The 72,089-nt window shown below is 38.1% G+C and overlaps 2 protein-coding genes across 4 annotated transcripts; both read left to right on the forward strand.

The window, feature by feature from the left end:
* The first annotated feature begins 3,462 nt into the window (after positions 1 to 3,462).
* On the forward strand, positions 3,463 to 27,485 carry LOC108678890. The gene is made up of 14 exons (XM_018167386.2): positions 3,463 to 3,554; positions 15,811 to 15,899; positions 16,588 to 16,712; positions 17,804 to 18,042; positions 18,395 to 18,512; positions 19,304 to 19,440; positions 19,691 to 19,809; positions 20,273 to 20,523; positions 21,322 to 21,472; positions 21,683 to 21,793; positions 23,940 to 24,118; positions 25,443 to 25,657; positions 26,375 to 26,584; positions 27,029 to 27,485. Coding segments are annotated over exons 2-14 (1,941 nt in total). The 5' UTR covers positions 3,463 to 3,554; positions 15,811 to 15,815; the 3' UTR covers positions 27,031 to 27,485.
* Positions 27,486 to 47,654: 20,169 nt separating this feature from the next.
* On the forward strand, positions 47,655 to 61,028 carry LOC108678888 (5-phosphohydroxy-L-lysine phospho-lyase). 3 transcript variants are annotated; one of them, XM_018167382.2, is made up of 12 exons: positions 47,655 to 47,742; positions 48,259 to 48,383; positions 49,040 to 49,199; positions 49,852 to 49,926; positions 50,734 to 50,879; positions 51,219 to 51,363; positions 53,976 to 54,063; positions 54,289 to 54,408; positions 56,449 to 56,544; positions 57,452 to 57,600; positions 58,345 to 58,494; positions 60,123 to 61,028. In XM_018167382.2, exons 1-12 carry the CDS (start codon positions 47,723 to 47,725, stop codon positions 60,334 to 60,336), a joined length of 1,488 nt encoding a protein of 495 aa, XP_018022871.1. In that variant the 5' UTR covers positions 47,655 to 47,722; the 3' UTR covers positions 60,337 to 61,028. The 3 variants fall into 3 exon arrangements, with proteins under 3 accessions (XP_018022871.1, XP_018022872.1, XP_018022873.1); XM_018167383.2 differs by lacking the exon at positions 47,655 to 47,742 and adding an exon at positions 47,751 to 47,898; XM_018167384.2 differs by lacking the exon at positions 47,655 to 47,742 and having other exon boundaries at positions 48,320 to 48,383; positions 49,078 to 49,199.
* The last annotated feature ends 11,061 nt before the right edge of the window (positions 61,029 to 72,089 follow it).

Consider the following 72,089-nt stretch of genomic DNA (forward strand, 5'->3'; position numbering starts at 1 on the left):
TTCTTATGGTACTCTGTTTTGCAGAGCACGTCATGTAAAGATGGACTGAAAAGAAGTACAGTAAGATTCCAAAAAATCTGTATTTCATTCTCCGCAAACCATCTGCGTCCTCTGGCGTTGAGGACGCGACAACCAGCTTTTTTAGTTTTTGCTCATTTCGTTTTAAATTAAATGGGATTAAAACATTATTAAATCGTGGCTTCCGTATTTGTTCAACTTTCAATGCTATGCACACTGAATTTGAGTTTTTGCGCAGCATTTTTTCTTTAAATGGGTTTCCATCGCAACTGATTTATACTCAAATTAAGAAATTCATGTCAATGCAATATAATGAAGTTGTTCCCGATTGTGACAGTAGGAACCTGATTTATTGTTCTTTTCCCTACTTCGGTAAAGAATCTGAGACTATGGCTAGGGAATTGAAAGATTTGATCAATAAATATCTTCCGAATGTAAATCTGCAGGTGCTATTGGTGAATAACTTCAAAATCGGTTCGTTCTTCAAGTATAAAGATGCTCTCCCTCTTTTTATGCGTTCGTCCCTAGTATATAGATACAGTTGTGCGCAGTGCGCATCAGCGTACGTCGGTATGACGTCTCGCAATTTTTACACTAGGCTGGCGGAGCATAAGGGCAGAAGCTTTAGAACGGGAACAATACTTGCGCATCCTCCTCATTCTGCTGTGCGCGTCCATGCCGAGCAGTGCAATGTTCCGGTGTCTGATAGTGATTTCAGAGTTCTAGCTTACACGACCGGTGTTACTGACCTACGGATTTTAGAATCCCTGTACATTTTTAAACAGAAACCTGGTTTAAATGCAGCCTTCAGCTCCTGTCCCCTTGAAATTGTAATTAGATAGGCCTGTCTCCTTATGTGTATTTGTTTTTATTTTGTCAATTTATGTTTTTATCTTCGATGTGAATTTAGTTTTCTAATTGATTCTGATTTTCTTATAGGTTTTGAACTTTTGAACTGACGATGGAGCTGGACTCCGAAACGTTTTCATTCTTAAGAAATGGTTAATATTCTGGCTGTTTTCTTTGCTTTTAAATTCCTGGTAAACTTGCGACTTAAGCAATCTAGTAATTTTTAGGCATTTTAGACCCCTGTGCGAGTTTGAAGTAGGTGATTTTATATTGGTGAAGGAGAACGCAGGGAGCGAGAAGTGGGGGCGTGGAAATATTGTTCGTAGCGTAGGGATTGTAAATTATGATGTAAATTTTCAAAACAGGATTGTATCGAAGCACGTTCATCAATTGTTGACCACGGCGAAGGGCGATGAAGCTTCTGCTTCTCAGGGTTCTGAGGACGTTGGTGAAACTCGTGAAGTAAAGCTAGCCTTCCACCACCATGCCCGAATGCTAAAATGTCCGGAGAGTCACAGGCGATTCTGCCTACTGAGCCTTCAGTAGACACTACGGAGGTCGAACGTCGTTACCCGGCCCGAACTCGAAAACATCCCGATAGACTAGCTTATTGAAAATTTCCCGTTTCCTATAGAGTTTCGTTCAAGTAGGGATGCAGCTGTTTTGAGAGAGGTGTAGCATATGAAGATTCCTGTATGATTAAAGGCCATCCACGAAGAAGCACGTTTTAGAAGTAGTGCTTGCTCCATTAGCGTTCGTTCTTTTTCGTGTTCATTATGTTGGTTCCAATAAAGACTGTTCCGTGCTGCTGTGTTCTTCCCACCCTTCACGTGCGTAACCTCGTGCATTACAAAACTTATCATTCACCTGGAACATTTCGTGAGAGTTGTCGGTTTCTACCCTAACTTATGTTCTTTGCCCTAGTTCCCTGTAAAAGAAGGCACCCGCTTCTCCCATCGCGTTCCAGCTTCTTGTCTTCTTCTTGAGCAGGTTCTAGGCTTCTAGCCGCTCTCACGGCGTTATAGTAAACCTTCAGCAGAAGACTGAGATTTCATACAACCCCATAACCGTGATACTACAATGCCGTCGAAGGGAGAACTTGAAACGACTATTTCAGGGTGAAAGAAGCTAAAAGCAGCATTCCGACTAGGTTTCTGCTTTAATATATAAAGTGTTTCTGCAATAATTCGTAGATCAATAAAACTGTGGGGACTAGCACCCGACCACATTGTATTATTAATTGACTCTGTTTCAGGGATTTTCAAGACCATGGTAAAATATTGAAATCAACTAGGGCGGCCTGATCATGAAATTGGTTGGTTAATGAAAACAAATCAACAATTGCTCGAGTTTATTCTTAGCTCACGCGACCTGCCCCGGGACGGTGGCCCCGAGACAAACCAGGAGACCTGGGCACGTGGTGATGACGAGGTGTGAGGAGCACGTGGTGATGACGAGGTGTCAGGAGCACGTGGTGATGACGAGGTGTCAGGAGCACGTGGTGATGACGAGGTGTCAGGAGCACGTGGTGATGAGGTGGTAGGAACACGTGGTGCGGTTTGTAGTTAGAGGCACGTGAGGTAGCACGTGGTGACGTGGCGTTGCACGTGGCGTGGAGAGATGCACGTGGCGTGGTAAGATGCACGTGGCGTGGTGACATGAACGTGAAGTTGCACATTGAGTTGCAAGAGGCACGTGGAGTGCGATGAAATCATTAGCCGTTACTTCCACTTGCTGTATTACATTTTAAGTTCTATGTAGTGATACAATAATGAAAATATCCTCATTATAACAACCATTATTGGCGGAAGACTTTGTCATGTACCTAAGCAGTTCTCTACACTTACTGTATACCAATTTCGGGTAATATCACAGTAACACGATATTTTTTACTTTGCAGTGATCATTGCGGATTAATACATGAATTATAGCAATTTATTAATGAAAGTTTAAAAAATTGCTGTTTTATTACGTTTATGCTAATAATTAGTTAATATGCACGGAAATATTACATAAGTAGTTTTAGATAACGTGTAAATGAGCAAAGCAACAACAATGTGTCATTGTGTAAAAAAAAGAGGCATAAGATTTTTAGTTATTTTATTGTTATGGAAAGCGGTGTTTGCACAGGTTCCTATTTAAATATATTTATTGTTTAAATTCTATGCCGATATTTAATTAACTGACATTTAATATCGATTCGGGAAAATAACGAACACATTACATTTTGCCGATCCTTATAGAAGAAAATAATCAGTGCGAGATAACTAATCGTTCCATTTTTTTATTCTCATTGCACAAATTCTTAAATTTTCATTTAATCAACGGAAAAAAATCTCATTTGCTTCGATTTTATCTGAACCATTTAATTTTCGAAACCATTTATGGATAGTTTCCAGATAACCATGTTTCCCTCTGTATAAAGACCGGTTCTCCCCATGGTTGAAATAATTAATAATTTAATAATTAATAATAATTTGATAATAAATAAATGATAATAATTAATAATTCAACCATGGGTTCTCCCTAAGTAGATAGTTCTAGAACGTAGCGCAAATTTCAACCAAAGCCCTATGGCAACATTGTTGAGGTTCACAGCCCCTGTTCCGCTTGTGCTGCGCTACTCCAAACCAAAAGTTGACCGAGTACTTTATCGGGTGTTGTGTTATAATTGAATAATTCACTGGGTGAGTAGTGATCACAAGTGTTAAAATTTAATAATTGTTTCATGTACATCTTGTAGTAAAAGTGAACAGCTTCCCTGATTAGTGATTACATCGTTGGCGACTGGCGAGAGGCGACTAAGCCTAGTAAATAAAGCTAGCCTACCGTCAATGCCACATAAGTCGCCACTTTCGGAAAACACGCTAGAATATATTAAATTTCGAAGCACCAAGAAGCTAAAAATTAAATGTAACAACTAACACATGTGCAGCATAACAGTGCAGCCTCTGTGCAGGTTTGGCTTATGTTTAGACTTTTAAGAAAAAAAGTCACTACATTTTTTATTGCTCGATCATATAATAAAATGGAAGTTCGCGAGTTTCGCTGGTAGTGCCCCGGAGTGGCGAGGTATATACTAGCTAGTACCTACTTTACAGTCGCCAGCGATATTGACGAAGGGTACAATCACTACTACACTGACTAAAGTCGCCATAGTCAAGACTGGCGAGGTTATTGCACTATAATTCAATTGCAGTCTTTTTGCGAATAGCGCCTACGGCCTACCGGCATAGTGACAAACCAGAGATTTTTTTAGAATCGATTCATTTTTAATTTCCTCATTTACTCAAGACTTAAACCAATTTCTTATGTAAGATAATGCTGGTATCCATGATACTTTACTGGTCTACTTATAGGACTCAAAAATGAACTTGAGGGAGAGTCTAAAAAACTCTCTGCTTTGCCACTATGCTTTACTTGTCTACTTATAGGACTCAAAAATGAACTTGAGGGAGAGTCTAAAAAACTCTCTGCTTTGCCACTATGCGCCTACGTGAGGTACAGTAGAGAAAGCCTCAAATTCAAGCAGAACCAACTCTCCAAGACTCCAACTTTGGTCTTTCTCTAACAAATTAAAGGAAGAAAAATATTAAAATATTGCTCTTGGTCGAAAATAGCCTAAACGAAACCCCAACTTCCCAAGTAATGTATCTTTCTTCTAGCTACCATATTTCAGCAGATTTGCACTAGGATTGAATTTTGGGATCGGTATAACTTGAGCTGTCCTTTTCACTGCATCAATTTTGGAAGGGCTGTTCAGTGTTCATTCCATTCATTTGCTTCTACTTTATTGAAAAATGCACTTCATGGATGAACATTGCATATGAAAAATTAGCCAAGCTGTTACTGTGTAGGTACCTATGGTAGCATGCTAGTCAGCAATTTGAGCAGAATTCACTCTGAGTGCAAATTTCTTTGTATGCAGTGTGAACAATTTCTTTGAATCTAAAAAATGTAGGTAATTCCCAAATCCCAACCCCATCTGTAAATTGGGGGCCAATATTACCGCCAACAGAAAGAGCGCATTGCCGGAGGTAGATCTTGACCACTGAAATGCTTTTGTAGAGTCTGCTGCCAGACACTAATATTAAAAGCAAGTAACTACACCTACAAAACTATGTTGCAGACTTGCAAGAAATACAGAGAAAGACCGTGATGGATTCCGTTGACTTCATCAACTCAACATTGTTCCCTTTCAAGAAGGGCCTTAGGTACAAAGTCCATGTTCTCAGCAATGTCCCTACTCCCTAGGCACTGTATTACAGAGCTCGTGGTATCATACACGACTGTGTCAATTTTGTTAGGTCTTCTTCCCACTGGCACCTGTGAGGTTAGTTTAGGACATGGTGTGTCCTTCTGTAGACAGGCGTGTGTCCTTCTGTAGACAGGTGTGTGTCCTTTTTTAGACAGGCATGTGTCCTTTTTTTGACAGGCATGTGTCCTTCTGTAGGCAGGCATGTGTCCTTCTGTAGGTATGCGTGTGTCCTGTAGACAGGCATCATGCATGTGTCCTTCTGTAGACAAACTGAGGTCTCCCTCTGTAGACAGACTGAGGTCTCCCTCTGTAGACAGACTGAGGTCTCCCTCTGTAGACAGACTGAGGTCTCCCTCTGTAGACAGACTGAGGTCTCCCTCTNGTATATATTACAGGACAATTCTCTGTATATATTACAGGACAATTCTCTGTATATATTACAGGACAATTCTCTGTATATATTACAGGACAATTCTCTGTATATATTACAGGACAATTCTCTGTATATATTACAGGACAATTCTCTGTATATATTACAGGACAATTCTCTGTATATATTACAGGACAATTCTCTGTATATATTACAGGACAATTCTCTGTATATATTACAGGACAATTCTCTGTATATATTACAGGACAATTCTCTGTATATATTACAGGACAATTCTCTGTATATATTACAGGACAATTCTCTGTATATATTACAGGACAATTCTCTGTATATATTACAGGACAATTCTCTGTATATATTACAGGACAATTCTCTGTATATATTACAGGACAATTCTCTGTATATATTACAGGACAATTCTCTGTATATATTACAGGACAATTCTCTGTATATATTACAGGACAATTCTCTGTATGTATTACAGGACAATTCTCTGTATACATGCTGACTCCCTAAGTAGGCAGGCCGACTCTCTCTAAGTTAACAGAATGGCTGACAAACAACAGTGGTTAACAATGTCATTATTTCAGAACACAGATGACAGGCATGAGCTTCTACCAGATATTTTAGACACCATTAATGTAGCATGTGCACAACAAATTTCTAGTTATATTAGGCCCTATTATTTTATATAATGCAATAATGTTGGATTAAATAGAATGACATTTTAATTCAAAACTTAACTATTCAGAAGTTAAGTTTCTCTAAAAAATGTTCTGGATATAACTGGCATTCCATTTTTTAAACTTGTCTGAAATTGGTGCTGTGTTTGATGGGATGCTGTGGACTGTGGCTAACCAGATGTCATAGGCAATTGAACCAAGTGTCATTTCTTCAAACTGTCAATTTGCTACCTTGGACAACTCTCATGTTCCTCTACAATTCTCCAGTGTCCCTAAATGAAAATCATTGCAGTGATATACACTCAATATATATGTTTAAACTAGAAATGCCTCACACCTTGCAAATTGGCAGATGTTTTGCAGCTACCGGTACTTCCCTTTAATATCAGTTTTGGATAGATCTGGTAAAAAGGTCAGTTCTCTGATCCCTAGCAGACAAGCCAAGAACATTACAGGGCCTGGCAACATGCTAAACATTTTTATTCTTTAATGCCAATATTACTATTCAATATTACTATATTTGACTCAAATTTTTACAATCTAGTTTATTTTTAATTCCCTGATCTAGTTTAGATTTCATTCAATATTTATATGATAACGCTAGTTTACATGTTACTTCACTGGTCATTGGATTCACAATGAAAGAGTCTTGCAAAAAAGTTTATTCTCTGCTATTTTATCTGGCCATCTTGTGATCAAGCATAGATTGAGCAAACTCTGCATTCATTTGATCATTAACTTTATTATTTAAAATTCAGTGAGCGTGAGCAGATGGAACATCTCATTACTAAATGGTGGGCACATTTCTTACATGTACAGAACATACATATACCGTATATAAGAATGATGTGAGGGGTAATGGGGAGACCTGCGAATTAAATGAGTGTCTGACAAAACAATGATGAAATGGACAAAATTTGTAAAAATTCCAAAATATGAAAAGCAATGGGGAGAAGAGCAGTTGGTTTAAGATGTTAACATGTCAAATTCACCAAAGTAATTGGACTGCAAGTTGTGAAACTCCATCAAACATTGTTGATCATAGCCATGTCCCAGTGTGAAAGGTGTCCTGTGTGAGGTCATCTCAACACCTTCAGCAGGTCAACAGCAACAATAACCAAAATATTTTGAGGGAATTTACATCGATCCTGTAGATAATAAAATAAGAAGGTTTGGAATGACATAAAAATGTGTTTAAACTATTTTATTTGAATAACAGAAAAAGCTTATTTAATATTTTAAATTGGAAGGTTCAATTGGAACCCAAACCAAATTGCGCCAGTGAGAAGTTGGCAGTTTTGGGAATTGCATTAAATGTGTTAATACAGCAGAGTGGGATTTTTGACTGAAAATAATTGGACAATTTTGGCATTAACTTGCAGTGTCATCAATTACATCATTTGTGTGTAATGGCAAACATAGCTGCAAATGAGAGATTTCCTAGTTACCATTTCAATTTTATTTAATGTAAATTGTTCAAAATTTTATTTGTCACTTCATGTATGATGTTGCTTGTATAATGAACTGGAAAGTCAGACAGGAGAGAAAAATGAATGAGATAAAAATGCTCATGCATATGGCAAGTTTAATCCATTATGATGGGACTTGCTTATTTTCCTTGTTGCAAAAGTAAAGAAGGAAAATGTCTCATTTTTGCTAACAATATTGAGAAATCAAACCCATGAAAATAATTTTACCTGCAATTTTTGTAAAATTATGCAGGTGGTATTCTGCATATGGGTGGTACTGGTAGTCATCATCATGCTGGTCTACTACCTATAGGGCTAAAAAAAAAGTCTCATTTGCCACTATGGACTTTTTTCTTTGTTTATAAAAATGTTAGCCAAAGTCATAATAACTGAAACAATTTTCTTCAGTCGTGGGCATATTTTTCTCATTGAGCTTCTGCCCAATTTTCAAAGTTGTGCTGGGTTGATATTGAATATGTGTAACTACAATGTTGGATACCTTAAAATGGGGTTACTTTGACCGGCGGGGTAACTTTGACCACTTTTCGTTTTTTTTACCAAAAAACCCCCAAAACTAAAAAATGATTTGACATAGAAAAATTTTGTCAAAGGCCTAATATTGAGGCTACGTAACACAATAGAAAAATTTAAAAAGTTTGCATATCTAATAGGTTAAAAAATTAATAATGTAACTCGCAAAAAAGTGCTATTATTTAAAGCCTGTTGGAGTATGTACCCCCTTCAATTTTTTTTTTGGTAAAATAACTCCAGGTTTTGATGCATTGTAGTAGAACTCTTCTAGTTACATATGCAAAAGACAAATTTTAGGAAAGTGTCGTAGTTTGCAAATGGGGGGGCACCGCCTCTCAATGGGGGAATTTTGACCACCTAATGGCAGCCATGATGGGGTAACATTGAATGGTTTAGAAATTAAGTTAGAATTACCATAGGTACCTATATAACATATTTTATGTTTGATACACCTATTTATGTTTCTTTCTTTATGTTTCAGACTCTACAGAGTCTTATAAATGGTAATTTTAAGTTAATTTCCAAACCGGTCAATGTTACCCCATCACGACTGCCATTAGGTGGTCACATTTCGCCCATTGGGGGGTGGCGCCTCCCATTTGCAAACCATGACACTTTCCTAAAATTTGTCCTTTGCATATGTAACTAGAAGAGTTCTACTACAATGCACCACAACCTGGAGTTATTCGGAGTTATTTTACCAAAAAATAAAATTGATTTTAAAACCCGGTCAAAGAAACCCCAAGAGCAGACCATCACTTTTTTTGAAATTACATCAAAACTATGATAGGCAGAAACCAGCAATTTATGGTAAGTAAAGCTAGAGTATAGACCTGTATTTTGCATGTTTCAATTTAAGTTTAACTTATCTAGTAAAAAAATGGCATCATTTTGAAAAAAAAGTGGTCAAAGTTACCCCATTTTACAGTACTCCAGGTCAGTTCACAGAGTAATTTTTGAACTGAAATATCTATTGTCAATGCCACTAAGGTGACCCCTTAAGTAGACAAGATGTGACCTCTTGTATGTTTGATGAAGTTGGGTGGAGTTATTGGTGCACGTAAGGAGTTCAGTATTGCAAGATAGGAGTTGTATGGAGCATGGTGGATTTCTAGAAGGGTTTTAACACTAGAAGCACCGCAGTTGTGCAATACCTAGAAACACTGCGGAGGTCATTTGACCTCATGCGTTAAAAATGGTTAAATAAGTCTTTTCTACCTCCGGAGTTTGTTGGATGAATAAAATACAATGTTAATTGATCATTTCGCTGCGTTAAAATATTAAAATAAACAGAAATCAAGTTTGAAGTAATTAAATAAGTACCTGTCACACCAATGTACATAAAACTAAGTGGTGATATAATGACTAATAATTCCTCTGATTATGTAATATCATTGTCGAATGGTGTAACGTTTTCATCATCTTGATAGCTGGTGGAATTTTTCTCTTATTTTTATTCATTGTTATTACTACACATGTTTTCTCAGCTTCTAATTTCTCCACTAGTTTGAATGATGTTTTCTGCTAGTTTGAATGATGTGAAGAAGTTGTCAGTGTTCATGTTTTGTCCTTTCAATATGCAAGTGTCCATGAGTTTCAGAACAACATGCTCAGAGAGGAGATGCCTTCAGGTTGATGAACATCCTTCCCTAAGTAGGGAAATCCATTCAATAAATACCCAGACTTGCTGTCAGCTGCTAACCAAAATTTGTCAGGTTTACTGGCAATGTATTGTGTGAATTGATATCTGGCCTGTGTAGGAAGAGTTGATTATATATTGTGAGGTTTTCAACCAGAATATAGCAAGCCTTGCAGTTTTTTATAAATTGGTTCCAAATAGGGTATGCAATAAAAAATTTATCAGTTTGAAGTCTCTGTTTGTTGGGTGTGAGTCAAAGAGAAGTACTATTATAGTTCAATTCTGCTCTCCATAGTTTATATATGAAACGCTCTCCAAACTTGTTCTGACAAGTCTGAACACAATTCTTCTAATGTGTAGTCTTGTAACAGGGAACTTCAATGGTCTTTGCATCTGTATGATGCTATGTGAAAATTAAATCAAAGTAAATATACCATGAGGTCAGAATGACCTCATGGTGCATGCATGTATAGCACTCATTTTTACTGAATACATTTGATGTATCAAATAGTAAATATGTAATAATATATATCCAGGGTTGGTGATTTTTTTGATTTTTTTTTAAATCAAAAAAATCAAAAATCAATAAATTTTTTTTTTCATGATTTTTTTATTTATTTGATTTTTTATATTTTTTCAACTTTTTTGTCTTTTTGAAGTGTTATTTTTCATGTTGAAATTAGCCTACTAACAATAACAGTATATGGATCATCATGGATGGCTAAAAAGGGCACTTATTGCCTTCAATAATGGCCAACAGGCCAAGGTGGTGTTTACCACTTAGGGATTTTTGGGTAAACAATTATTGATAAGTCTATTCATTAGCTTTGTTAAGTTTGTATGGAGCAAGGTAATGAGCTGAGTATTGACCATTTAACTGGCTTCAATATACAAAAACACTCCAGGAATGCAGATCTTCTGAACATTGAAGTCACATAACAGATAGGTAGCTGAAAGCACAGTGCACAGCACTATCAATAGATCTACTAGCTTTATGTCCTATAAATCTACCAGACTACTCTCTATACACACCGACTAGTAGTGACTGAGTGACTGACTGCACTGTTCCCATTTGATTCAAACCAATAAACCAATACTAAACATAAACTGAACGATAACGAACAAACCTCATACGACTTGAAACATGACTTAGTTATGAGAAAATCTAATACTGTTTGAAATAAACATGTGCACAATTCAAATATTTTATATCCATTCACTGCATTTAATTATTTTATATATAGTCTTATAATTGTAATTGTTTTGTTTCTAGTTTTAAATTCACATATTTAAAGATTGAAATTAAATATTTTAATTAGAATACTCGTATTAGGGTGGAAAATCTTTCTAATTGCCTAAAAGGTCAATACAATCTCAACCTCTCAATATACAGGGTGGGGGAGAACCGATTGAGCAGTTTTGAGGTAAAATAAGAGTAATGGAGGTGCATAAAGAAGAAAGTTTATTTTCCTAGAGGTTAGCATAACATACAATTTAGAATACTTATGTTTTGAAAACAATATCTGGAAGATGGGGGTCGTTAGCTGCAACACACTGTTGGAGTCGTTCTCAGAGGAGAGAGTAACCGTAACAGTGAATTCTGATTGCTATGCAGCAATGTTACAAAATTTCTTGCAGCCCATGATGGAAAACATTGTTGAAAATGAAGCATTGGGAGGCGTGTGGTTCCAGCAGGATGGGGCTACAGCTCACACAGCCCGAATGTCACTCAATGATTTGAAATGATGATGTTCCCAGACTCTGAGGGGTGATTTACAGTGGCCTGCGAGGTCACCTGATTTGAGCATTTGCGATTTCTTTCTTTGGGGACATCTAAAAGAAAAGGGTTGCTCTCACACCCACCCTTGAAGTCGCCCTCACACCCTACCACAGCTAAGGGAATGGACTATTGCAGCAGTGGTTATGGCCATACCTTGCCATATGTGTGAACGTGCTGTAGAAAACTTCCGAGAACGACTCCAACAGTGTGATGCAGCTAACAAACCCCATCTTCCTGATATTGTTTTCAAAACATAAGTATTTTAAATGGTATGTTATGCTAATCTTTAAGAAAATAAACTTTCTTCTTTATGTACCTCCATTACTCTTTTATTTTGCCTCAAAACTGTTCAATCAGTTCTGCCCCACACTGTATAAGCTAGCTAACACATTTAAATTGTATATTGTAATCAATATATAATAAATAGTTAAAGACTACTTATAGCCTTATAAGAATTAGCTAAGCTGCTAGCTACGTACAATGTATTGCACACTTGATGCCTCTGTACCAAAAACATTCAATTTATTGGAACCTAATACACACTATTGGCAACAAGTTTATATACCAATTTGTCATTCATAGTACATTTATACTAAACCATGAATAACAATACCTCAATATAAATTAAAGACTGCCACTCAATATATTTAAATATATGAAAAAAATAAAAAAATCGTGATTTTTTATAAAAAATCAAGTGATTTACTCACATGATTTAATCATTTTGATTTAATCATTGCCAACCCTATATATACTAATGAAAAAAATGTCATAAAATTTTGTGGAAATCAAATGAACCGTTTGCATTTTACGCCTATTTTAAAATGCAATGTCATATTGACCTCACGGTGTTTCTAGTGTTAAATGGCTTATGGAAAGGCTATTGCATAGCCAATCACAGTCTGGATAAGATGAAATCATGATCCCATCACCAATCACAGTCTGGATAGCATGAGTTCATGATCCTATCAACCAACCACAGTCTGGAGAGAATGACCTTGCAACCAATCACAGCTGGTCCTGAGCTGGAATGGGACATGTCTCCACCCAGAAGTACCTATGAGCTCTATATATTTGAATTTCACCAAGGTATGAAGTGTTAGCTATTTGACTGGGTGTAGAAGTAAATGATGAAGTGATGTCTGAGGCTGAGAGAGTAGGTAGTAGAGTGCTGATGCAAGATATTGCTTGCATCTCATATCTAGGTGTTCTTTCAGAAGGACTTCAGTTTTTGTGTGTAAGTGGCTTTAAGGTGTTGTTTAGGGGCTGCCAATTGTGATTGAGTGCTGTGTTTTGAATGGTTTGTAGGTGGTTGTGGAATGTGGGTGAAATTATGGGTGCCCAGGCTGGACTGGCATAGTCTATCACTGAGCATATAGATTGTACACTAGTGTGAGCCTGTGAGGGTTTCTTTGTTCTTTCCAAATGTTGTTCCTGCTTGAAGGTTTGAAGTATTTTTAGCCTAGGTCTGCATTTTGTTTTGATGTTCTGTAGTGTGGCTGATAAGACAAAGAAGTATTGTGACACCTAAAATCTTGGTTTCATGTGTGTGTGGTATGATGGTATTTAGTGTGACTGACTGCACTAAATAACTGCATTGACTATTTAGTGTGATATTCCTTAGTTTGGTTTGTTAGTTGTATGCTGGTTGATTAGAGAGTCTGTTGCTTGCTTGTTGATTTAGCGAGTCTGTTGCGTGCTAGCCAGCCCTCCCCTCTACTAGTGATGTAAGGTTTTACATGTATGGAGCATATGTTTGCATTGGTGTGTGTTGATTTAATTGTGATGTCATCTGTGTACAATGAAGGATTGGTAAGAGGACTGATCCTTGGGGTATTCCATTTGGTATGTTCTTTGTGTGTGACAACATGCCATTGTAGTATATGAGTGTCTGCCTGTTGAGTAGTTGGCAAACCAGCATCTGGTGTTATGTAGTATTGCATTCAATGCATTGTAGATTTAGTCTACGAGTAGGAGGTGTGGGATGGCATTAAAGGCTTTACTAATGTTGATTGTGATCAGAAGTGTACAGTACACTATGAGGTGTGAGGTATGGGTTATGTATTGTATAGGTTGTGTGAGGCAAGTGAGGAGTGTGGTGCTGAAGTGATGGCATGGTAAGAGATGTATATATGAAACTGAGCAGATATATAGGTGATTGACAGAGGCATGATAATGCATAAGTAGCATCAAACACCTAACAGGGGAAAATGGTGGTCATTTTTTTAGGTACATCACGGAATTTTAAGGTACAATTTATAGTGATTTTTTTTGCTCAAAAAAGGGTTTAGCGACCTAAAACCCCATTGTCCCCACCCTTCAACTTGAAACTGAGCTGAAATTTTTGTACTTTGCTAGAGAACTCACTTTCTTATTACCAAATATATTAAACTCCCCTTTATAGAATTCTACTTTGCTGTGACACTAGCTAGCTTCAGCATTGAACTCAAGGCAGCTTGTGTATGAAGATATAGGTACGTAATGCATTTTATAATTAGAAGGCATAAATGTTTGAATGGTTGCTCATATTACTCATAGACTGTTATACAGGGTAGGTACACAATTGATCAACAATGGCAATTCATTGACTTGAAAACATCCTCATTCCTGGCAACCAAACATTTTCAATTCCTCATTGAAATAGTGATTGTGGAATGTTGGTTTTATGATTGATCTTATGGAACCCAACAATAGTTGATTTTTTCTAGCCATTAGAATGATTGAGTTGGTCTATAAGGGGCATAATATTTGCCCCTGCATCAGTAGTATTGAAGATATGACCAATGCAACACGTTGTTGTAGATGTGAGCAATATATTGTGCTGGCTTGTAATGGGTACATTGGGCAAACTAGATTCAGTTACTCAGTTATTTGTTGCTTCATATGATGTTCTCTTATTTAAAGCTTCACCATTTTTTATCATTACTAGCAAGAATCGTTTTTAATCCATGTGAAAATTGGTGATGGTTTCTAGTCCCAGCTACTGTTGTATTTTTGTGCATGATTGTATGCATGTAATAGCTTAAACTCCATTTCCCTTTATAGACTAACTTTATTTTTGATAAATTTCCATAGCAACAAGTCATTTGAATTCACGATTCAATTTCTCTAAAACCTCAAAGAATTTAGTAGGACTGCAAAAGCAACACAACTCCCTTCTGCAACAAAATGTTATTCTCCATACCTGATTCATTTTTATTTTTAGGAGGATTTTGTATGTATTTCTTAGCTCAACCTTCATGTTCTTACATTACCTACATGATAATTATTCATTTTAAGTCTTGTATTGATATTGCAAATATTTCACTGAACTGTCTTCTGTGTTATTTATCATTCAACAAGTTTTTTCCTATTATTTTTTGCACCGGCACAAATAATTGAATACATTAAATGGTAGGATGAATTTAAGCATTAAGGATGTAATACTAAGTATTTTTAAAGCAACATCACTTTCCCTGTATTTTAACCTGTATTTTAATCAACTAACATTATCTGAAGAATATTGCTCAATCCTGAAAATTTAAATAAATAAATTCTCTGGTCATTATCCACCAGTGTTTAAACACATTTATACACATACATTTTGCTATCCCATACTTTATTTCATTAGGTAGTCATTATTTTTAAGAATCTTTCATTATCCTTTATTCTGAGTAGGGTTGTTGGCATTTAAATAGTCAATTACTTGGAAAACAGGTTTATCTTGCATGCCGCCATAGACATTAGACCTGGCAACAATATCTAGTAAATTTATTCATGCTAAATTAATGGCATTTTTAAATTTTAATGGTAAATTTTTGTTGGAATTTTCTGCATTTCAATGAATAAAATACAGTAGATTATAGCTGAACATTCAATTTGGTTGAAAGTTAGTTGTCTGTACTGGGAATTCCTCACTTTAGCATTGATTTCCAACTATAACCATTTTATTTCAAAACAAAAGCAATAAAATAAAAGCAATAAAAGTTACATTGCAAAACAGCCTTACTTATGTAGGTACTTGTTATTCAACCTAATTGCATTGCAGTTACTGAAAATGTTTTTTTATAGATGAAGCATATTTTTTGAAGTAGAGGATAAGTGTTAGAATATCAATAATTATGATTAAATGTGGTGCCAGAAGAACTTAGTTGACTCGTCTAAATTCTGCTATTGATTGGCTATCAATTGATTCATTTTCCTCATTGAGCAGGTCAAATGAGACTTTGGGGTTATGAATTTCCGGACCTCACGCCTCAAATTGAACCCATGACCATATATGTTCAGAATTTACCTGTATTGGTAAGTTAACTCATAAATGTTTAGCCTTTGATGATCTGGATCGGCCTAACTATTTTAAACATTAATCAGTTTGTCTCCTTCTATTGTATTGTTAATGGCGAACCATTTTGCTATTGTTATGCATATTTTAGTCCTAATTTGTCAGATTTCTTTATTTTGTTTGTATTATTCCTGTAATAAATAATGTGATTCATGCATTTATATAAGTTTGTCTTGGAGTGTCAGTTACGAAATGTTGCAGCTAACAAAATGTTGTAACACAAAAGCATTCTAAAAAGCCTATTGTAGCTGTAGTTAACAATAATTTGTTTGACAGTTTCAAATTCATCACAAATGGTAAGGTTTTTCAGAAAAATATTCAAAACGTAATTTTCTCATCTTCACATATTTTTTCTAATTTGTGGGGGCCCAATAACTTTTGTCTATAAATAATTGAGGAGGCATTTTATTATTCTGTATTCATGACCATAGTATTTTATTCCAATGTCTACATTTGAATACCTGTAAATAACTATTATTCAACTGGTATTTCACGATTCATACATCAATTATGCAACTATATTTTTTACCTACAATCACATTGACAGTAATCAATTTGAATGTTTTTAGAGCATAAAAATAATGTTTTCACTGAGTGTTTTTTCTTTGAATCTTTATGATTTGATCATAATTTAAATTTAAATATCAGGTTAATAAAGATGGGATAGCGGAGAAGTTTGGTATTGCACAAGACTGCATCACCCTGAAGCGGAAGCCTGGCAAGAAGTCTGCCTCTGCCATCATTGTTCCCCCCAGCTGGAGTAGAAGTGATTTGTGAGTTGAGAAAACCTAATGAACATATTGTATATTTTTGATGTGAGCAACTACAGCAATTCCCCACTTGCCTCTCTGTCCTGCTAAAACATTGGTGTCATATTCTGGTCTGCTGATAAAGGTATGACCACGAAAGATGAATTTTAAACTGAATGCTGAAAAATACCTCTTTTTTTCAATTATCCTTCCTGATGTCATTACTAATTGATATAACTTAGGTTTGAAAGTAATGCCTTTTTCAATTCTGTCAGAATTCTTTGCCTCAATGATAAGGTTTGAGAAATTTGTTACAATATTATTTTTCTGTATTAGTGTAAAGACTTTTGATTAGGTTCATACCAGTGGTGGTTTTCTGGGAAAATGGAGAGACAGCAAGAGGTTGACTTTGATGTCTCAAAAGGTGCGTTTGTTCTTATGCGGTGGCAATGTCTGCTTCAATCCGCTGTTATTTTCAATCACAGTTACAAATGCATGGATTTTAAGGGTACCAAAATCATATTAATGTATGTTTTTTCACTTTTTAGATTCAGTCTACCTTTAAAGCCCTTTATTTCCCCCTCAATTTTCAGGGGCTTTATTGCTGGCCTTACTGCCACATTACTTGCTTAATAAAATCTGCCATTTCGCTTGACTTGTCTTTAGCACCTTACATTGTACCTCCTACAATATTTTATCAATGAATCAGAGTGTAACTACACATTTGTCTTATCTTATTGATTCTACTACATTTGGCTGACCATTTCTTGTTACTTCTAACTCTCATTTCAATGATAGGTTTCTTAGCCGCTTCTGAAAACTGCAAACAGCATTATTATAGAACATTGGTAAATTATGATGTCGAGAAAAATGAGTTTAATGAAAAGATAGTTTTATTCTGGAGGTTTTGGATTCCTTTTATTGAGATCCGAGCCACTGATTACAAGGAGGTAAGATTATGTTTCAATATGTAATATGTCATTTAAATCATTTTTTTTAATTTGCTCGCATTTTACTTAGTGAAAAGTTCTTTAATTTTAAGTTTATTAAATTATTTATTTTAAATTATTTATTATTTTATAGTTTACATTATTTATTATTTAATACTTTTTCAGAATTTTAAGTGATCCTGATGCAGTGTTTGGGAAGCGGAAAGCATTTGTGAGGCAATCCTATGACTCGGACACATCACGACCCTCCTCAAAGCACTACAAGCCTCATAAGCTGTTTAGTGAAGAGTTTGACTCGAGCCCTGCATGCAATGGACAGCCTACACTTCATGTCCTCCATGATGAAGTCTTGCTTCATATTATAAAATATTTAAATGTTGTTGAAAAACTGAGGCTTGCAGCAGGTAAGTTGCAAACAGCTTATTAGATCAGGCTGTATGACGGCAGCCATTATGATCAATCCATTTATTATCATGTGAGTTAACTATTAGGACAATACGTTTACATCGCACATCTTTATAGGATGATCTTATCTGTTTGTCTTTTTATGTTGTTAGCATTTCTCTTTACACTACTACACTATTGAACGTATATTAATTCATTGTAATCAACAACTACCTCATTGTATCACCTACTTTTTGTTCGGCTGAAGTTCCCTCCAGAAGTCGAGCAGCTAAACTGGAAGAGGCAAGCTATTACCTATTAATCAATATTCTGACTTTTCATAATCTATCTCTAGGTTCATTCTTCTTGCAGTGTGTCGACGCTTCCAGTCTCTGGTTTACCGCGAGCTGGGCCAGAATAGCGTCATAGACTTTACTGATGAAGGCTGCGTCTGGCGGAGTGCTCACTCCAACCTCACCAAATGCCGCAGGTGGGCTTTTACCAGCTGACCTTACATGGAAGTGATTGTACAGGGAAGTGAAGCGATCATATTGTGTCATGACTGCCACTACATGGGAGGGATCGTGTTGTCATGACTTCCACAGCTGAGAAGTGATAGTGTGGTTTCATGATGGCACACCCGTGATTGGACTTCTGACATGTGTCTGTGCTCGTCCGAAGTCCTATTGGATTTCACGTTCATATAGACATTGATCCTTGGCGCCTCAGTGCAGAGCTCGCGGTATACGGCAGTGGGTCTCGGTTGTAGGGTTGTTGTCTCGTATGCAGGATTCTTAACATTTCTCTTCTCTGTCTCTCTCGTGCGGGCGGGTGCGGCCGACGTCTTATGTCGGTTTCTGTTCACCTGTCCAGTCCCATTCCTTCGTCTCTTTGATATGCTAACTCAGCTTCTTTCTTGCCAGCTTTTGCTGCCTGGCAACTTGAAGCCAATCGCCCTTTTTTTATGAATGATTGGAGAAATTAGCGATAACCCTGGTTCATTTTCAACCTATTCTGTGAAATAGCTTAATAGCTGAAGCGCTTCTTAATCATTCTACGACTCCTTCATAAATTGAGTTGATTTATTGTTATTCATAATTAATTTTCTCCATTAATTTTTCTTTCATCTATTATAAATATTGCAAATTTGGACTAGAGTGTGCTTGTATAGTAGGCTTTTTCATCCATTCGTTTTTTTTTTAATTTTTGCTTGACACGTATATTGCCTTGTTTTGTATTGATAGTTTATTACGGCATAGTCATGTTTGCTCTGCATTCCAGCGAGTCGCCAGCCCAGCTCACGCAGGACCTTAAGCTCTGCACCTACAAGATGCTTATCATGAACGCAGACCACCTCACTACTCTGAGACTTGACGAGTATCGCTGCATATTTGATGTCAACGTATTTGCTGCTATAGGTACGCAGTTAAATTTGTCCCTGCTTCTTCCAAATCAGACCCATAAACTACAATATTTAGTTACATAACCGTTTCTATAATTCAAATTCTTTTTTATTTCATTCGTATTGCTCCATCAAATTGTTTTATGCAGTTTTTTGTTGGGTAACTGAATAAAGACTATTAGTTAAAAGATTCAAACAGTCTGGTTGAGTTCATGAACATTATGAACATACAAATAAGTGTGAACACTAGCATTTTTCCACTTCAGGTCGACTTGCTGTGAATTTGGAGGATTTATGCCTGCAGTTCTCGTCAAAGAGAATGCATTACACGCCAATGAAGGCCATCTTCTCGCGCTGCACCAAACTCAGGACTTTCTGTGTCGAAGTGAGAAATTTGTGGCAGAGTTCTCAATATGAGTTGAGTTGGAATATAGGTAGATGCATTGTCAGAATTTATCGACCTGTACAGTGACATAATCTTGATGATCAACACTCGCTTCATGTGGTGGTCATTGTCTGGTCGTTAGTCGAGGCAAAACTAGTGTAAATTTTTTGTATGGTATTTTCACCTGCGCTCTATGCGACCTGCGATTTCCATATCTTGGCGATTAGCTCAGAAAGTTATTCAAGTTTTTTCTAGAGTGGGTGTTATGATCTACTGACAGTTTTGGGTTTATACGTCAGAAAAGTACTTTATGCGTCTTTTCTATATTATAATCTCGGCAAAATGTTGAAGATAAAATTTGTTCGAAGTGTTTCAAAAATTTATTTGTTCAGTTCGGGGAATACGAGGAATTTGTTTGAGAGACCCTTCGAAGTGCCATCCAATTAATGATTGGTGTTTCTAGGGCAGATTCAACTCTGAAGAACTGCTGCGAGACTTGAAACAATGCAAATGTTTGGAAGTGTTGCGGCTGAGCAGTATATTTCATCTGAACTGGGCTCTTCTATGGAAGTTGAAAAGTCCTCTGAAAGAGCTGTCAATCCACAACGTTAAAGCGTTATGTAACTTGGGAGCAATTGAAAGCTATCCGGACTTAGCATTCAACTCAAGCCTCACGACATACCGCATGTACAACAATATCTTGCAGCCACATCCGTAAGTCGAATACCGCCTAACAGGTTACAGAAAAAAACGGACTGAAGGAAAGACAGGTTACGGGAAAAATAGGTTTAAAAAAAATAACAGTTTAGGAGGAAGTAACATGTTGGAGTAATGTAATTAACACTTTTCGTGGATTAAATTCTAATGGTTGATGCTCCTCAGGAGCGACTTGAATGATAATCAAGCTTGCTTTTTTAACGAAATATATTTCGTGATGGATTGAATATTTAGAACAAGTTTGACCTGAATAGAGGCTCTATCTTCAAGTTGTGTTCTCGTTATAATGCATTAGGGCAGTTTCTTTGACGACAAATTTTGAATTATCTTATAAAGTGTTTGGATTGTAAAATGAGTCAACTTTTTGTTTTAATTTTCATACCATTGCTGTGTTGAATTGCAGAAATGTGTGTGAAATGCGCATCACTACTAATGAAGTCATAGCTCACAGAAGACTTTTTGAAGCATCTATTACTTTGTTAAAAATCGCTCAAATGCGAGCATCATGACTTGAAAATACTCCTAAAAGATATTAGTTCATGTTTCCTAAATTGTCCTTTGCCTTGAAGTTGAGCATAGTTGAATCAAGCGCTTTATTTTCGCTGGTAAATCAGCACTAAAATTATTTGAAGAATCTTTCCTACAATTGACGTGCTTGCCTAAACATCGTGAGTAAAGATCTGAGTTCCATTTAATAAGGATGATACTTCCTTGCGAAGTTGAGTAATGTTACTTGTATATCTTGCATTGAGTCACTTGACTTTACAAGTGGTATTTGCTGCGCTTGGCGTGCAGGAGGAATGTGTGCCTCTGTCATATATGTGGCCCTGTCATCCATGAAACTCTGTCATCCATGGCACGCAAGTGTCCTGCGCTGGCCCATCTCCAGCTTGATTGCTCCGAGTTTTACACGCCACCCAATTTCAAGATATTCAAGAACTTGAAGGTAGGAAAATCGACCTTGTTTCAATGCCCGCAAAAATTCTTTGCTAAAGATTTTGGCCAAGAAATCTGCCCGAGACGCGTGTTTGCAAAGATTGGTTAATTTGTCTCAATCCCGAATCTAGATCAAGCATTCCTCTGCTGGCTGATGAAATTGTTAGTTTGCCCTTTTGATGTTTCATTCAAGTTACAAAACAGCCTTTTGTTGTTGCAGGTGCTACACTTTATTGTTTCTGACGACGAAGAAATTGAGGTTCTTCTCAGAAGCGCTCTGCCTGACATCGAGGAACTCTACATCGAGTTCTCAACAAAGAAAGTATATAATGTGAGTTGCTGGTCCAAGCGGGACTGAAATTTCAAGTGGATTGAGTCAATAACCCTCACTTGGAAACCTTCTTGATATTTTTTCTACTATATTCACCGTTGTTAAAGGTTCCAGAGTTCTTAACTTTATGGTTTGCTATTCAGATTGTTTACTTGTACACGTGTTCTAACTTTGATTTTCCCATTTTGTAATGATGTGATACATGAACTCTTTTTTTTTTGTTTAAAGTTTTTTTTTTTGACAAATTTTACGGTCAAAGCCTGCTAGATACTCTGCATAACTATTCGAATGCTAAAAGTTAGCGCACCAATACTCTTAAGCGGAAAATTTTTGGGATGAATTGAACCTTCACCTGAAACGAACTCGGGCACAGGAATCTTACTTTCCGTAATTTTGCTAGTTATCGATCTATGACGTGCGACCAAGTCTTAAATATATCTTAACACGTTGACTACGTATTGGTACATATGCGTACCACGAAATGTATTTCTCCAGGACGTAGTGGTACATAATTCAGGTTGCCTAAAATCGGCCAAATCCGAGAAAAGCAGGCCGATAATTCAATGTATACTAGTTTATTTGTAGGTTCCGCTATAAAAATTTCATTTATTTTCTTTTTGCAGTATTTAAAATTTAATTAGGAAGTACTCCTATCATAAATTTTAGCCAGCCAACGCAATTAAGAAAAACTAAATCACGGAATTTGTCCGGAAAAAATGACCGTCTGGCAACCCTGTTTAAAAAAAGTACAAAAAATGAAATAATAGTACAAGATGAAGCAATCGTAGTCAACGTGTTAATATGTTCAATAGTGTTCTTTTAATTTCGAAATGATAAAGTGTACACGGAATATGCCAACTATGATTGCATAGAAAGAACTATCCATTTCAATTAACATAATCCCTAGCCTATCGCGTGTGTTGCGTTCCAGATACGGCTGCGATGGGGGAATTGATTGACTAGTACCTATTCAAGTATTTATATTGTGATGACTCGTTAAGTTTCCATTGTTTTAATTATTAACATTCCCTTCACACACTTTTACATAATGCATATCACAGTAGTAAATATAGTACTACTTTACTATACGCGGGCTGTTTGAATCTACCGGTCGACTTCCACAGAAACCCGCAAATCGGCATATTTAACCGCAAATAATTTTCTTCGTTAATATTCCTGGAAAAGTGAGCTACCGTGGAGTATAAAGTGATACTCCAGTGATAGTGATAGAGGGGAGTGAAGCCGTGATATGCTAGCAAGGGATTACCATATCTTGTACACGGAACATGCTTTAACCCGCGTGGTCCTGTATGATCTGGGTGTAATGTTCGTCTTGCACAGAATTAGAAACCAATTTTGAATGGCCGGCAATTCCTTTTGACTAGTTGAAATTTACAAGCTTGTCCGTCAGGACGTCGTGATTTAATTTGCTTTGCATTGATCATCTAAGGCAAATAATATTCACCTAATAAAAAAACGGACACTTGAATTATTTTTGACACTCGTAATATTTCATTCTGGAGATTTGTGCTCTAAATGACTGTTCAGTCTTCCATTTGTATACAAATCATAAACGGCCTATATATTCTAAATTCTAGCCCATTGCATATTGACGGTAACTCGTTATTGGGCCTATTATTGCAAACAGCGTTGACGAATGACTATGCAACGGCTGACGTTGCATAGTCATTCGCCAACACTTCCGATATGTGTTTATTCGTTGCCTGCCGACTGGTAACTCTCGTTTTTAATCCTGTAGGAAAAATAACATTGATGACGGCCAATGTATCCGCGAAAAAAAGTTAATCCTTTGAAATGGTTCAGATATATTTTATTAAAAATAGATTTTTTATGATTTTTCGCATCGGCCCCCTATAAAAGTATAAGTTGAAAATAATTCAAATGACGCTGTCAACGTTTCGCACAAGACAGTGCAACATTTTGCTTTCATGTGAGGAAGAGTGTTTAACCAATTTTCATCATTGCAATTTTCCTCAAAGGTCACAGTTTTTTATTCCATTTTACTATTTTAATAGATTTTCATGCAAGCATTACGCTGCGTACAGGAAGTTTTTGAAAAATTTGTTCGGCTAGAAGTTGATCCTTTTTTTTTCTATCTTGTGATAATAGTTATTTTTCTCCTCAGATGCACGCCGGAAATGAAGTCTTAACTATAGATTTTTCGCTGGCGCCGACATCACTGACGTCCTTGACGCTGCCTTCCATCGCTTTGGACGATAACTCCTACAAGAGCCTCCTGCGCATGCCTAAGCTGCGGCGAGTCTTTGTCAAAAGCAAGAAATTCTCAATGACTCAGCTTAAACTGTGAGTCTATCTCTGGTCCTCGCAAATTTGTGTGAATTGAGTGCCGTAGTGGTTAGCTTCTTAGCTGGCGCGTTTGTCGTTGTTCAGCAATCAAATGGGTCGGGTGATCTATAGGCATTTCTGTACCATGCACACACGCAGAATTATAAAACGTAGGTCTAAAAATAATATTTTTGAGGGACAAATTGAAATTATCAAGTAATGAAAGGATTTTATCGTGTGTATTTATAGCGTAAAGAATCTGTTGTTGTTGTTGTTGGTTGCGACCGTCACGCACGCCGGGGGGAGGCTCTGGTGGAGGGCGGGGGGCTGGAACCGGAAGAGGAGGGAGGTGGGCGAAGGCAGGGAGGGTGGCCAGGAAAGCCGCTACCTCCACGGGGCTGTCCCATAGTGAGGAGACGCTGAGAGACGTGGGGAAGGCGGGGCAGACGAAGAGGTGCTGAAAGGATTGGAGGGGGTCCCCGCATTCCGGGCAGGCGGAGCTAGGGGAGCGTCCGATCCTGGCGGAAAAGGACGCCAGGGAGCTGCAGTATCCCGAGCGGAGCTGGGATAACGCTGAGCGGTAGGGGCGAGGGCTGTCTCTTATACACATCTAGATGTGTATAAGAGACAGGGAGAAGTCCTTGCGGAAGCCAGCAGGCATGCGCTGTCTGGCTGCAGCGATCAGGATTTCCCTCAAGGTCGACTCGCCGCCACACGAGGTGGGGGGAGGGACCGTCTGGAGAGCCGCTTCAGTGGCTGCCGTGTAGGCGGGCCAGTCAGCTTTTTTGAAGTTGACGTAAGAGCGGGCAGCTCGGGGGGTCGAAGAGTCGACGGAGGAAGGGAGGTGAATCAGAATGGGCAGGTGGTCCGAGTTCAGGGCAACTTGAGGGGTCCAGGAGGTGTCGAGTAGAAGGTGATCGCTGATGATTGCGAGGTCCGGAGAGGAGGGTGGGCCGTGTGAGGCCCACACACAGTTCTGTCTAATCTGTTGGTCATAGTTCGTGTTTCCATCACAATACAGTGCTATTACTTGAAATGTAAATCCTAAATTTTCATATTCACGTTATGCTTGTGTATTTTATTGAAATTATATTTATCCGTTTTCAACTTACTCGCTCAAATCAGTTCAATATTTCATTTCATCTCCCAGTCACGGTTTGTTCTAGTTCCGCACAAGGTGCTTGCGTACCTCAATGGTGTGTCTAGATAAAGTGGTCATCTATGGAATTGTGCCGCACACTCTTTAATTTCTCGCTGTTGCCCACGTGTGACAAGCTATATCTGGCCGGTAGCCGCCGTGTCGTTGCTCCAGACAAGCTCCCTAATGTGTGGTGAATTACAGGCTCGTGGCCCACATTCAGCTGGTCGAGATAGGCGCCGCGATGGTGTCCGTGGACCTCGCCGCGGCACAGGAGCTCGCTGCGCTACGCAGGAAGGCCCTGGCCGAGGGCAGGTTCAGGTTCCCCTCCCAGTGTCTCGACCACGACGAGCCCCTCGTGCTGCATATCAACTATGCCCACCACGTAGCCTTCGCAGATCCTCTCGTCAAAATCAAAGGTTTTATGCCACATATTTCCCAGATATTGGGACGAATCAAGTAACCTGTCTCAACATTCTTCGTCTAAGTCAAAATAAATTGATATTTGATGCGGTATTTTTAAGAGACATATTCTCTGTTCTTGATTTGATATGATCATCAATGAGTTTCCTCACGCATACATTGATAAACATTGTTGAAAGTGCACACTATATGCTGATTTGTTTTACTTTACCTAACCGTGCATTTTTCCTTAATTTTCTTCCTGCTGAACTTCCCATTTAAAATGAAGCATGAATCCCATTCAGGGAGTAACACCATAACTGCATGCTCCTGAATTAAGTTATACATTACCACCTATACCTCCAGTCGCTTCATCCTCGTCACCATCCGTGACGTCATTGTTACTAGTCTATATGAATACCTCACGCATCCCATGAGTCAGTCGTAGTCCAACCTCTATAAGCGTCCACTTAGTAAAGGCGGCTCCGACACTCGCCTGTTCAGTAGTTGAACGTGTCGGATCTAGCTACCTCATCTATTGCTGTATTGTTACTGCTATGCCTTACCTTAAATAATATGTACGTTACAGTTGCCACTCAATATTCACTTTTCTATAAAAAGGACAATAATCGAACAGTAATTATTTTGTAAATTATATCTAACTAAAACCCGGGTGTCACTGAAAAGACATCCGGACCACTGTTCTGATATGCATGAACGTGTGTTTGTTTCAGACCACAAGCTGAACTCGTACATTTACGAGGGCGTCGGGTCGTGTCGCTTTGACAACGAGTGGCTGGACTTCGGTCACGACTTCCTCCAGCAGGAGGCTGGCAAGGATCTCCTGGACACTGATGACGAGGACGTATCGTACGAGGATGATGATGACGATGATTTTGACGACTTCGCCTGGCTTTATGATGGACCACTCGACGAAGATATATGTACGTTCGTGATCTTCAGAGCTTGTGCTTTCATAAAACATACGCAGCTTCATATTTCTGGTTGTGTGACTATTCTATCAGAGAAAGTTTTCGAGTTGGTCGTGGGTGAAGCTAAGATCTTGAACAAAAATTTTATACTATCTCATTCACAGAATTACAATCGAATCAAAAGAATTTTTTCCTGAAACTTGTAAACATTAGTAAATGTGACATTAGTGAATTAATTGACGTAAAATCATGAAAAAATTCTGAAATTTCGAAATTACACCCGATTGTTGCCAGTTCCAATGTCATATTGTTTAAATTATATTATAATACATTTCATAGTTGTAACAATTTCAATCGTGTGCTAAGCCAATAACTAATAGCCTGAATTATGATTGACACGTTTTGCATAACTTCCCTAAACTCTAGTGCCTGATTTGCAACTTCTCTATCTTGCAGAGGACGATTTACTCTACGGTGGCCATCGTGAATATCAAGCCTCACATGACAACTTGCCCAAACTTACGTAGTAACGTTTCTGAAAAATAGAATTTTTTTCAGTGTTGGAAATAATGGAAAGGGATTTTTTTTCTGCGTCGACCCTGCAGCTACTCGTTATGCTGGAATCGGGATATAATTTTGTTCTTACCATCTAATTTATTGAACTTCGTTCCTGGTTAGGTTCATACCGCCACTGCTTGAATTTTTGGTTAATCACTTCCAAAGAAAACAAGTTTTTTTTTCAGTCAGGTTTTGTTGACCATCTCTTCCAGTGCTCACGTGTTCCGAGAAAGTTCTGTCGTAGATGGAGAGCTTAAGATGGCCCCGACATTTCTTGATGCAATTTTGTGCTTTCATGCTTACGCACTTCTTTAACAAATATTTTTGTATCTAATAAAGATTATTTTAATTTAATATTTGTATTGAATAAAGAGTAGTTTAATTGAATATTTGTATTGAATAAAGGATATTTCAATAGTGTGTTAGTAACCTTGGAATTAACATGCTGAGTCTTATCATAACAAATATTACTGTGTCCTCTAAACTGACAGCTTCTTTCTTCTTACGTCGATGTTTTTGGAGCTCTTGAAGATCATCCATGTCGCCCATGGCACGAGCAGAGTAGTACAACGGTGCAAGATGGATGAGAATCCCGATTTTACGCCATCCAGTCCAGACCATCTCCAGCGATATAGCAGATAAGGAAGGACGAAATGGCACAAGTGACTTTTCCGAATAACGTCACAATGTCTTGAACTTAGAGAGTCGTAATAATTTTTTACCAATTTTATCTATCGACCAATTTGTCGAACCAATTTTATCTATCGTTGAAGCACCAACAAATGCCGAGGGCGCAGTCGTGAGCAAAAAAAGTTAACTCCTAAATAAGCCTGGAGCAAACGCCCAGCCTCAGCATGAAATAACTTTACTCAGCCACAGAACAAGAAGTCGCTGAATACACTGGAACTCTAATCCAGACTACTGACCCACAGCTTAAAGATAGTATCGTCTTAGGTCTTCAGCCATTTTTACATATCCTTATAGGAGCACTGGAAACTGGTCCATGAAGCCCCTTTCCTAAACAGGGTTTAACTCGGCCGATACTTAGGGATGCTTGCTCATACGCAGGCAATTCCGCATCCGGCTGCACGTACTTCGGCCAATCTCTTGTGGCTTACCATATTAACATATTCAAGCTGTCCCGGCTCACAACCTTGCTACTAAAAACTGGCTCTGCCAGCTCGCGTGAACCGCCTAGTGAGCTGGCACTTGAACTGGCAGTGATCTCTGACTTTTTGCAGCACTGTAATTGATTACGTCCACTCGGGTTTGTTTTTTGGTCGAGAAATGTTGCAACTTGCGTATGTTAGGCCAGTAGAGGTAAGGCCTGATGCAGAATGGTCATGCTTACCTTTAGCATGCTCAAATCGTGGCTGTGGATATCCGGCGTTATTGTTTTGAGCAGTAGACTCAATAAGCTGCTGTGCACCCTGATGTTCCGACTCACGGTAAAGAATATGATCAAGAAATTGGCAAAGCTGGATTCGGACATGCGCCCCTCGCCACCAATTAGTCGCACCGCAAACCTGCCGTAGTAACAACAAGGCCGCGACATCAGCCTGACACCACCAAATACGACAGCGATTAGCCCAGGGTGTAATGACTGTACACCACCATACTTTGCATCGATGCCAATGGAAACTATATACAAGTTTTCAAAATGTTATGCCGTCTGATTAGACTATTTGAACAATGTATTGAACTCTTGCAAGGGTCGATGTTGCAGTTCAGCTTCATGAATCCATATGATACGAGAGCGCTCGAAACGGCAATTGATTTTGCTGTCGACGGCCTGCGGATCCTTGAATATTTATCTAACTCTGTCTCCAGACTAGCAACTGCTGAATTTGAGGTCTGACCACTACTCATAGTGTCAATTGGCAATGAAGAACATTTTTTGTTGCCCTTCCTCAAGCTCATTTTTTGAGTCCTAGGAGACTAGTGGGACCATGGTTGAATTACTCGTGGCGGCAATTTTTACTAGACTATTTATCTTCACGATTGTGATTCTGAAATGTTACTTAATTGCGCATTTAAAATGACGCCGAGAAATGGGCTTGTCGAAACGAGTTTCAAGGTCAGCAATTTTATTTCTTTTTAATTATGAGCACTAAAATATGGCGCTTATAAACCAGCTGTTCGTTCATCCTCTTTTAAAGCCATATATAAAACAAATTATAAGTAAATACTATTATGTCTGGATCCTAACATGTTGGTGGTTCTTGCCTTAGTAAATCACCTCCAAGCGGGCAGCATGTATATGAGGTTACCCAAAGCGCATGCACGGAGCTCGCATATAACAACCAAAGAAATGAATGGGTCCTAGCGTCCAAATAGTCGCATTTTATGCAGGTACCAATAAAGAGACTTTTGTCAGGCCTAACTGTGTCCGAATGACCTACGTAAGCGCAAAAAGTGCATCGCTCTTTGAACAAATCTCTCTCAATTTTCTGAACGCCTGATTGGCCCGCAGCGTTCAATAAAATAAGGCATTTAATTTAGCAAACGGCAATAGTATTACTAATGTATCGATGCAAAGGACATTCGAAATTGTGTTTTTAAACAAAATACTATCAGTTAGTTTGAATTCTGAGAAATTTCAGGCATAAATTTCACATCCACGCTTGCTCTGTGCTTCAAACGATTTGGGTGACGTTGGAAGTAGTTTCAGCGGGGAGCGCAGCCGTGCGCCACTAATTTTGTGCACCAATAAGCCCTGAATCGAACGCCTTGGATCTCTCCGGACATCCACCAATCATCCGTGGACCACACTGCTTAGTCTTCCTCCGCCTCGCATAGAACCTGCCGTGCACCACCAGGCCGCGGATCGAATCTGACTTCCGGGCGTCGTTAAATTACGTAATTTTACGTTCATCACATCTGAGGTTAGGTTTCAGATAGCATAGTTCGGTTCGAAAATTCATCGTCTTCCGACAAGTGGCCGTTCGAACGAGGGATGGTTCGACCCACTGCCTAGATACGGATGGCTTGAAGTGTTGAAGGCTACGTTCCGGAAGGCAGGAATCATGATGATCCATTACATCCAGGGCAGTGGTGGTCTTCGGCAGGCGACCCGTTTCAGCGTGCACATTCAACGTGAAACTAACATATCGCCCCATACTTTACTTATATATACCCTTCTCTGAAATTTTTTCGCCAGTTCGTTGCCTGACCTGCGAGGTTAGGGGTGAGGGTGGGGTCGCCTGCCGAAGACCACCACTGCCCTGGATGTAATGAACCATCATGATTCCTGCCTTCCGGAACGTAGCCTTCAACACTTCAAGCCGTCCGTATCTAGGCCGTAGGTCGAACCAACCCTCGGTCGAACGGCCACTTGTCGAAGGACGATGAATTTTGGAACAGAATTATGCTATCTGAAACCTAACTTCAGATGCGGTGAACGTAAAATTACGTAATTTAACGATGCCTGGAAGTCATATTCGATCCGCGGCCTGGTGGTGCACGGCAGGTGGTGGTCAAGGCCGGAAGAGGACAAAGCCGAGTGGTTCACGGCTGCGCTCCCGTGCGGCTGACCAGTTCCTAGGGTGCTGATGAAGCTTCGTGCCATATTCTATTTCAACGTATTTGTCGAAACTTCATTTCATTGTACGGACTAACTTTTGAATAATCTTCGGTGCCGGTTTACCTTTGGAATCGTGGAGTAAAGCCTTTCATGGAAGCTTAGCCTGAGCACGGCCAGGACCTTTGGACTCGTGGAGCGTGGACACGTGCCAGAAGGATGTCGTCTGCGCTACGATCGTCCTATCTGGCCTATGGTTCCCATTTCGGCTGCGACCATGCACTGCCTTGGTCCCGGCAACCTATCTCTGCGCGGGTGTGGACCAGTCCCAAGAACCAGCACTGCACCAGCAATTCACCGACTGAATTTTTAGTACTTCAGGTACGTCACCCTACCTTCGTGGGCATGGAGCATGCGGTGATGAAGTGATAAATCATGTTCCTTTTCTCTTAGACCCTACTAATCATTAAGCCCGTAATAATCACTACTTCGATAATCTTTGATAACTTTGAATTTATATATGCTTCCTTACAAGATTCGTTTTCAGGAATTAAAATTTCACGATTTATAAAATGTGTGGTAATACGAGGGGCATCCGGAAAGTAGTACCCGTTTGGGAATTGAACAAAAGGAAGTCTATATTAACAAATTTAAACATGTTCATTGAAAAGAACATGTATTACACTACTTCTCTACATAATCTCCGGACAATTTAAGCATTTGTCGTATCATATCACGAGTTTTTGTATACCAGTGTCATGTTCCTCTGCCGCCAGTGTATTGAGATACGCAGTCACGTGTTCTTTCAGTTCTTCGCATTTTGAAACTTTGTCCTTCCACGAAGTCCTTGAGTTTCGTAAACAGATGAAAATCTGAAGGAGCCAAGTCCGGACTGTAGGGTGGATGGTCGAAAATTTCCCACTTGAATTTTTTGAGAAGTTGTTGTGTTATCCGAGCCGTATGCGGCCTGGCATTATCGTGCAAAAGAATGACGCCAGTAGACAACAGACATCGCAGACGATACCTCAGTTGCTCAAATTTGTCCGGAGATTATGTAGAGAAGTAGTGTAACCCATGTTCTTTTCATGTAAAAAAAAAATGCAACTAGGCAGGGTGGCCTAGTGGTAACAGTTCAGAGTACCAAGATTGGCGCAGAGAGGCGCGGTTTCGATCCCAGCTCTGTGCGTCAGTTTCTCTGGTCAGAATCGGCAAGGAGGCCGGGCGGTTAAGCACAACAGAATTGTAGCAGTGAGTTGCGAGTTCGAGACCGCACAATGCTGTGAATGTTCTGCGATGTTAAGAGTCGGCGATAGGCCTACGGCCTACTAAACGCTGAAACCGCTATTATTATTAATAAACATGTTTACATATGTTAATATTTACTTCCCTTTGGTCAATTCCCAAACAGGTACTACTTTCCGGATGCCCCTCGTAATTTGCCACAGCTCAGCATACTTTCTGCTACAATTAGCGAATTTTGTCTTTGATGACCTTTTACCGCGTCGCTCATTTCCTTTCAACGTCCGATCTAACTTTGTGCCTTGCTTAACCGCGGTTTATTTATTCTTCAGAACCTACGGGTTGGGCAGACACGGGAGCGAGTTGCGGCTCCACGTTGATGAGGAGCCGTTACTACAATTCATTCGGCAGCACAGAGCAATTTCGTGGAGTTGATGGCAATTTCACCCATCTTGCGACTTATCATTAAAGAAAAGATTGTTTTAGCCATGGTTTTACCCTAGTTTACTTGCCTTCGAATTCAGTTTATTCTTCCCCAAAGTTTTGTCTAGTTTTAGACGGTCCTTCACCACTAAAAAGTCTTCCTGGTGTTAGGATTTAACGGCGACCAACGTTAATAAATTCAAATCTCGTTTCATGCAAATAAATCGTTAAAATGTGGGGAGTGAACTACGTGATAATACGATGAAGTCATTTTGACTATAAGGGCAGAGTGGCCCAGTGGTTTCGGTTCAGAGTTTCATGATTGAAGCTGTGAGGTGCGGGTTCGATCCCAGCTCTGTGCGACAGCTACTGGTCAGAATCGTCGATGAGGCCGGGCAGGCACCGCAGAATTGGAGAAGTGAGACCGCAACAAGCTGCTGTGAATGTTCCGCGATATTCTGAATCGGCGACAGGCCTACGGCCTAAAAAATGCTAAAACCGCTGCTATTATTATTAGGAAGAACGACAAAGGTTAAGGTCCATCATCAAACGTACATTGTTTTCAGCAATATCTGCTTCAGATTCACAAATATTATTGAGATGCTACTTTCAATTTCAAGGGTTCCTCCTCCAATGAAAATTTTTGCATGCTTTGTCAGGAGTTTATTGTCTAGTCGCGCGCGAATGCCACGACGATGAGCAGAATGGTGGAACGATGGTCCTGCTCTCGGTCTAATTTCTTACAAATCTTAATTCGATCCTGTCATTGAGAATTATAATTTTTGATGCAACTTAATAGATAACTGTTATAAAAAAGCTGGTGTAGAAAGATATCCAAAATTTCAGTCCACATAGCTGAAATATCAGTCGTGGGTTCGTGGGTGGCTCTTTTTGGGGTCCATGGTACATTTTATTGACCTTGTTGCGAGTACATATGTCGAGACGAACATGTTTTGCTACTTATAGGGGATGCTTCGTTATCTCAAAAGTTTAAACTTATCAAATTTATAGAAAGCCTGCTATAAAGTTTCCGGCCCCTGCTGAAACGAATGTTTTTGAACGATTATTCCTCGCAAATTATCGTCAAACGTTTTTCTTCTTAAATGATACTAAAGTGTAATTTCTCTGTGAGTTTATTTCTTCGACGCCTGTTAAATCAACATCCGTAGAACCATAATTTTTCAATACGGCGACAGAGTAATTATGTATGAGTTGAACATCGGAACATTACACCCAATCTGTTCAAATTATAGGGTTTGTTTTTAACTATGAAGATAAGGAATATAAAACATTTCGAAAATAAACAAAAATTAAACAATGGCAATTAATGAATTGATTTGTTTCACATATTAAATTGTATATAGGAACTTTTCAAACTTTAATGCGATCAATTATTATTTGTCGATATTTGAATGATGCGTAGACCGAATATTTATTATTTAAATTGAGTGATGTAGGAGTGCCGTAATTACCGGTAATATGAATTAAATACAAATTATGATCCATGCTTTCCATTTATAAATTTGAGAGTAAGGAACTGAGCAAGGATGATGAAAGCTCCTTTGAAAGATCGCAGTTATTGCTGTACTATTTACTTTTATTTTATCATTTTATCTTTCTCGTCTAGAAATTAGTTACGAAATTTACTTGGCTTGAACTTGGCTACAAAATCTTCCAAATTTATTTTGACGCGATTCAAATCTCATAAGAAAGTCGTATAACAGACACTAAAGTGGCCTAGCCAACGAGATTAGATTTTGTAGTTAAACTTCAGGGGCAAATTCCGTAGACTTTATGACACCCAGGTAATTTCATGGCAAATAGGGAATTAAATCTTCTATATTAACATGTAGATTTTGCAATTTCTGCAATATAGTTAATTTTTTATACTTTACTGAGGATCTTCAATGATAGCTCATTTAAAGTCAACTATGCTCAAATTTTTCTTATTTCTCAAATGTTATTTAAAGTGTAACAATTTGATTGACGACAGGTAATTGCCCCTATTATATTACACGGAAGCCATTATTACAGGTAATCGGCATTTGCTCCGCTAGCACATGAAACGCTTGCCAAAGAGGTGCGTGCGGTTGTAAACTTTTAGGGCTAGAGGACAATTGAAATCAATTGCAAGGCCTGTCGTTGGTAGTGAAAAATAACAGCTATAAAACTAAAGACTAATAATATACGTTTAAAAATTACTTTTGGAAGACAACACTTCTAAAGAATCCAGTGTCTCCAATCTTACAGATGTACAATGAATTTCTCATTTTATTTTCGAATATTAAAAAAATTAATTTTTAATTTTTTTTTAATTGCAAAAACTATTTTAATATATACATTTTTATCAAAATAATTTATTTTGACATTTGATTCATGCATTGTCACCAACTTTACATAAGTGTGCAAAATTTCAGATCGATAGGATAAGTAGAAGCATGGTTGAATTGAAAAATATATGTTTGAAAAATGTGCAATTAAATTTTATTTTATATTTACCTAATATTTAGGCTGGATCAATGATCATCAATCTTGAATATATGAACGCACATTCCCAGAATTCTACCCGAATTATTTGGTGGCTATCCACATTCACATACTATGATTCATATGTGCACATAGCACATGTTTGTACGAATTGTACCTAGGCCTATATTACCCCTTGCCCCTGGGTTCCCCTGCCAAATTTCACCTTGCAGCACGGCCAGCACAAATCGCCAGGATGCACAAATAGGCTATTCTAATAGTAATATCCAACTATGAGGATTCTTTTTCTTTGATATCAATTATATCATCATCATTCATCAATACCTAACTTTATTACCTAGGTAATTTTACATATCTGGTAATTTTCCTCACTTTCTTAGCCCCTAAAACAAACACAAAACAGTATTTTTATTTAATCTCTAGGCATGCCATTAGCCTTACCTGCTGCCTTAGTAGCCTAGGTGGCAGGTGCTAGTGTCACATCAGATACAAGTATTTGATTCTACTCACAGTCTTGCTGAAACATGTACAACATCGTAAATAAATTGAGAAGTATCAGATTAAAACTGACATAATTAATCAGAGATAATTAGACATCAACTCACTTGATATAAGCGGGATTCGTTGAGGAGAGAGCTTCATTTTTTATGGTCATCTTCTGAATGATCGGACAGGAACTCCTTGCCGATTACGGCCTCTCAGCAAGTCGGCCCTGTTTGTTTGTTTCGGATTTTTTTGTTTACACGATAGAGTTGCTCAATAAGCCCTATATACTCAGAGACAGACTAGCTGAAGGTACTGGGATTTTCATAACGATTTTGAGGAGGGCAATTTTTTTTAAATTGATCTCAAAATCGGCACAAAAACAACGTCTTTCGCGACAGTATTTACATTTTGGGCCCACGGTGACGTCACAGTCGGAACAACAAACGACATCCGCAAAGAGCAGCTGCGCGTGGGTCAACCTTGTATTAATTCAACCATGAGTAGAAGTGTGTTAAATTTTGATTAAAAGATTTGTAGCAGACAGACAAACAAGAAGTGAAGTTAAAGAGAAGTGTTGTAATAATAATATACTTTTAAAAATTACTTTTTAAAGACAACAATTCTAAAGAATCCAGTGTCTCCAATGTTAAAGATGTATAATGAATTTCTCATTTTATTTTCAAATAATAAAAAAATTAATTTTTAAATTTTTTAATAAATAATTTTTTTTAATTATGTATTCTTTCAATTGATTCATGCATTGCCTCCGACTTCACACAAGTGTGCAAAATTTCAGATCAATAGGACAGGTAAAAGTGTGTCAAATATCAATTATAAGATTTGTAGCTGACAAAATTATTTTTTTTAATTTTCTTAATATTGAAAAAAGTATTCCTAAAATTATTTATTTTGTCATTTGATTCGTGCATTGTCTCCAACTTTACGCAAGTGTGCAAAATTTCCGATCAATAGGATAAGTAGAAGTGTATTAAATTTCGATTACAAGATTTGTAGCAGACAGACAGACAAACAAACAGACAAACAAGAAGTGAAGTTAAAGAGGTGTTGTAAAAACTGGCATTGAACGCGATCGTGTCCATTTGCACATGTGAATCAATCAACATAAGCTTAATTGACGTATTTTCTGGTGAAATGTTTTTACGTCGACTTAATCACATCTTTTCAATTGAAAAAAAAATTGACATTTGAGGCTAACCTGTTGTTATTAATCCAGAAAATGAACGCCAGTTTCTGACACAAAAATATACCGCTATGTGTTTCGTATATGCAAAATTTGTCACAAATTTTCATAAAATATCGAACGAGTATAAATGCATTGACCAATCCTTCATTACTGCATTTCTTCTAACAATAATTCCGACTGAATTTGATTGAGAAAATTCTAATTCTCAGCTCGGATTTTTTTTTGTAGAAGGCGGTAGACTGATTTTCGGATAGATAAAACATAGAATAAATTTTCATCTAAATGCATTACCTAAATATTGATCGAAAAGAGGGCTAAATAGTTTCCACGTTGATTAAAATGATTGTTCTAAATTCATTTAAAGAAAAGAGCCCTTTTTGCCCATGGTTGAATTAATACAAGGTTGACCCACGGCGACGACGATTTTTTCGCCGTTCTGCGCATGTCTCGTGTGACGTCAACGTGGGCCAAAAATGTAAACAGTGGAGATCAACGCGTTGTTTTTCTGCCATATTTGAAATGATATTTAAAAAAATTGACCTCCTCAAAATGGCACAAAAAACTGCATTTGCTGCAACAAGTGTTACTTTAAGCAAAGCCGGTGTTACAAATCCGTTTCGTGGACTGTAAATTAAATAAATGGGAAACATGATGGGCCGACAGACAAGGGCAGAAAGGAGTAATGGCGGCCACTCAGCTAATGGTCGATGAAAGGAAACACAATTCTAACGAAATTTTATTTTCGTAAGCTAACGAAGAATATGCTTTGCTATAAATTGTTTTAATGTTGTAATTTGGTTCATTTCTTACTTGTCATGTTGTTCTGAAAATTGTATCTCTGACTGTCAATATTGTTGTATGTATCTGTCCAGCGGTGCAGCGGTAGGCTATGAAACATTTTTGGTGCTGTAATATTTCTAGGAGGGTAATGGAATACTGACGAAAGATTTATGTGAAAAACTCAAGTTTTTGATTGATTGATATTAGAATAATGAGAACGTAAATGCAATAAATATTTCCCATGTGCTGAATTTATTAGTGGGAGGTGACAGTGGCAGCCTAGCAGGCTGAGTCAGTGAGTGCAAGTACTGAATAACTGAAGTACCCTAGTAGCCTAGCGTCCTTGCAGCTGTACTGTGTAGTTATGTAGACTGTGGAGAAGGGTGGCAGACTGGCAGTGGCCAATAATTTATATTTTAATTAGCTACTCTGCAAATATTATTTTTAATTTTGATAAAACTTCTGCATTCAATAGCCATAAATCACATGAAAAGGATAGTACCGGTATACATTATTTACAAACAATAAGATTGGGGGTAATTAATTCATCTGGCAGAAATCTAATATTTCCATAATCCATATTGGGCAGATGGATGGACAGGGAAGCTCTATTTGTAATGTGAGAAGTAGATACTTTCCACATGTAACATTTTGGGCCCACGGTGACGTCACAGTCGGAACAACAAACGACATCCGCAAAGAGCAGCTGCGCGTGGGTCAACCTTGTATTAATTCAACCATGCTTTTTGCCCACATGTGATGTTGCCTTCATTTTGATGGTGACTCCGAATCTTAATTCCGCACCAAAGGATGGGCAACTCAGACGTCGTCCACCGCTTTGAGATTGGGTCTCTAAAAACAAAATTAGCGGAGCCTCACATACACGAAATACATACGACATTTACCAGATGCAAACGATCAGTCGCATGCAGGCTATATCAATCAAACAGGTCATTTTTTTCGTCACAAGAAAACGATCACTTATTCGCCACATGCATAGTGGCAAAGCAGAGAGTTTTTTAGACTCTCCCTCAAGTTCATTTTTGAGTCCTATATGCAGACCAGTAAAGTATCCTGGATACCTGCATTATTATACTTAAGAAATTGGTTTAAATCTTGAGTAAATAAGGAAATTAAAAATGAACTGATTCTAAAAAAGCTCTGGTTTGCCACTATGGCCACATGCAACCGATCACTTATTCGCCACACGCACACGATTAATTATTCGCCATACACATACAATTAATTATTCGTCACAGGCAATCGATCACTTATTCGCCACGTGTGAGTGATCACCTATTCGCCACATGCACACGATTAGTTATTTGCCATACACATAGGATCACTTATTGGCCACATGCACATGATTTGTTATTCACCATGTTCCATGTATATACGATCGAGTGGATCGACTATTCGCCTCCTGCAAACGCAGGAGGCGAATTCATTTATTTATTTTATTTTATTTATTTGCCGCAATCGATCAATTATTCATCAACTATTCGCCACATTACATACAAACGTACACGTATAACTCTCATTGGATGGGCTATACTGATTTTTGGAATGTGTTCTAAATTCATGTAAAGAAAAGAGTACTTTTTGCCCTAGTGTGATGGTGCCCTCATTTTGATGGTGACCCTGAATCTTAATTCCGCACCAAAGGATGGGCAACTCAGACGTTGTCCATCACATTTAAATTTGGTGGACGACGGAATAAACCAAATTAGTTGGAGTTCTTGCCTTGGATGAGTCTCCAGAGCTCCCTCAGCTCGACAGCTCCAAAAGAAGAAGAAGAAGAAGTCGGAGTTCTGTCCTAACCGTTGAGGCAAGAGGTTCTTTGTGCTGACTGCTGAGCTCCCGTGACAGTAGCCGGTTTTGGCCGGCTGCTACGTCATTGTTCTGGAACTATCTTTCTCAAACTTTAAAAATGCTCTGCTGTCCCGCTCCAAGGCGTTGAGCCGGCAAATGGTACGACCAGCTAAAGTGAAGTTTGACTCCTGAGCACCTATAAATGCTCCCAGCATCAAACTGCAAAATTCGTTACAAAGATTTTAAGTTGCCTCCATGCCATGGTCAGGAAGATGTGCCAGGTGCGCGGAAATTTATTTTGTCATTTTAACGACCTGCGCGCTAGTATGGAATATATCTACTTGGTGAGCCGCGACTGAATTTTTTGAGCCGTGGTTTTATGGATTTGCCAGAATGCCAGCCGTGATTCCATTTCTATGAGCCGTGATTCTATTTCACCGAGCCGTGAATTCCATATCTCGGCCATGAAAAGCCATTTACGAGGTGCGAATGCGAATTTATTTACAAAGTTTATGCACGTGTTACCCCAAATCTCTAATTTTACCCTTAAACAGTCAAACGGCAACAATAAAATTTGTCTCTACTGTAAGTTCAGCACGTGTTACACGGCCATAATTAAAAAAGATAGTCGACTATAATACGACGAAATCGATGTATGAACGATATACTGTTCGCACGTCATTAATAGACAAAAACTCTACCTTATATGATCATCTTGGATTCCTTCATATTGCGACGACATCAGCTCCAACAGGAGTATAGTCAAATGGGGTAAGACAGGATCGCAGGCTTCATGGGGTAAGAAAGGACCAGCCCATGGCGTGCATTCTAATTGCACTGAATCTAATTTGACAAAAGAATATGTTTGAGCAATCATTGCCTGTCATTTCAATGTTTGTTTCAACCCTCTTCTGCAAATAATGAATTTCTGGCTAATTTTAAAATAAAACCTATGTAAAGAAGGCTCACAAAATAGTTAACCCTGTTTGGGAAATAAGCTCTGTCTAATGACAAAACATTTTTTGGCTTGGTTTGTGAATGTAGGCAGGTAACCTCAAGTAATAAGCAACATTTGAGACATACTAAGCATTCCTACCTTCTACCATCACTGCCTGACATGTATTCTAAAATAGGGTAAAAAAGGACCAGACATGGGGTAAGACGGGACCACTAAATGATCCTGTTTTGCCCCACAAGTGGTCCTGTCTTACCCCACAAATGATCCTCTCTTACCCTACAGTTTATCAAAAATAGTTTTTAAATGAATATATTATTGTGCTGTACATGGAGTATTTTGATCAAAATTTTTATCTTCTGCTCAAACTTCATTATAACTTGTTAGCTGTTTTAATTAGAGAAATTTAGTGCACTATTTTAAATTGCATCAAAGGGATAGAGAAAATAGGGATGTCTCTTCCCATTAGTGAGCTGCAGAACTATGTGCAACATTGGTTGGGAGAAAAGTCGTTGTGTGAAACATGAAAAATAATTATGATCACAACTCTGTGAGAGGGCATGAGCTATGTTTGAAGAAGCGCACCACAAATGCAGTTAGCAAGAAAACATATGATGTCTGAGACTCAAGTTATTATGCATTGCTTTTATTACCAATTTGATAAATTTTTCAGACAATGACATTATGACACTAATGGAATACGTATACATGAAGCATTTAGCAGTGCTCTACAATGAACCAAAGCCAACCCACTATTACTATGCTTAACAAAGTTTTCTCATAACAAAAACTTCAATGTGACTGATATTAGAGTTGACTTCCTGCAACACAAAACAGTAACAAGTGGTTGTTTAATCAAATAATGTGTTTCTAGATAGATAATATTGAATATCAGATTTGTACTTTCATGAAAAACTTTGTAACATAAGATTTACCTGTTGGTCCTGTCTTACCCCATGCCTGGTCCCATCTTACCCCAGTGGGGTAAGATGGGACCAGCTCACTTTTTTCAATCTGTACAGAAAACTATGTTGAATGCAAAATGTCTGAGTTGTAGCTTAGAAGCCCATTGCATAAATACACCTTGTGATAGGTTTAGGGTTTTTTAGTTATTCATGGTATAGATGCTACAGGCTTGTTAGTGATTTTGGTCCTGTCTTACCCCATCTGACTATATATTGCATTTCTTTTAAATTAAAAACATTCTTTTACATCAAAAACAAAGATTTTTTTCTTACAGCTTCTTCAATAATTGATGATCTCACTCATATAACTTAATATTTTAAATTTAATGATTTTGTCATTTCGATGACTAAACTTTATTTGATTTATAAAAATAAAATAATTACTGCTTATAAACAACCAACGTTTTCTAAAAGACACAAGACGTTTGAAAATTTGCGATGGGAGACAAAATCATCAAGTGAAGTGAAGTTATTAAGACAAATTTGACATAATAGGGTGAAAACATGAATAAATTTATATTTAGAAGCGTATCAATAGGTGTTTAAATTTTGAAACAATTTTCCACCACTTAAATGTCAGTGTGGAATGTGGATCAAATCTATTTATTATGAAATCGAACTTCACAAGACCAAAACAAGGTGTTTGACACTGTCTTGTCTAATGTCAACATGGCAACACAATGTTGCCATATGCCGTGAAGCGTGAAAGATTAGCAGTTTATCCCATCATTCAGTATCAATCCAAGAACTTTGTTGGTATTGGTGAAATTGTGAGAATTTTTTGCGAAAGTTGGCGTAATTTTTATTTTTATTTCGGAACATATTCATTACAAAATTTGTTTATACGGATACACGACTAGTGTATTTATTGGAGGGAAGAGTCGCCAACTTTTTATCAGTTTTCAAACCACTGGCAAGGGAGATAAAGGAAGCGGCTGTCCGGCACAGTCCGGGTGACCGCAGTTTCTGATGAGCTTAGTGTAATGGGTATCAATTGTCACTTTGGTGGAAGGTGTAAGGTGCAGGTGATAAGTTTTTTGATACATTTTATTATGTTAACATGATAATATATTACCTATACAGAATTCCATACTGATCAGGATGCAGTGAAGCTTGTCTGGAAATCAGTTGCGATGAGTTCCCGCCAAAATATCCTATGCAAATGTAAACAACAAGTTTACGATTGCATAGTTGCGGTCACTTTAGAGCGGTCAGACTGCATTATCACATGTTCAGTTGACACTTGCTGTGCAATTGGACTGTTTTTAGGGTAAAATTAGTTATTTGGGGTAACACGTGCATGCAACCTTGTAAATAAGTTCATGGCTTGTAAATAGTTTTTCATTACTCAGCATAAATGGCTTTTCATTGAAAATTACCCAGCAATGCATCTTGAAAATGGTTGGCGACGCTTTGGGCTTAAAAACCCATATATTGGCAATGCTGCTTCCACCCTCTGCACCCTGGTCCGGACATTCCATATCTAAGGGAACATAAGTGGCTACTTTCCAATTTATATTCTAGATGTATATAAATTTCTTGCTGTATTAAACTACACACAAAATGTACCAATAGGCGGTAGTAAATTAGTCTTTTCCCTATAATAGAATAAATGTAGAGTGGTGTAGTGCCTATTGCCTTTACTTTAGCAACGAAATCAACTGAGCAGCCTAGCAGGTAGCCCTAACTTCATAACTCGGCAGTGTTACTGATATTCCCTGGTCAAGACTCAAGAAGCTTAGCTGAGTAACCAACAGCTTTGTCTATTAGCTGGCGGGCAATCCATCAAAGTAACAAACATGCCCTGGGCATCACAACCGGAAACTTTTCTAGCTCAATAAATGATGTCTTTGCTCACAGTTGAACACTCCTTTTTAAACTTTTTTTCATGTTATGAAAATATGGTATCCAATATCCATTAGTGGCACAGTCACTGTCAGCACTGTCAAGTTAGTGACTTTAGTTTCATCAAAGTTTGAACTACTACCAAACTTGCAGTCCAACCTCATTTCAGGATGGTGAACATTTTTGGTCAATAAATTTGTACATGGCATAAACCATTCAATAGTTTTTCATTGAATTGAAAACAAGTGAGAAATGAAATTTTCTAGAAATAAATTAGAAGTAGATTAGAGTCTTAAAATTGAAACAATACTACATTAGAGCAAAGAAGCACCGGTCATGTATTATTTCTTCCAAGTTTTGTGGACGGACAGAATACGGGCCTATACGGCTGGTAAGATAAGGCATAATCATATACAAGAATCGGGATAGTCTTCCGAACTTTACAATTGAATCATGTTAAAGGCCATCCACAATATAATTCTACTAGCCTACTTCTACTAATCTATGTTCTGTTTGAAAGAAAATATAGATAAGGCCATATGTATATGATGATAAGAATACTTAGAGGTATCAAGCCACCATGCATTGCCGACCGGCATCGAGTCTAGTTGTAGTGGAAACTCAATTAGGAGTTATCACTGCACATCCACACGTGGAAACTACATGAGCTCAAATGATACAGTGATACGTTTCTTCTTCTACATTGGCCATTGCGTGATTCTTTATCGTTTTGCAGCCGGCAACTGCCAACTGTGGGCTTGCCCCTCGCCCACACGTCACGTGACGCATTTCCGAGCCGCAACATTTCTAAATCAATACCGTAAAATGGGGTTACTTTGACTGGCGGGGTAACTTTGACCACTTTTCATTTTTTTAACAAAAACCCACAAAACTCAAAAACTATTTGACATAGAAAAATTTTGTCAATGGCCATCAAAAGCCTAATACTGAGGCTACGTAACACAATAGAAAGATTTAAAAAGTTTGCATATCTAATAGGTTAAAAAATTAAAAATGTGACCCACAAAAAAGAGCTATTATTTAAAGCCTGTTGGAGTACCCCCTCCAATTTTTTTTATTTTTTTGGTAAAATAACTCCAGGTTTTGATGCATTGTAGTAGAACTCTTCTAGTTACATATGCAAATGACAAATTTTAGGAAAGTGTCATAATTTGCAAATGGGGGGTGTTGCCCCCCAATGGGGGAACTTTGACCACCTAATGGCAGCCGTGACGGGGTAACATTGACTGGCTTGGAAATTAAGTTAAAATTACCATAGGTACCTGTACCTATATAACATATTTTATGTTTGATACACCTATTAATGTTTTTTCTTTGTTTCAGACTCTACAGAGTCTTATATATGGTAATTTTAACTTAATTTCCAAGCCGGTCAATGTTACCCCGTCACAACTGCCATTAGGTGGTCACATTTTGCCCATTGGGGGGCGGCACCCCCAATTTGCAAACTATGACACTTCTCACAAATTTGTCATTTGCATATGTAACTAGAAGAGTTCTACTACAATGCACCAAACCCTGGAGTTATTTGGAGTTATTTTACCAAAAAATAAAATTGATTTTACCACCCGGTCAAAGAAACCACCATTGTACCACCCAGTCAAATTTACCTAAAAATGGGAGATCTCGGGCCGCAAAATTTTCACAAAAAGTAGATGTATTCCACCCCTGCCTTTGGCAATTCCTGACTCAGCTTTTGGGAGATCAGTTGCTGCTGGTAGAGGGACTGGCCTTTCCACAGTTCCCAGGAACAGTAACTTTGAGGGTTTTTGTGATGATGACGATGACATAGGTGAAATCACTCAGTTCAGAAACTTTAGATGATGAGATCTTAAGGGGACCTGCTACCCTAAATTGGAGGTAGCCTACAACTCCTACAGTTATTATCCTATCATCATGAAACTTCACATACATACGTAAAATGTAAAAATAATAACATTTTACCCCTATGAATTTTTCGAAAAAAGTGATAGAAAACGTGATATTCATAGAAAACGGAAAAATAACGGGTACTATAGAAAATCTATCTCCCCCCACAAATATCGTCCGACAATATCGAGACACATATCATTAGATTCGTAAAGACCATACCTATCAACTCTACCATCACTTTTTTCATTTTCCCCATAGCATTTTTTTATGCGCGTTTTTCTCATTTTTTAACTTTTTTTACCCCCTCCCCCCCTTCTCCCCCATATATAAGACGAACCATGCACAAATTAAAAAAAAGCAATGGCTAGGTCAATAGATATGGTCTTTACAAATCGAATGATATAACTCTCATTGCTGTAGCTTGAAAACTGTAGGAGGAGATAGGTTTTCCGTGACAATAAGTTGAAGTTTTCAAACTTTTCAGGACGGCTCGACAAAGTCCCGTGCGCCTCGAAATAGGCACTCAATGTAGCATGGATACCAAACTACAGGCTTCTGTAGCTTAATCCACTCAAGGATGCTAGCAGCAACTTGTAGCGCACCTCTACGTACAATGTTAGGAGGGTAACTGAGCTCAGATGCCAGATACACCAAGATATGTAGTCTTGCCGCTGTAATTTTCTTAGGTCTATTTAGTTAAGGAACTCCACCCCCCGCCCCCCATTAAAGCCCGGCCATCTGCGTCAATATTGCCGTACATGGATCGCAGTAGTATCGTTGGAAAGCTCAGAATGTCAGCTTTAAGATGAGACTAAGCATGTAACTGCAGCACAACTCAAGTAGAAACTATATTCAAAGATTTCAGCAGCTAATTAATTTATATCTAATTTCCTAAAGAACTCTCCCACCCGCTTCCCTTTAAAGAGACGTCATGAACGTAAATATTGGCGTACAGCAATGGCAGTGGTACCATTGGAAAGAGAAGAATTCCAGCTTTCAGATGAGCACAAAAACCGAAAAACGCCAAAATTGAAAATTTTAGGGTAGCAGGTCCCCTTAACTCCTGCCCAGAGATCAAATTCCCATAAAAACAGGAAAAACTTCATAGAGCTTACCAAGGAGGGAGAAAATCTTGCCCCATCCTATAATTCTACTGGGTCCGGGAGAGTCAATAACATTGAACCAGTGGCAGATGCTTGCACAGTTGAAAAGTTTACTTCAAACAACTTAGCTCTAAGTAGAGCTTTAGCAGACTCTCCTTCTGGCAGGGCAGGAATTGCAAAATTTAGCAAAAGTCTTGGGCATGAGATTTTAGTAATTACCTTGAAAGATGAGCCTGATGTTGGGATGTCTGCTTTGCTAAGTGTCACTCAACTCAGTTCCTGGACCATAAAATGCCATGTGCCTGTCAATCACTCCAAATCAGTGGGAGTCATTGGTCCCATGGGTGAGGATGTCTCAAATGATGAACTTGCTGAAGCTCTGGATTTGGTTGGCTATCCTGGTGCCTCTGCAGAGAAATTCAAAAAGGCAAAGAAAAGATCAACTCCTCCATGTTTAAAGTAACCTTTAATACAAACACCCTGCCAACTTTCATTCAACTTGGGTTCTAGTGCTTTCCAGTAAATCCATACATAGCAAAACCCTGGCAGTGCTTCAAATGTCAGAGATTTGGTCACAGTGCCATTACTGCCATAAGCTGTAGGAGTGCCCCTCACTGTGTCAAGTGTGGTGGTTCCCACAGCATCAAAGATTGCACAAAACAAGGTGCCCCTCATTGCTGTAACTGCAGTGGCAAGCACACGGCCAGTTATGGAGAATGTAAATTCACCAAGGAGGCCCAGATAGTTGAAAAAGTTCAAGCTCAGCAAGGGATCTCCTATAAAGATGCTCTAAAGGTTGTCCAGCGTTCTGAAAATGACCATGATTCTAATGAAACATTTCCCAAGATCCCTAACAGATACATGCCAGTCTGTCTGGCCAGTCATATGCTGCCATAAACAAGCCCAGAACCTGGGCCCAAAGAGTCAAGTCTTAGCATAATCACATGTCTAAAATATTAAAAAAAAAAACTTTTTAAAAACCACGTTTTTCTTGTGGACTAAAAAGTAGAAAATAAATTACCGTTATGGCTCGCCCCAAAAAACGTGTGTCGGGCAGATTTATGATTGAAGCGAAAAGCACACAACACACGAATTTTGGAAATTTGATGGTGAACGTACAGCCCGACCCACTTTTTATGGGGCGCCGGGCGAGCCACAACGGTAATTTATTTTCTACTTTTTAGTCCACAAGAAAAACGTGGTTTTTTGAAAAGTTTTTTTGAATATGTTATTTTCTACTTTTTAGTCCACAAGAAAAACGATTAAGACTTGATTAAGTTTGACTTGACGTATGTATCGATGATACGCAGCATCAGCGCCTGCTCATCTATAACATCAGCGCCCGCACGTCATACTATATATATATTATATATATATATACTTTACTCAATTAAGCTAATTTAGGCCTCTAATTGCTAGTTTTTATGATTGTATCTGAAATTGTTAGGCGAATATAGCCTGCATGCCAAATTTCAGATCTCTAGAGCAATCAGAAGTGGGCTAATTTTTTTTATCAATGTTAACAATAAACAAACGCGAAGCTGAGTAAAGAAAAATGTGTTAAAAAGTAAGCACAGGAACCCAGATGCAGCCATCATAATATTTTGTTGACAAATGCAATTGAAAAAACAAATTTGCACAATTTGCACAATTTGTCCAGAAGAAAGACTAGGCAACCCATCAGTGGGTCTTGTCCCACTTAATGTGTTGAAGCATGAGGCTTCATAAATGTTTCTCTATTCTCTATAATAAACATAGAAATATGAGAATTAGATGGAATTTTTAATGTGTACCTCCTTTTCTAAATTTTCAGGGTTCAAATTTCTGGAGTGCTGCTTATTCTTTTCCTCTGTTGTAAATTATACAAACACCTTAAAAAAATGGACAGCTTCAATAAAGTGTAAGCAGCTTTTCACTGTGCAACTTGTTGTTCAGTTTTGGGACAAACCAAGTGAATGAAATGGATTTTCCTTTGATCTGCTGTCAAATGATTGATAAAGTATTGATTTTTTTAAGCTTGAGATATTTACCATCTTTGCTTGTAACTTAACAAATGGTTAGTAGTTTAGTTTGGATTTATCATGTCTTACTTCCACTGTGAATGCTGTTGCAGGACCATTGCAAATGCCAGATATCAGTTGTCTATCTGCATTTATCATGATCAAGATTGATTTATTGTCTGATTCTTTATTGTCTTGATTATTTATTATTGATTCTTTGATTCTTCTTATGTATATTGATTCTTTCTGTTCATTGCTCCAAACTTCTCTGCACCAAAAATGTAGGTTTAGTAATGGATGTAATGTAATATGTCATAAAAAATTGTGAATTCAAGAATTATTAACCAATATTTACTACTTGTTTGCAAGAAAAGTCTCAACTGCATGACATGATCTAATTGCACTTGACATTTCAGATTTTCTGATCCTGACATGAGAGATGACTGTGGCACCTCACCAACCATATGTAAAGCTTACAAGCAATATTGTTACACTCCTGGGAGGCAAGAGTATTTGGATATGGTGACCTATACTGCTCATGGTTTGTATCCAAATTATGGTTGTAAATATTGCTAAGAACTGAAATTACTGTCTGTATGTGCTAATAGTTTTAAATATACATTATTTTTTATCTATAAATATATTTTACAAAAGAATGCAAATATTTCATAAACTAAATTTGCTGTAGAAAAAATAGAACCAGCGTTGAAATCAGCTGTATAAATTCTTCCCAACCCACCTAAAATAATCTCAGAACCATTTTCCCTTTGACCAGTGTAATTCTTTAGGAAATAAAATATTGAACAATTTCTTGTGTGTTCCATGGCCAAAATAAAATAACTTTTTAGAAACTTGGCTTCTCTTTTATGTATTTTGATCACTGAGGCTCTAGATAATGGTTATCTTGTCTTAGTTCTGTGCTAAATGTTTGGTAAAAATTCATCTGCCTTGATAAAATTGATAATATTGGCAGTAAATCAAGTCTGTCTCATGCTTAAAAACAATGAAAAAATAAGGAATTACTAAGAAGATAAATTTTTTTCAACTACAAGAATCGATAGAAATCATATATTCCAAGCACTTGCTAACCTTTTAACCTACGAATTTTTTGAGTGCTTCATAAAAATGTTTATTTTTTATTAAAAGATCTCTTATTTGCTAGTTATAGACTTTGAAGGTAATTTTAATCCTATTCAGTTGGGCATAACCATCCGCTCATTGTAAGTGCTGGTCAGTCTCAGCTCCGGCAGCTTCTGGCTGGACAAGGCTTCTACAGCCAGCCTCTCCTAGACTTGGTCAAAACTCTTCATTCTATTCTCCCCAGTTCTCTAAAGCATCAATATGTTATAAATTCTGGGTAAGCTAAATTATTTTTTTATAAAGACTTGGTGTATTGAAGAGAGTGCCATTAAAATTTAGAAACATGGTTAGTAGTAATACTAGTTAGACGCACTGGCATCGATCAAACCAAATCTTGTCTGCTGATGATTCTAGACTATTCCAAATTTCTATAGCATGCTAAAGTTTTGAATATTCAACTTACTTCTCTGACCTGCTATTATTTACAACTTGGCCACCTTGATGCTTTTGATCATAACTTTCACGGCTAGCTGAGATCAAATCTGTAACTCATATCTCCAATCTTGGGGCTCTAAACTTCACCCACTCGTCCAGCCTGTGAAGAAAAAAGTAAATTCTAGTAAAAAATTACCTACATATTCTTTGTTCTTTTATTGTGAAAACCCACTGAATGAAATGCACATTAATAGATATTTTAGTCTTATAATGCTTAACATTAAATGTAATTGATCAGAATTATAGTCCATGTTTTTCAATCCACAATTAGCTTGACAGCAATAATATTGCATTAATTTTATTAAATCAAATCTGTTATAGTTTGTATTAGCCTTTAAATATATGGTTTTTAATTTAGCAACTTTTTTCAATGTAGCACAGATATTGTTATATTAAAACATGGACTTATTCTTTTCTAATTTGTTATCTTGCAGGTCTGAAGCAAATGATTTAGCTCTTAGGTTGGCCAGGAATTACACAAATGGTGACGACTTCATTGTGTTTGAAGGGTAAGTAAAGTATTCTAGTAAATCAATAACCTTATGAAGTATGCGCACAACAATGATCTTTTCGACATTTGTCTGCAGATTGCTTCTTTTGTTGATAGCTTTTAGTACTCTTGCTTTAATTTTTGATATCGATTATTCCCATGTTGAAACAATTGCTGGCATTTAATGATCAATTTTTCTGGGGCAACATACGATTATGCTACTTGATCTTTTATATGATTTACTTTCTCTATTTGAATTTATTGATGAACATCAAGCTTTTGATTATTATTATTTTTTAAATATAATTTCTGCAACAAACTTGCAATGTTAACACTATGTGTGATTAATGAGTTAAATTGCTTGTTTATGAATTAATAATCTTCTATAAGAATAAAGGGATTGAAATTTGAAAAAAAAAAGAAATATTCAAGTGACAAGCAACGTTGTTATGATTATTGGTAATTTTGCAAAATAAAAAATTTTATTACCACATTTGAAACTATCCTATACATTTGGTGAAAAACTAACACAGTTTATGACTTATTTATTTAACAATATTTATTAATTAGCGTATCGTATATACGACATTCTTCAATGTCATATTTCATGTATATAGATATATGTGTACTGTGTGGCGAGTTAAAACATGTTTTACTTATTCACTGCTATAAATTTTCTATAATTGTTTGCATTTTAATACATTTAATTTATGTCATGTAAAAAATGCTTTTCTGGTCTTTAAAATATTGTGCTTTAAATTTATGCTCCTTATTATATGCCGCTTTGTTCTTTAAAATATCCACTATTTGACCCATTTCCCTTAAGGGCTTACCACGGCAGCCTGAGCAACCTTCTCGACCTGAGCACTCCTGCCCTGGAGTTGCTGCAGCTCCAGAAGTCTCCTGAGACGCACATAGTGCACCCCCCAGACCTGTACGGTGGACCCTTCAGAGACGACGACCCTGATGCCTGTAATGCCTGTTATCATGTATTATTGAGTCTATCTCTCTCTAATAAATATCATGTATTTTTTCATCACCCTATTCCAGTGAAATAAATCAGGAATCTAAGTATGGAGCTTCAATTACTCGAATTCATGTCAATCTGTTTTATTTCATGTTTACTGTAATAGATTATAGGCATCTGCTGTGCTGATAGCTTTAAATTAACTTGCATGGATTTGTTGAATCTTCAAGGAGTCTCCATTATGTTCATAGTTGCCATGAACTATTAAAACTATTAGTAACTCTTAACAAAGATGTCATACCAACTAAAATAGTTTGTTTAATGAGTTATTTGTACCTAAACAGGCAATAAGTACGTAGCAGAAGTGGAGGCTGCCATCACAGATATAAAGGAGCGCGGGGGCAAGCTAGCAGCCTTCATCTGCGAGCCAATCTCTGTGGCATGCGGCGCGCTGGTGCCGCCCAGGCTGTACTTCAAGAAGGTCTTTGAGTGAGTTTTGTGTCGAATAAATTGCAGTACAAGATGGTCTTTGAGTGAGTTTTGTGTCGAATAAATTGCGGTACAAGATGGTCTTTGAGTGAGTTTTGTGTCGAATAAATTGCGGTACAAGATGGTCTTTGAGCGAGTTTTGTGTCGAATAAATTGCAGTACAAGATGGTCTTTGAGTGAGTTTTGTGTCGAATAAATTGCGGTACAAGATGGTATTTGAGTGAGTTTTGTGTCGAATAAATCGCGGTACAAGAAGGCCTTTGAGTAAGTTTTGTGGCGAATAAATTGCGGTACAAGAGGGCTTTTGAGTGAGTTTTTTGTGTCGAATAAATCGCGGTACAAGAAGGTCTTTGAGTGAGTTTTGCGTCGAATAAATCGCGGTTCAAGAAGGTCTTTGAGTGAGTTTTGCGTCGAATAAATTGCGGTGCAAGAAGGTCTTTGAGTGAGTTTTGTGTCGAATAAATCGCGGTTCAAGAAGGTCTTTGAGTGAGTTTTGTGTCGAATAAATCGCGGTACAAGAAGGTCCTTGAGTGAGTTTTGTGCCAATTAACCGCACTCGTGAAACTGTGTTTTCCAAGCTAAGCTTTTCTATCACTATCGAGAAATTGGCGGTTATGTGTATTTAAGCAAATCCGCTTACATCACGCCGCTTCTCAAAAAGCCGGACCTTGACGCCTCAGACCCAAATTCGTATCGACCCATCTCCAGCCTGTCGATTTTATCGAAACTTCTCGAGCGCGTTGTGGCCCGGCAGCTAAATAACTACCTTCATAAGTCAGGTCTCATGCCTCGCCTCCAGTCTGCATACCGTCGTCACCACTCGACGGAGACCGCAATGCTGAAGGTTCTTTCGGATATTCTGCAGGCGGTCGACTGTGGCAACATTGCGGCGCTGGCTTTACTCGATCTTTCCGCTGCATTTGACACGGTCGACCACGCCACCTTGTTGCGTCGGCTAGACGTATCGTATGGCCTGCGCGGTACGGTGCTGCGGTGGTTCGAGTCTTACCTCGACAATAGACTCCAATGTGTTCGTCGCGGGCTCTCCTCTTCTACACCATCGACGGTCACCTGCGGTGTACCGCAGGGCTCGGTTCTCGGCCCAATACTCTTCCTGCTATATATTGCCGACGTGTTGCACATAATTGATTCACACAGCTTGAATCCGCACATGTTTGCCGACGACACCAAAATCTATGGCTACTGTGCGCCGGCGGACGCTGCAGCGCTGCAAGACCGGATGTCTGCCTGCATGGACGCCGTTTCAGACTGGATGCGTTCCAACCGGCTCCAGCTCAATGCATCGAAAACCGAATTTATTTGGTTCGCGACCGCTCGTCGCCAACATCAGCTTCCAGCAAACCTTGTGCGAGTGGGCGACGAGTTCGCCGCACCTGCATCCTCTGTACGCAGCCTCGGAATTCAGCTGGACTCAGAACTATCTATGAACAACTACATTGCCAAAGTAACCGCTGCTTGTTTTGGCATCCTGCGGCGAATTCGTAGCGTCAGTCGCTGTCTCTCGAGGCCCTCATGGTGGCGCTTGTGCTGACCAGACTGGACTATGGCAATGCCACACTCTACGGACTTCCCATCACGGCACTTAACAAACTACAATTCGTAATGAACGCTGCAGCGCGACTCGTTTGTGCCCGGCGGAAATTTGACCACGTGACACAGATTTTGCGTGACCTTCACTGGCTGCGCATCCAGCAGCGCACGCAGTTTAAAGTCGCTGTTCTGACGTTCTGCTGCCTCCATGGTTAAGCACCACCTTATCTCGCTGAAGGCCTGCGGCGCCTGTCGGATCTGCCTTCTAGAAGGCGATTGCGTTCCTCGTCGCAGGCTGACCTCGTCGTCCCGTCCTCACGTCTGTCCACAGTCGGCGACAGAGCGTTCCCGGTCGCTGCGGCCAGAACATGGAATGGTCTGCCAGCATCGGTGACATCTGCTTCTTCGCTGCCGTTGTTTCGTCGACGCCTAAAACAGAACTTTTCCGTAGAGCCTTTGAATCTTAGACCTAGCCGTCATCTAATCTATCATGTAAATTACTGGTTTAGCATAGGTGTTGTTTGTTCTAGCATAGACCATGATAGACGTCGTCATTCTTGGCATATGTCTTTTGTTTTAGCATAGACGTCATCTGTTTTTATCCTCTCGTGTCTTTTTTAGCCACTTGTAACGTGCCCTCGAAGTTCGATCCGAGCGAGACGCCACGACAATCTCTTAGTGGAATAATAATAATAATAATAAGCGAGTTAGGATAGCACGCCCCCATGTGCTCGACGGGCAGGTTATTGTTAAAACCTTCGTACAAGGAGGTAACAGCTCGCTGAGTTCACCCTGAGTGCGAGATTGGTTGCGTTTGTAGTGTGGCATGATGCTTTTATACCACTTTGGTAATAGCTGTTGATATCGATTGATGTATTGGCGTCAAAACATGCATAGATGTTCGAGGTACAGAATTCGGTAGTTACATGCCACAAATGTGCTGGCTTTCTTGAATTCCCCCACATAATTTTCGATGACTAGTTTCAGGAATTGGTGTTTCAGTTTTCCCTGATCAATGTTAATATTTATATAAATATATATTAATATGATTGTGATTGCAGGCTGGTGCATCAGGCAGGTGGAGTTGTGATCGCAGATGAGACGGGCTGCGGCATGGGGCGTGCTGGCGAGCACTACTGGACCTTCCAGGTGAGCTGCACTCCACGCCATGACGACTTCTACTTGCGTTCAATTTTTCTGAACGGTTTTTACTTAACCTTAATTGCATTTTCGAAAATCAAATTTACTCTATATTTTATTCTCTATGCGTATATTTATTTGCTCTATATGTCTATTTATTTTATTTTGTTGAGTGCACTAATCTCAGGCTGTCTTTCTCGAAAATCAAATGACGACATTTTCATACATTTTCAGCATTTCGACATCGTGCCCGATATTGTGACAGTCGGTAAATCGATTGGCAATGGTTTTCCGCTTGGCATCGCCATCACCACTAAAGAAGTCGCTGATAGTCTTGGTGAACACTATTCGACGGTTGGTTGAACTCATTTTGTTTGCATGGATGTACGAGAGGGCTTCAAAAAGTTCGTAGAAAATGGATATAACTGAAAATTATATTAAAAGAATTTGATGCCAATTCACCAGAACGATCCTGAATCAAAGTTTTATAACGTGTTCTCACATGAAACTTTAAATTAATATTACAAACGCAGGGCGCTTTTTTAGAAGCAACAACCGTTCATACAACACCCCATCTGCCGACATGGAGGCCAGGCCAATCATCAGATTCATGGTGAAGCTTGGATGGAAGAGCAGCCAAATTATTGACTCTCTGGAACAAGTTTATGGTGACAGTGCTTCAAATAAATCAGCAACCTCGAAATGGATTAGTCGTCTCAGAAGCGGAAGAAATAAAATCAAAGATTACCTCTGCAGAGACCGGCCACGCACATCAGTTTTTTGGGAAAACATTGATGTTGTTTGTTGTCTCATTGAAAAATATACGCCAATAATCGCCGAATCAGTATTAGACAACCTCAATATCTCAATGAGTTTGGCACACACAATTATTTTGGACAGTTTGTGACTGATTAAGCTCTTTGCTAGATGTGCTCTTTGGTTGTTGCGCCCAGATCAGCAAGAATCAAGAGCAGATATTTCTACGGAAGTTGAACAAGTGGGATGAGAACCCAGAACTGTTTCTTGCGCGGATTGCGACCGGAGATGAAACATGGCTCTACCGGTACACTTACAAAGACAAAGCTCAATCGAAGCAGTGGCTCTTTAGGGGAAAAAGTTTGCCCGTCAAAGCCAAATTCGAGCGTTCAAGAAGGAAGGTTATGGCCATTTTCTTCTGGGATACAGAGGGGATCTTGTTAGTTGATTTCCTCGAGAAGAAGAAAAACATTACAGCAGTTTATTATTGTTATATTTTGATGACATTTTGAGGAAATTTGCCCAAAAACGCCTCGTAGAGCAGCGTCGGCGCGTACTCATCCACCGCTACATGGCACTCGCCCATGGCGCTTGACAGACAGAGGCTGCGCTATACGACTTTCGATGAGAAATAATTTGGAATGCTCCTTATAGGACCGTCTTAGCCCATCCAACTTATTTTTATTTTGCACAGATGACCTGATGGCTGGTCAGCGTTCACTGAAATCTCTTAAGGGGACCGCCCTAGCTAAAATTTGAAAATTTTGAGTTTTTCTGTTTCTTATCTCATCTTAAAGGTTGTTTTCTTGCGCATCGAACGGTATAAGTATCGTCCCTGTACGTCGAAAAATGACTTTGTGACAGCTCCTCAAAGGGAGATCACGTTTTCAATCAATTTTTCGAAAAATTCATAGGAGCAAAATGTTTTTTTCTACATTTTACGTATGTATGTGAAGTTTCATGACAATCGGATAATAACTGTAGAAGTTTTCGTATGCTAGGGCGGTCCCCTTAACCAAGATAGAGCATAAGTATACAAATAAACCATATGACTTTGACCGTTATTTTAAACTGTATTTTTTCCACGAACTTTTTGAAGCCCCCTCGTATGATTTTTTTTTCAATTGAAGTGGCTTATTCATACAGCTTGAGGAATAATATCGGTGCTTTATATAGGGTGCTTGCCTAAGCGATCAATTTAGTCTGTTTGTGAACTGAAATAAAGATAGCTGTTTGTTCTTCATATTACATTTTCTTGAGGTATTTGTAAGAAAATCTGCTGACTGATGGATGATATGATTGATGAATTATTGAGAAATATATATATAATCGATTAATGATATTGAGAATTGATATGATAGAAAAAAAACATAATCTAAAGCGGTTGATACAAATTGCGTGTTTCGGTTCAGTTTCCCGTTTGAAGAAAATCGTCAATCATAATTGTCGACAAGGTAATTTCAAACCAAATTTACCTTCTGAATCAAAATCAGGAATCTCATCCACAGTTTCAAATCATCCCGATTTTTTCTATCATAGTCATTTTTTTTCATGAGCCAATTTGTACAAAAATCCTTGCATTTAGCGGCATTCAGAGGTTATTTGCATCAAGCCACCTGTACAATAATATTATTTCAGTTCGGAGGTAACCCCGTGGCTTCCTGCATCGCCAAATCTGTTCTCGAAGTCATTCATGGCGAGATGATGTTGACGTCGGCGCGCAGCGTTGGCAAGGTGTGCATTTATTAATGGTTTGTATCAGTGGAGAGAGGAATTCTGATGACATCTGTCTGTGAAGTTCATCAATTTTTTCTCCTACTGTTCTACTAATGATGTTTCTTACGTCGTTATAACATGTTTCATCCGACAATACACTGTTAGAAAAAACGGTGAAAAAACGGTCCCACCGGCATCCTAGTGGCCGGTCGCCCCGTGAAAATAAACTGTTTCACCGTTTTTATCAGATGTTTTACGGATTTCTGGTGTTAAATTGGAATAAAAACGGTGAAACGGTGTTTCTTTTCACGTGCCGACCGGCCACTGAAACGCCGGTAATACCGTTAACGGTCATTTTTCTAACAGTGTACTACCGTTGAGTCAGTGACGAAATATTGTAACGAAATATTTTGACTGAATTTTTCTAGTTGATGTAATCTTGGTTACTTTGTCCAACCCGAGACCAATTCACTTCTACTCTCGGTGAACCCAGAGTCCGAAGTGTCAGCGAAGGAAGAAAGAGAACAAATTTCGCAAAACATAGTTGAAGGTATAATATGAAATTAAGTAGAGTGGAGTTCTCACTGATATTCTTTGAATTTTTTCTATTTTTCTCAATTCAGAGCCCTCCTAAAGCAATTATCTGCTATGCCAACCATACGCATGTAAATTTAGGCAGTGTTTTGTTCCATCAAAACCGACATTAGTTTCATATTTCGACTCTCAGAGTTCGTGCTACTCTAGTGTCCGCTGCTCATCCATTCTACCAACGCTATCCCAAGAATTGTTCGAATGCTTGAAAATCTTAATCAAACCTATTCTCTCACAATTAATCGAACAAGTTCATTCGTTATAAATATTTCATTTTAATACCTTGCAGTTTTATTTTAATAAAAGTACCTTTAATATCTTTATGTAATTGCAGTTTCTGGTGAGCGAGCTGCGCAGCGTACAGGAGCGCGTGCAGAGCGTTGGGGAGGTGAGAGGACGCGGCCTGTGCCTCGGCATCGTCATTGTGCGCGACAAGGAAACGCGGCAACCGCACCCTCAGCTCGCCAGGAACATTGTTGCCAGGTGTGCTAAGTAACTCGTCACTCTGTTATTGTTGTATTTTCCTGCAGTACAGACGGGTAAAGTGCTATATTTACTGTGTGTTACTGTTTTGTTACCTCCTCAGTCCATGCATGATATCTCTTTGCCCTTGAATACGTGGCTCTTCGTTGCAGTCCTTGCTCTCAAATTTGTGCCTAGCTCCCTGTCATGATCTTCGGAGCCGTTGTTTTTATGCTAGGATGAAATAACCACAATCGTCAGCCCCGAATTAGAGCAACAATATGTTTGTAGGAGTTTATGAAGTCACTTGCTACGATGTTTACCCAGGTATTGTTGAGGAAAGCGGTTTCTCTTGCATTGATAATGCAATCACGTTCTTTTAAGCGCGTGCTAGAACGGAAACGATTTCTGGAGGACGTTATAATGATACAGCCGTAATTTTTTAGCCGCAGAGTACAAGGAAAAGTTTTTGGTGCGCGCCGAAAAAAAATTTTTAACGGCCAATTAATAATGAGTTTTGTGTGTGGACTTACGCTTAAATCAACAATAATATTATATTAGGATACATTAAACATATAAATTGAATAAAATACATTATTCTATACTGCTTCAAGTATAATTTAATATAATTTCTGTTTTGCAGGTCACAGTGGAAAGGTTTTTGGTACACTAAAGAATTTTCACTTGTTATATTTTTACTAGATGTTGATGAGAAATTTGTTGTGTGTGAACTTAATAACGAGTTAGTATAATTCTGTATCACAGGCTAGAGAGAAAAGGTTTCCTAGTGTCACGAGGAGGCCTACATAAGAACGTGTTGCTGCTGACGCCCCCGCTGTGCATCACACAACTCGACGCCCGTCAGTTCACGGCAGCCTTCGAGGACGCGCTCACCGAGGCGCTCAGCCACCCAGGGTGAGTTATCTCCGATAACTGATCATTTTTTTGGTTAATTAATTAATTTATAAATTATTAATTAATTACTTTTCAATTAATTACTTAATTAATAATCAATTAATTTATTAATAATTAATGGATTAATTTCTTAATTAATTTATTTATCTAACTAATTAATTAAATAATAATGGTCTCTAATTTTGTCATGGGGTGAGCAATATAATTTCCCGATAATTTTGTTAAAGGCTGAATAATGGTAAATAACTTGAATTATAATGGGATGAATAACGATGAATAACGTTTCTTTAATTTTTAATAGGGCAATGAAGATATTAAATAACATCCCTGTAATTTTTTGGTGGGCAAAGAGGACAATGGATTTTGTAGACGATTGCTTTTAGTTCGTTTTCAAACAATTGCTAGTATAGAACTTTGCAAGAAAAAATATTTTCCATCAGATACGTTCTTAAGAACTTTATTTTTTGTCAGAAAATTAGCATTAAAACTTTTCCTATTACTGTTGAAGGTTTAAACATATATTAAAAACATATATTGAAAAACAATTAAAATGTACGGTGCCATGCGTAGCTACCTATCGATGCTTTTATAAGTTGGAAAGCATTTGTGTTTAACGTATATCTGTTTACTAGCATATTAAGACACAAATACCAACATTATTTTTGTCTGTCTAATTGTGCTTACTTATAAATTTGTTATGTAGTTTTATTCTATATCAAATAGAACTCTATGTTTTTTCATGCTCGAACTGATGGCCTTTTCCCAGCATTAACATTTTTCGTATTACGTATAGAGCGTCCGGAACATTTTTCTATCATTGCCTACAATGAATGGCCTCAATGTCATCTCAAATCGCTCGGTACTTTAATCTCAAAGCTGAAGTACCTGCGCTTGTTTTCCATCATTTGATTGCGTTTCAATTTTTGCGCGATTTCAAATATTTTGGCCTATTAATTGTCATACTCCGTTGTTCGCGAAATTTTGGATGCATGGATTATCGTTCTGACGCATATATTTTTAAAATTTCGTGCACATCAAGTCGTCAATTTCTCTTTTGCTTAATTATTTTACATTTTTGTATTTAAAATTAGACAATATATTTTATTGCCTTGATCGTGCAGCATGGTTCGTGTTTTCAGTGCGTGCTCACACCAGCGTTTTCAGCCTTCAAACTTTTTCATGACATTTCAAGCCCCGCAAAAGTATGCCCATTCGCTGAATTTGCTTTTCTTAACGAAAATTTCTGCTCATTTTGCAAATCAGCGAAATGATCAATATTCGCTTATCGAATACGGTATTTACAATTTTAACCATACTTCAATGAGTCCATAGTGGCAATGCTGAGTTTTATTAAGACTCTTCCTTATTGAATCTTGTGAGTAGACAAGTAAAGTATCCTGGATGTCAGCAAGTTCAATCTCACTCCTTCACTAGTCCCTAAATCATTGTGCTGCTTGAATTTTACGAAATGTACTCTGCCTGCAATCCCAAGCGTTGTAGATAACTACTACACTCCTTTACTAGTCCTTGAATCGTGGTGTTGCTTATATTCTACGGAATTTGTACTGCCTGAATTTGCACTCATCGGAGTGCTCTATACAATGAGTAATGCTACGGCGTCTGTACAGCGTGCCAGGAAGCTCGGTCTCGACGTCTCAAGGACCTGACGCAACGCCCGTCCCCGCAAGGACGGAATCTCACGAGACCGAAGCATCCTCCGGCAATCCGCTCCAAATGAATAAAGAGCGGAAATTGATAGACGAAGTGATTACGTGTCCTGGGAACCAAGTTGTATTGGCTGACGACGAAGAACTTGCGAATAAACGACGAAAAACTGAATGAGGTTCACTAAATGCGCTAGGAATTCGTGAAAGGAATTACTGGTTGGCGCTGGATTATTTATCAACAATGTAACTGCAGTCGGTAAAGTCCGGTGTACCATATGTTCGACGTGTGCAATAAATATGGTAGTCAAGTAATGTGAATCACTGATATACAGTTTTGAATGAATAAAATATGTTCTCTGCGTGTTGGTATAAAAATGCGAGCTCAAACTTGAGTTTATTTGTAATTTTACCTATACATTCCCATTGAAGCAGAACAAGAGTAACATGTAGAGTAAAATAGACAAGATATTCTACTTCTGCCATGAGGCAGTAAAATTTTTTACTCGATATTTTTTAAATTTATTTTTAAATTGTTCTCATCTTTCATTTCCTAAACGCACTTCTCACCTCGTAAAAGTCGGCTCGCCAATCCTCGGCCGCTGAGATGAAGCTATAAACCGCAAGACGCCGTATCTCTGCGCCGCTTCTCTCGACGCCCCTTCTAATTTTTATGGCCGATCTTCCCATTCAGTGTGGCCTTGAATGAAAGCTCGTACGAGGGGCATCTTTTCTGTGGGTATCGTTTATGAGTTGTGTTCCGTCTTAACATTAAAATTTTTTCGTAACTTTGATTAAAAATTTTAAATGCTTAATTGTTAATCCTGTGAGATTTAAAGAGGCGCATGAAATTACAATTTTAAAATCCAACCTCGTGTCAATTCAATATTTTCATCTATTTAGCGTTGAATTATTCTATTTTCATTGTTTTTTCCGGTTATAGCGAATTTTAGTTGGGTGAATTTCAATGTATATAAGTGACTATGAGCCAACAATGAGGAACTTGACTTCCCAAAACCTGATTTCGTTTTTTTCCTTTACTTTCTAAATTGTAGTCCAAACATTAGGCATCGGTAGACTTACAAATGTGAACATCTATACATTTTACATTGGCTAGTGAACATTGAATTAAATAAATGTTGCTATTTGATCAAATCTGTTTTAAAAACCACATCTTTGATGTCCATTTGGGTACATTTTGAACTCAATGTTTTTGTCTCGTGATATTTCTAATTATTCAGCATATGGTAACTGAGACAACATATACGTATTGATCAAGCGATGGAAAGGGTAAAAGTTTCAGGACACAAGAAAGGGGAAAGCACACCAGATCGCCGTGATCGCGTTTCTTGCTTACCTGTAGGGACTCGACGGGATGTTAATCAGAGCGCTACGCCAGCACAGCTTGACGGACAACAAGCCACCTTATGGACACCGGCGCTTTAGTCTCAGCCGCTTTTTGTCAGGTTTATAGTCCTGTTTTGTAACAGACTTAAAGGTGTGAGTTAACGTAAGATAATACTTTCCATACTTTCATTTACATGATGTGTGCCTGGTAAGTGAAATAATTATGTGTAATTTATATGACAAGAAAAAAAAAACATACAAGGATGTTGACTGGAATATTTTCCTTCGATAGATAGACACCAATATATACAGAAAGCATGTTATCAACGCTAGTCAAGTCATCGAATAATTAAATCTTGCAGATAAAAAGTTAACTTTCAGTGATATTTATTCTAAATGAATGCACAGCTTCTTATGATAATAATGATTCACCCAATAACATACTGATATCCTAACACTGACGTGACGATGTACGTTTACTGAGTGCTTCGTCAGCCCCTGCATTGCATGTCTGCCTGTGACTAATGAGGCCGTGACGCTGAGACGTCCTTCTTAAAATTATTCTCGAGGACAAAGTTGATTTCGTGTTTCAGTATTTTGGGATTTCTATCCAGTATTCAAACCGGGAATAATTTATCTCAAAAAACCGAGCCACCCTTAGCCTTGGAAAAGAACTAATGCGAGTCCGTTTGAATTCTAATTAGATCGTTTTGTAATGGTGACTTTTCAAATTATTTTCTCATTGGTTTAATCAATATATACGAATTTTTTAAATCATACCATCAATAAAGCATTATCTACATATAAACAATCGGAAAAGAAGAAAAAAATAATTCATCGAACTGCCATGCCGCAAGAATTGCATTCATCGATCAATGCGCATCATTCATAAAGTTTTGTTTTCATTAGTTTTATTCTTATTATTGTTTAGTTTATTGCGGAAAGTAATGTGGAGAAGAAAATGAAATGATTACCTGATGAAGCATAGCACAACTTAGCCCCACAAAGAGCTAAAGACTATATAGGCTCAGCTACACGGCCGTGTGAACGGAAACAAATTAAGCCTCTATTGCGGTGATGCTTTCCCCGCTAGCGCGCACAGCGGAACAGCCCTACAGCTTCCTGTTGGTATTGCGTTCTGTTTTGAGTACAAAGCTTCTGTATCCTAAATTTTGATTTATTTGTGAGTTTCATGGGTTTGAAATCCAATGTTTAAGATTACCAGGATTGGAGCGATGAGTTGTAGGTTTGATCCTAGATTTCTATGACAGTTCTGGTCAAAATCAGCGAGGTGGCCGGGTGGTTGAGAATTGCAAGATTAGAGCAATGAGTTGCGGGTTCAAAGCCGGGCAAGTTGGGTTAATGTGCTATGTCAGGACTCTGTGAGGGTACATAATTGGCGCAATGAACGCTGACATTACAAATACAAAATATACTACTAATGTTATGAGTGATGCGCCAGAATGAATGAATTACAATTGATCAAACCCTGACTATAAAGCTTGATCTGCCCCGAAAAATCCATAAAAACATATGCTAGGGGCTCGGAATGGCCGAGTGGTTAAGATCACCAATGGAGCAGTAAGTTGGGGGTTCGATGCCTGCAACTAGCCGCGAAAATTCTAATGGAAATTGAATAAGGTGGCCAAATAGTTATGGATCCGCGATAGGTCGGCCTGGCTTCGTCAAATATATATAAGAATTGATGTAATATCAACTATGATATTTACAACAATTTTTAATAGTTAATAATAGTCAACATAGTCAATATTATTAACTCGTAAGAAGAATTGTTTGATAATTTATTAGTGACAATTGTATCTAGTAACTGATTATTAATTTAATAATATCAAACGTGTGTTTCTATGCACAGTCTTGTGTGCCCGCTGCTAATCTGGAGTATTATTTTGAATAGGAGTTAGTCGTCGAATCTGAACCCAAAATTCTGACTATAATTTTATCTCCTAATGTTCAAGCATCATGGAACTGCCACATTATACCTGGCTAAATGAATTGGAATTTTTCCTCTGGCTAACTGGATAATTGGCTTATTGGCCATGCTCCTTAAATGAAAGTGTCTAATATACGAGTCTTGCAATCTATCAACGACTGCCATGTGAGTGACGAATGTAATCGCTGAAGCAACTAACGCGACTGATAGATTGATGAGATCCAGTTTAAGTACATTCTATTTTCAGTATTATTTAATACCTAAATAATTCTACAATTAATTGCATTACACGATGAATATATGCATCATGTTCTTGTTTTGCTGGGAAACGGTCGCATGTTTGATGCCTCTAATCCCTCCCTTGGATACCCCAAATTGAATGATAAATGAATAGGATAGAAAAGTTTTGTTGAATGCCATCAACGTGGCTGACGATGAAACTGAACTGCGTAAGTCGAAAATTCGGTGTAGTGAAGCACCAGCACATGAAGTTAGAAATTGCTCTTCTGTTGACAAAAATTTAGAATGATGACTGAAACTGCCACCCTCGGGAAAATTTGCAATGAGACATCCTGTTTGCACTGCAGCACCTGCCTCGCTACGAGCCATATGCCGCGCTTATTCAACTTCTCGCCTTATAGCTTTCCCCGTATCTCCGCGTCTTGTAGCGCTGCTGCTGCTTACAAGAATTGCTTCGGGTCTATGGGTCTTTACAGACTCTGATGAGAAAAAAATTATGCCTTTCGCGAAGCTTTCTTGTCTGTCCGAGCGTCCGTGCTTTCGCTTGACATTGAAAATGTCTACGTAATGCATTTCATTGTTGTTTAACAAAACATTTAAAAATTAATCAACAACGCACGTTTATATCGTTGAGTAAATAATCGTTCCTTTTCAATTCATTCATTTGTCAGGAGCACCAGCGCTTTATTCGAATGCCATAACAGTTCCAATGAATGTTTGATCAAACTCACAATGTGTCGCAATGTACTGATATTTTATTTCACTTGATTAGAATGCAATACATTTACGTCTCGAGGTGTCAACATCAGTTGAGAAAGTTATTCATTCACTGATGTTTCTCTTGTAGTTCCATGACCTCGCAATCTCTTGTCGATGCAGTGAACCTTTACTGAGAAATCAAAGCTTAATCAGAGTTGATGATGATGACGGATGATATAAATGTGCAGGGATCTAAAGGGTAATTAGAAGCACTTTTTTAACGAGGAAATACTGGATTACTTCAAATAAATACTTTCTTTGCTTCTGAACCGTGCAATCTCGGCCAAAATTTGTGTAACTCTTTGTATGCACGAGTTTTCTTTTCCTAAGCATAAAAAAGTGTTTAGGCATATAATTATATAACCACTTCCTAATTTAGATATTTTTATTCTCTATTTTGATAATTTGTACTTATTTCACCGATATTATTCGTACGGCGATTATAAATAATGTCTTGCTATAAATAATAAGACCGTCTTCAATATTCCAATTCCTGAAGCAAGACTAATGTCCCGAAAATCGTACGGTGTAAATCGAACAGAGCGTAATTAGTCAGTTCGAGAATCAAAGGTCACGAAAACCAAGCAATTTATGCGCGCACGAGTGACTTTTTAAGCTGGAACATCGCTCTTCACGACTCACAAGCGACCCCAAAGAAGAACAAGTTGACTCAAATGCGCTCTTTTGTGACCGCAAAGCGCGTCGACAACGAGCAGCTCGACGGCCTCAAAACTCTCGTCGATGTCGATGTTTTGGTTCAGGGAAACCTGCGTGAAGTCTGCTGTTAATTGCGCTAGCTGCTCTTCCGTTACTTTTCTATGCAATGTTGCCAGCTACGACAACGGTTAATAATAGTGCAAAATTATATTTGCTAGCTAATGTTTTATTCTATTTAGCTTTAGAGTTTATGTGACTTTCATAAATAACTATAAATTTTTCTGTTAGTTTAGATTGATTGATCTCAAGTAGCCCATAAAATTCAAGGTGGACATTACTAATTTATCAGTTACAAATTGTTTTAGATCGTGAAATATTCTCTAATTAAAAAAATCAGGCTATAATGAAGTATGTGAGTAATAATAAACAAGAATAGATTCATATCGTGACGGATGAATCAATGCCATCGATAACGTAAGGTTCATTGTGCGGGAAGTGTGCCATGAAGTCCCAAAACAATGGAATTGTCAATTCTGCTCAGCAATCCTGCTACTTAATCCAGTATCAAATAAGCAGGCTAATTTAGAACAATTTTCTCATATCACAACTAATTTTAATGACCGGTATGCATATACTGACGATGCAATCTAAAATTCGTATTCCTTTAGGGCAAAGTCTTGTATTAGACAAGTTTGATTAATAACAATGCATAACGAAATAACTTGAAATGAAAGTGTCATTCTTTTTAATAAGTTGGAAAAACTAACTAATAAAATCTTCCTTTGTGTGTCGCTAATGCCACGCATTAATTGTCCCTTGCCATGATGCCGAAGTTATAATAAAATATTTGAACAACCAAGAGCCATTATGTTACGAGAACAAAGGCTGTTGGTGTCGTTGCCAGCGTAAGTAATGTTGAATTTATTTGCATCGTTCCATTAGTCACTTGAGGCAATGTATTCATCTTCTACTATTGTTCAATAATGACGAAGGAATTTCCCCGATAAACCGTTAGAGGTTTGCCATCATCAATATTAATGTATAATCACACATAAGCGGAAACTTCACGGTATAGACTGAATGATGGATGATGTCTCATGGCCAATGCTTTGCTTAAAAATTATTGGAAAATTATCAGTAAAAATGTGTAAAAACTTGTGCGTAGATCCTTTGACTTGAAAGCTTTATAATTATTCCTCGTGTTACCGTATTTATATAGGTATTTATTTCGATAATATTGCAGATCAAACAATAATTTAAAGTAAAAGCATTGGACAATTTCTTTACTTTTGAACTCTTGGTTCCCATCTTTAAGTTTACGACTGCAAGTTTATTGGAAGACTTGCCTGTCCGTAGGTCATATTTTCTTAGCAGTTACATGTACATGTCGATGTATATGATGCGTGCGGCATGTCTCGCAGTCCCTGTAGTCATCATCTGCATTTCCACTTAATGAGGCTGACGTAAGAATGCTATAATTACGTCCTGTTAAAGAACGCGTCTTACGAGATAAGCACGCGACGACTGACATCCTGCACGGTTGTCTCGCTATAGTCTGGATCTAACATATACAGCCCTGTCGATACTTATTAAAGAATCGAAAGTGAATATTTGCGCTCTATTATTTTATTGACAATTTTATTGTTCATATGCCACATCTCATGAGTGTAAAAATGTACACGGTGCTTCGTGTAGTTATGTTACGGTGGTAGACTGGTAGATAGTGGTATACCAAAGCACAAACTGCATGATTCTGCACAAGACTTTGCAAGTAATAATTTTTTTAGTTTTATTGTTTATTCTATGATTGTCAAATAACATTATCGCCAAATTATTTTTTGTAAAAAATCCACACTTAAAAATGTAAAAAATGCGTTGGCAAACGATTACACCGTCCTTTGGGATACTCCTAGTCGGTTTTGAGTTGATTAAGAAATAATAAATTTGTGTTAAGATCATCAGACAAGATTCGGCCAAATAGTTGATGGATGGATGTATGGTCAGAGCTGTGATCACAGAGAAGGGGTACGATGGGTTCAGTTTCACAGGAGATGCGTTTAAAAGCCCATCATTTCCTCGGTCTTCAATCAAGTCTAAAAACCGAGACGAATTGCGATCGAGTCCTGCCGAGCGAAAAGGCCGCGTACGTTCTATTGAAAAAGTTTGCTCGCTGTTTATTTCAGGGAATATTTCAGTACACGTTCCGTATTCATGATACAGAAATTACTTTTATATCAGGTTTTAGTTGCCGGTTAAAACGTGCAGCAAAATTTGTGAGTTGCTGTTGAGAAAAAGAAGTAACTGGATAAATTAATTCATCTTATTTATCATATAAGATTTCTTGATAAGTGTCCTAATTCAGTTACAAGTGATGCGAAATGAAAGTGACATCCATGAACACAAAATTGTATGTTATTTTATTTGTTATTATTATTATTTTTTTGTAGCTATCACATGGCAGAGCAAATCTTCGTTTGCGCTCTTTGACATTTGATGTTGCACTCATAATATCCCTTTGCCTTTCTAGATTAACTCTTGCACTAAAATTAAATCTTATCGCTATAAAATCCAGAAAAATACGCTTTAAATTTGGAAGTGTGAAACACTTATTGCAATCGGTGCAGCCATCTCTGCTCGGTCTGCTTGCCATTCAGCCCTGCGGCGTAATTCGTCACTCTACTGTTGAGCCTGGCAGCGTCCTGAACGAACTCTGACAAGCCCCTTGATTTTGTGGTGTAAGTTCAGTGGGCTCAGGTCACGACTTGCCTATAGTCAAATGAACTCATGTTTTTACGTGGACGTACGTATAGTTAGAGTATATGAACGCACGCGCTCGTCATCTTCCCTGCAAATTCAGAATTTACGAAGTCCAATCTGTGGCGTGACTCTACAATTAAAAATTCCAGTTTAACCACAAATCCGAGCGTTCGAATCCTTTTATAATACTCTGTAAAAGATTTGGTTATTGTAAAAATATCAGGTCAGTGATCATTTTTAACTGCATGCATGAGATTTTTTATGAAGTTAAAAATGAATATACCGACGTAATGATGAATTTTTTTCATAATCCTGCGAAGTCAACCTATTAACTGAACTATTTAGATCGTACCTTTCTCTTCTTTTAAGCATAGTTTTTTCCTGCGCGTCTGACGGTGTAAGATTAAACAGCTTTATTTTTAACACGTTTTTCTTAGCTTAGCTTCGCGTTTGTTTGTTTGTTTGTTTGTTTGTTGTTAACATTGACAACGAAAATTAGCCCACTTCTGATTGCTCGAGAGATCTGAAATTCGGCATGCAGGCTATTTTCGCCTAACAATTTCAGATACAATCATAAAAACTAGCAATTAGAGACCTAAATTAGCTTAATTGAGTAAAGTATATATAAATAGTATATATATAGTATGACGTGCGGGCGCTGACGTTATAGACCAGCAGGCGCTTACGCTGCGTATCATCGATACATACGTCAGGGCAAGTAAATTGGCTCGCAACAACGTTTTTCATGTGTAGCAACGGACTAAAAAGGAGAAAATAAAATACTTAAAAAAAACTTTTTAAAAAACCACGTTTTTCTTGTGGACTAAAAAGTAGAAAATAAATTGTGGCTCGCCCCAAAAAAACGTGGGTCGGGCTGTACGTTCACCATCAAATTTCCAAAATTCGTGTGTTGTGTGCTTTTCGCTTTAATCATAAATCTGCCCGACACACGTTTTTTGGGGCGAGCCACAATTTATTTTCTACTTTTTAGTCCACAAGAAAAACGTGGTTTTTTAAAAAGTTTTTTTTAAGTATTTTATTCTTCCTCCTTTGACTGCCTGCAAGGTAAATACCAACTCACGCCGTCATGAGTGCCTCAACCTCGCCAAACTCGCCCTTGTAGGAGCCTATGAATTCGTTTCGTAATTACTGGTGGACTGTAGGGTTGACGGTCGGCCTCCGAAAAACCTGCCTGGATTTTTGTATTTATTATTTGTATTTAACCTTGCGGTGTAATTTTTGACACATTGTTTACGTGTGAGATAAAAAAGTTTGTACCTGGAAAGTATGGTAGATTGTTCTATATTTTTTAAATATAATTATATGCTTTAGAATGTTCTCAAATCTGATTTAGCCATAATCAGATCTAGAAATTGTGACATTTTTATGAAGTTTATGGCATCTGATACCATTTAATCCCATGTAAAATCCACCTTCATCGAAACTGGAGTCCTGAATAACATCACCCGTTTACAGCCGATATGGATATGACGCGTTGCTCTAAAATTGCAACTCCCATGTTCAACTTTTTATTCGGCCATTACTCCTATGCTACTTAGTAATTTATCGAGGCTGATTATCTTATAAACGAGTCGCTAGACATGTCCCCGGCTTAGGCGGTCGTATGGCTTAAGCTTCATTAGCGATCGAAGCAAGACTGCCGTGTGGCCTTGAAAATAGAAAGTGGATTCATTTTCCTTTATCGCGTCAAGCCGATGAGTGACAAGTCGGATTCAGCGGCACCTTGCGTTCTTAAATCGGAATTACGATCAATTTTAGGGTCATTGAGTTCACCTATTGAAATGTGCCATTGAAAGGAAATATATTTGAGAATAAGCAGTGTGATAGACTAGAATTATACTAGTTAACTCTTATTCACTGATATTATCATGACGTAGACTTAGGTTTGCAATGGAGGATTTTAATCTAAAAAGGGAAATTTACTCAGTTCTTGTTTAGTATAAACGACAAAATATGTTTTTTCTTTAAATGTATTTTGATCAATACATTGTGGGCAGTAACATTGAGGGAAATACTGTGAATAATTATTATACTGTAGTGTCAATACATTTTGTATATGTTTGAATACTAAAATAATGAAATATTCATCTCAACGAGTACTGTGAGATATATTCTACAGCGTAGTGATCATTATAATTGTCATTTTTGGACACTCTTCTGAAGTCGTAAGTTGTATTTTGTAAAGTGAGACAACACGAGCTACTCTATGATTTATTTAACGAATCTGGCACCATTATCGTCTTTGTGCTAAAGTAATCTGTGTAATTTTGTGGTTTAACATAATTTATGTAAAAAGCACGAGAAAACACAAAAACTTGAAATAGTCTTTATAAAGATAATTCGGATCTGTTAAGTATTATCGAAAATGGCTGAAAGTAAAGTGTTGGAAGCCTCTCTTGCATGGGATACGACATCAATCATATTTGAGCGCAAAGCCCGCTCATTACTTATTTAATTATCGATTCTCTTCTATATTTGGTTTCTAATACTACTTGTCGAATAGCTCTCAGACCTACCATAGTCGCGTGGGCCAGGTTTTTCGAACACGTTTCGCTTTCAAATGTTGATGTCTGGACATTGATGCAACTTCCCGACCGTTGGCTGAACAGCACCTCGAACGCGTGTCTTCAATCATGCGTTGGAATGGCGGCCGTTGAGCACCACATTGATAAAATTCTGATCTCAAGGTCCGTTCCTCGATCCTCATATAAGCGAAGCCGAAGGGACGACGCCGCCGCAAGCTCTCTTCACAACCGGATAGTCTGGCCAGTGAAAGTCTCCCTCGGGCTCTGTGTCGGCCCGTGGTGAGACTGCCAGCTCTGGAAGCTGTGTATAGAAGCAAGACCCGATATATGGCATGAGCACTGTGTAGTAGTGCTTGATCAAATTACATGTAACGTCGTCGAAATGGTACAAAAGAGCTGCTGAAAAGAAAGAAAGTTACGATTTACATAAATCGGAAAGATCTACCTCTGCTCTCTGAGGAATTCTACGTGCGGCAAAAAAATTGGTGTGTCGTTGACTTGCGTCCCTGCAGAATGAACGACTTCACTGAGGTTGAAAAGAAATAAACGAGACTGCGGACTGAATGGCTATAGCATCTTAATTTTTAAGGGGTTACGACTAAAAGTTGTTGCTTGCTAATGAGGAAAAGCTTCGTGTGTTGAGAATCGAGGAAGCGCCGTGACATGAACGCATGCACGAGAGGTGAGAGACAACTGATATGGAAGTAATTTTGAGATAGTTAACACGTATGCATTCGTGGACTAAACATATGATACATGGAAGCGAATGTGACACAAACCAGGAATAGCTTTCTAAAGTCGCACTCATATTTTCCGAGAGCTGAAAAAGAGGAAAACTACAAGTACTTTGCAGGGTTATTTGAGTAGGTCAACTCTGTTGATTTTGAATACACCCGTCGGTGAGAAGATACGAAAAAAGATGAGTTTGGCAAGAGGCTATTTGAGTTTGATTTCTACGCTTAGCCTCGATTTCCTATTGCTTTTTACTGAGTTATAACATCGTGAAATTCAAATTACTCATTTCACGTCGAAGAGAATAATGCCTCTAGTCATGAGGTTTCCCTTTCTATCCGAGCGCTACTCTCAATTTTTTGCGTTATTATCTGACGTGTGTAAATTTTCATATTAGATTCTATTTGTGATCTGGGTCATCAAAACCCCCATCTCCATTCTTCCCATTTATTTCATTAAATCCCGGCAAATCTAAGCGAAGATAATTACCGATCGTTATTCCCAGACTAGATGTCTTCACATTACCATAATTCGAAGGTCATAATTCGGTTGATCAGAACTCGAGCCACGTTCTGTCGGCGTCGGGTTCAGAAGCGAGGTGGCGAGCATTAATGATGTTGCAAAGGCACTGGGGCGGCCGCCAATGCTCAGCGTTAGGCCTCTGCCGGCCTGAGTTGAGATTCCGTACGTTATCTGGCGTAGCACCTGCCGGGGCGTGCGGTCCAAATATCCTGCTCTATGTTGGTTTAATGAACTAGCAACTATGTTATTTTTTGGTAGTGTATATGGTGGTTAGTTCACTGTTTCGATAAAATGGTGTAACTCTTTTTTTTCTGATATGGTATTTATTTGGTATTTTATTTGGTAGATATTTTCAGAGTAAAGTATAATACAATCTTTCTCGTTGTCATATTTTGTTCTCGTTTAATTATTAGGCAGCCA

The sequence above is a fragment of the Hyalella azteca genome, unplaced genomic scaffold (assembly GCF_000764305.2).
Source record: "Hyalella azteca isolate HAZT.00-mixed unplaced genomic scaffold, Hazt_2.0.2 contig11923, whole genome shotgun sequence".
NCBI classification, from domain to species: Eukaryota; Metazoa; Arthropoda; class Malacostraca; order Amphipoda; family Hyalellidae; genus Hyalella; species Hyalella azteca.

What these genes read in the sequence shown, in the direction of transcription:
- LOC108678890 (XM_018167386.2), top strand. Translation starts at nt 15,816, where the DNA reads ATGAGACTTTGGGGTTATGAATTTCCGGACCTCACGCCTCAAATTGAA. An exon ending in CAACAAAGAAAGTATATAAT is followed by an intron (nt 21,794 to 23,939) that starts GTGAGTTGCTGG and finishes TTTTCTCCTCAG; the next exon opens with ATGCACGCCGGAAATGAAGT. An exon ending in TCAATGACTCAGCTTAAACT is followed by an intron (nt 24,119 to 25,442) that starts GTGAGTCTATCT and finishes GGTGAATTACAG; the next exon opens with GCTCGTGGCCCACATTCAGC.
- LOC108678888 (XM_018167382.2), top strand. Translation starts at nt 47,723, where the DNA reads ATGGACAGCTTCAATAAAGT. An exon ending in ATGGACAGCTTCAATAAAGT is followed by an intron (nt 47,743 to 48,258) that starts GTAAGCAGCTTT and finishes TTGACATTTCAG; the next exon opens with ATTTTCTGATCCTGACATGA. An exon ending in GCCAGGAACATTGTTGCCAG is followed by an intron (nt 57,601 to 58,344) that starts GTGTGCTAAGTA and finishes TCTGTATCACAG; the next exon opens with GCTAGAGAGAAAAGGTTTCC.